This window comes from Halichoerus grypus, chromosome 5, assembly GCF_964656455.1.
Source record: "Halichoerus grypus chromosome 5, mHalGry1.hap1.1, whole genome shotgun sequence".
Lineage (NCBI taxonomy): Eukaryota > Metazoa > Chordata > Mammalia > Carnivora > Phocidae > Halichoerus > Halichoerus grypus.
In genome coordinates this window covers 93,341,312-93,411,836 of record NC_135716.1, presented here as the reverse complement: position 1 = coordinate 93,411,836, position 70,525 = coordinate 93,341,312, and the positions used below count along the sequence as shown (strand labels likewise).

Sequence of the window (70,525 nt, the reverse complement as noted above, 5' to 3'; positions counted from 1 at the left end):
TGGCCTCTACTCTTTTGGGGAAGACCCTAACTATGATATACATCAGAATGAAATGTCTTCAAAAAGAAGAAGCAAACATTGGACTTACAGAGAAGAAGGAGCTGACCTGGGACGTGCAGAACTCGGGGAAGATGGAGGAAGGACATTTGAGCAGGAACGTGAAGGACAAGAAAGGTTTCAAGGGACAAAGGAAAGGTGAAAAAAAGCTCTGGGATGAGGGAACAGCATGAGCAAAGTCATGGAGAAGTGGAAAAGCATAGGTGTTTGGGAAATGCTGCCTGTGTGGAGAGAGGAGGTGAATGTGTAGGGTCACCTGGCACTGGCCTTGAATGCCACAGTAAGGAATCTGAAGGAACGGGGCTGGGGGGCCAAAGAGGAGTGACATTGGACCTTTGTTCCAGAGAGATTACTAAAGGACTATGTAAACATAGACTGGGTCTCAGCTTTTCATGACCAGGAGTCCCCTTTCATTAATGTACTTCCATAGATCTCATAGTTTGATTTCAGTTGTATAACAAATCATATCCATGAGGCTGTTTTGAAGTAAATGTACAGTTTCTAGTAGTTCTTTTAAATATTGCGGATCCCTAGATAATCTGTAAGGGTCACTTTGGGAACCAAGGGGGCCAGGTAGAGAAGTCAAGGAGCAGAGATGTGCAGCCTCCTTAGTAGACGCCTGCCGTCGTCGGGGCCAGAGGTGAAAGGGCAGAGGTGTGGGTTCTGAAAGGCGGGACAGGAATGAGACAGACTGTGGGTGGAATGGACAGGACTTGGTGAGTGACTGGGGCCGAGGAGAGGGAGGAACAGAAGATGATTCAGAGGCCCTGGGGGGGTTGAGAATGTCAATGGTGTCATCACCAAGACTGGGAGCCAGAGGGAGAAGCGTCGGTTGAGAGTGGGATGCACTGAGTTTGAGGTCCCCATAGTCATCCACCTGGAGTCCTCCAGCAGGAAGTTGAGAGCTTTCGAGGCATCTCAGGACATTTTCTCATGACAGAAAAACTGAGACTCAGTTGACTTCCCATCCTCAGACTCAATGCATAGCACTAGTGGGTAGGACTAGCACCCTCTCAGGCTCCCACCTTCTCTCTTACCTTCGGCTCCAATCAGTCCACCATCACGAAGGCTTCCCTAAAATTCTCTAGTATCTGTCCCTTGGGGCCTGGGTAATGCTTATTGACTATAAGAAGGAAAAGACTGGGTTAGGGAGAGGGGTGGGTGGTGGAGGGGCTCTGGAAGAGGTTCGAGGCCAGGGCAGCCCTCCGCCATTGCCTCCTGGCCCTGCCTGTGCCCAGTCTGCGGTCGGCTAGCTTAGAGCAGATGCTCTCGGTCATGGTCCACCTGGTTGCCTCTGCCTTTGCTCTGTGGTGACACAGGGCAAGGGTGCAGGAATGGAAGCAGATGGCTTGCCCTGCTGTGGTAGGGACTGAATTGTAATATCATGGGTGGGGGAGGGGGACTGTTAGAGCTTCCACACTGGGTGCCTCTGCTGCTAAACCCCACTTCTGTTCACATTGACAGTGTGCTGCTCATGGGGCGGCCAGACAGATATCCAGGGTGGGAATCATCCCGCCCCAAGACTGTCCAGGAACACAGCCCTCTGTGACTACCTTCCATGTGGAATTCAGAACACAATCGCCCCGTGAGCTGGGTCTGGATCAAGGTCTTCACGATTAGGAACAACTGTCCCACTCCAGGTAAAGCCAGACCTCTAATTCTGGAACCAACTGTTCCTCAGAGCGTGGGCCGGGGTTACTGGCACCAGAATCATCTGCCAGCTTGTTGATACATGTATTCCTAGGCTCCAACCCAGGTCTAGGGCATCAGGATCTCTGTGGTAGCCATTTACATTTTTAACCAGCTTTCCAGGTGGTTCAAATGCACAGTAAGGGTTGAGAGCCCCTGCTGGAAACCATTACCCTTGGGCTTCTCGAAACAATTTTGTCAACCACACACTTACTATTCTGAATCTGGGTACTTGACTCTGGTCTTGACTGGTGGGTGTTCCTCCCCGGCGGTAGATGCTTCCTCTCTGACAGGCTCGCACAATGGGGCACTGGATGTGTAGGGCGGCGGGAGGGAGCCAAAGGAGACAAAATCTTTGATCCTTGCCACGGGTGGAGGACAAGAGCACGTGCGTGAGAAAAAAAAAAAGGAGACAAGGCAATGCACACGGGCGCGCAAGGTAAGAGAGTGTGTGCCCACAACCGCTCGGGAACATGGTGGGGGCCCTCTCCCCTGCATCAGTCTGGGGAGGCTTTTCCAGGAAGAGGGGCTGGAAATTAGGTCTTAAATTAGGCTGGATGTTTATGTTTATATTTCCCAGGGGAGGGGAGGGCATTCCCGATGGCAGAATCTACGTAAGTAAAGCATGATGAGAGGTGGGGTTGCCCATGGAAATGGTGGCGGGGACCTATGAGGTGTCCTGAATGCCAGATGAAGCCATTACCGGTTTCACATGAGGCAAAGTCCTTGATAATATTTAAAATTTTATGCAAATAATAATCATTCCTTTCCCTGCTATGGGCAAAAGGGGAGTCAGTACAAGTTTTAGAGTAATGGTGGAATGTACACTAAAGGTGTCAGGGGAGGAGCAGCTGGGGGCTCAGTCTCTTAAGCGTCCAACTCTTGATCTGGGCTCAGGTCATGATCTCAGGGTCTTGGGATCGAGCCCTGTGTGGGGCTCTGGGCTCAGCGGGGAGTCTGCTTGTCTCTCTCTCACTCCCTCTGCCCCTCCCCCCTGCTCTCTCTCTCTAAAATAAATAAATAAATCTTAAAAAAAAATAATAAAGGTTGTCAGGGTAATGAAACTACCAGGGAAGTATAGACCATCTTTTTAGGGGCTGAGAAGTAGTTGTCCAGGGGCCAAATCTGGTTAGTATGCCTAGGGTTTTTTGTTTTTTGTTTTTAATTTTAATTTGAATGTCTTTAGATAGAGCTTGCCCCGTCCAGGGCCCACAACCTGCCACCCTACCTTTGACTTACAGCCTTACACAATTACACTACACTACCCTCCCCGTTTCCAATCCCCAGATCGGCATAGAGGTGGGTGCGAAGTGGAAATCCCAAGCAGCGGAGGCCATGGGGGTAACCCATGATGAGGGTCTAGAGAGAAGGTGCAGCAAAACAACACAGAGAAAGGAAGAAACGTGGTGTCATGGCTCAGGCAGGGAGAGAAGGGAGTTCCAGGTTTAAATACGTGGGGGAAAGCTACTGAAGTTCACAGATGACAAGAGGGCCCGCTGGGCTGCAGCAGGACGTCCAAGGGCCTTGTGTAGGGCAGGTGGCAGGTGGTCCTTGGGAGAATAATGGCAGCCGGGGATGGATCAGCAGCAGCACAGAGGCTGGAGGTAATATGGGGGTGGGGGGTGGAAATGGTGTAGAAAGTTGGGGGGAGGCCAAGGACTGGGCCTGGGGGCCTTCTCACTTCTGGGGATATATGCCTAAGAGTTGCGGTGCCTGCAAAATTGGCTCCAAGACGGACGCCAGGGTCAGGAGAGAAGCTCCAGGAGGGAGGGCGAGTACACAGGCAGCACTCTGCAAGATGGACTGGGAACGCTTGCCATACTGAGCCACCTGGGCTTTGTGAACTTGTGGGAAGGCAGCGGGGGAGGGTGTCCCTGTGGTCTGGCTCTGCTCTAAGTGCGAGCACACTTAGGTGGTGGGGCTCCTGTGTGTTTGGCTTCGCCTGGGGGGCTGGCATGGCCTGCCTGCACAACCTGGCTTTGAACCAGACAGTAGAAGGGTGGTTTCCTCTGACATATCACCGTGTGCTCCGTGTGCTCCCTGAGCAACCGGGGTTGGCCAAGGCTGAGCTGTTGCCATTCATCCTGAGCTGGCTCACCCCGCCCTGCTCCCAGGCAGCCTAGAACACCATGGCCCTCCTCCGCTCCTCAAGCCAGAAGCTGAACTCCGCTAGATGAGCTGGGCTTGCAGAACTTTGAATTTAAACTTCCACCAGCTCATTTTCCATTTGGGTTTTAACGGCTCCATCACCTTGCACCTCGGTGCCCATAAGGCTGACGAGATTGGCCGCTCAGCTGTGGATGAAAGCAGGGAAGCTCACGTTGGGGGTTCAGGATGGAGTTTGAGATGAAAACTGCTCAATGCTGCTTGGCTTCACGTTTTTCCCCAAAGTGAAAATCCAGCTGGTTTTTTCCCCCGTTTGCCTCTGAAGCAGTGTCTGGTATTTATAGAGGACTGCACCAAGGGCCAATCAGCTCAGAATGGAAATTCCTGAGCCTGGAGTTCTCTGGAGCCACTGGCTCTTGGCTTTCTCTCTCCCTGGAGTTCAGCTAAGGTTTTCTCTTGAAAACTTGTAAGCTCTGAGAAGTTTGAAGAGGCATAAATGGAGGATCTCCATGAAAACATGGACTGTCTTTCCCTTGGTGTGGACGTCTCATGTGTTTTTTAGAGTTAGGGGCAAGAAGGTGGGCGATAGGCATGGAGACAGGACCCTTGGGGCCCCAAGGAGCTGCTGCAGGGTCCGGCTCTCTGCGGGTGACGGGCACTGTCCCCTGTTCCTTCCGCCGCTGGGACCTCCCGCTTCTGAAATTCTGTGCCCGTGCTAACCCACTGGGCAGAAACCAGAATTGGTTGTTAGCACAAACCTTCCAGCTGCAAGGCAAAGGGATTGTGAGATAGCTGACATTTCAAAAGACAGCTGGAATGAGTGAGATATCAACGGACACATTCGTTAAATGTCACCACTTTTGTTTCTCTGCAGCGTTCAATGCTTAAGTTATTCTAAATTAATTACCCAGCCACTTGATTTATTCTGTACATTTCCCCCTCCCTGCTCCCTCCCACCCTCCTCAGACTTCAGAGCAGTGCAGTCTTATTCCCTTTGTTCTCCAGTGACTCAGCTGCCAAAGGTGAACAGTTCTCCAAAGAGGGAGGACATGGTCCACACAGCCCTGGTTTCTGGTTGCTTCTGGTCTCGGGTTGCCAAAGGAACTCCACCTCTGTCTTACAGACTGGGGTGGGGGGGGAAGGGGGCGGGAAGAAGAGGCTCAGAGAGGTTACATGACCTGCCCAGGGTAGACTGGGGAATCTGAAGAGCCAGGGCTGAACCCATATCTTCTGGCTCTTGAGTTGACCAAATGTAATGGTGTTGAAGAGATGAATCCGTCCTCATGTGGCAAATCAGGCAAGATACAGCGTTACATGTCAGGTAGCCCCCGGGATGAAACAGAATGGAGAATACACTTCCACCCCCAGCTTCCCAGCCAGGGAGAGAGCAAGCCGGGAGCATCCGGGCAGTCTGATGATTCAAGACCTGGAGGCACGGGGAGAACCTTTCTGCGTAAAGAAGTCAGGCATCTTTGGACCATCGACAAAAGAAAGTTAGTGGTAATTTAAGGAGGGCAGTTTGTGAAGCTTGTCTAGTTCTCTGGTTTCACCATCCACTTTCACTGCCGTGTGCCATCACCAGTAATGTCTCCTGGGAGCAGCCCTTTCAACAGTGATTCGCAAGTCCTCTGTCATCTCAGGGCCTCATGTTTCCACAAACACTGAGAATTTCTAGCCACAGGTTTTCATTCCTCGTTGTCCCAGCCCGAAGAGTCCCCACAAGCCTGGCTCAGACACAGACTGAAGCCACACAAGGTGAAGCCATAGAGAAAAGAAGAAATGCTCCATGTCTTAGGATGCCTGAGGCACCTGCCCACATGGGTGCTCAGTGTCTCTCTGGATAATCCCTCATGTGTCACCAAACTTCCCCAATCTGTGCAGAAAAAAAATCACCTCAGGGAAAAGAGTCACACATCTCCCCACACTGCCCCCAGTCCTAATTTACTGCCTGTGAGCTGTCTTCAGCTGAGGCCCCTGCAGGAGGAGACTCACCCCTCTGGTACTGAACGGGAAGAGATGCAAGAAGGCAGGAGAGCTGAGCTAGCCCATGTGCATTCCTGAGTTGGCAGAGCTCCTCTGAACCCTCTGAATTCTTCTGCCTGCCCCGTCTCATGGCAGCTCATCATCGATTTCCCTTTTCATCAAGTCTGATGGCACAGGCTTTGTTTGGAGCTGCATATTGTAGAGTGATGAGCCCTCCTGCCGTTTCTGAGCTTTCCAGTAGAGCTACTAAGTTACAGCAAGACTTCGCTCTTCCTGGCATTGTCCAACACAGGACATGTTTATGGGATGACTGACTAGGGTTGGGAGTGATGAGTGGACTCCACAATTCTTTAGCTACTCCTGGAGGAGTAACTGATGTGGGGTGGGGGGTGGCAAATGAACGTGCATGAGTCCTGGTTCACAAACAGGCCATTGCAGGGTTCTCTCCAAGAAGAAATGAGGCTGGGGTCTCAGAGGGTACACTTAGGGTTGCATGATGAAGGGTATACACATAGGTGGATGGCTTAGGCAACTCTTCTCTAAGCTTACCACATTATAGAGTAATTTCCTCTTCATGTGTCTGTCTCCTCCTCTGTATTGTGAGCTCCTTGAAGAGATTTGTTTTGTTAGAAAGCAGCTGAGCATCATGTTGACCAATGATTAAGCATCATGCTTAAGCACGTGGACAATGGGATTTAGTTATCTGGGTTTAGTTGTATGACCATGGGCAGGTTTCTTGACCTCTTAGGGTTAAAGAGAAAATTAAATGAGGTAATGGATGTAAGGCACTTAGAACAGTGCCCAGTAGAGAAGAAGTGTGTAGTGTTGGCTAGTTGTTATTATTAATTTGTGTGCCATCAGCCTAGCACGTTATCTGATATATACTAAGTGCTCAACACGTTTGTTGAGTGAATACCTATGTGCCTTCAACAAAAGAGATGAGTCTGCATTCATGGGAGTTAGTCCAGCTGAAGTTCTTGAGTGTTCTGAGGCCAAGTAGGGCAGGAGAGAGAAGTTGGGCTGTGGGGTTGTATTTGGTTGGCAGGTTGGGAATTGGTCCAAGACATTTGCAGTTGTGGGAGATTAACTCCAGAGGAAATTGGCAAGAATTGGGTGAAAATCTAGTTAGCTGGTTAAACCTCCATCACTGTGCTTGGTCCTACACGAAGTTTCACAACATATGTTTATCAGCAAAAGTCCCAGAGGTGAGGATGGACAGAATGTCAGCAAATGGCACCTTACAGGTGATTCCTATGGGATACTTCATAGTGTCCTCAAAAGTTGAAGCCCTGGGAATACTACCTGAAACTATCTATTGATTCAATGCAATCCCCATCAAAATCCCATTTTTTTTGTAGAAATAGATTCATCCTAAAATTCATATGGTAACTAAGGGACCCTGAGTAGCCAAAACAATTTTGAAAAAGAACAAAGTTGGAGGATTCACACTTCCTGATTTCAAAACTTACAAAGAAGCTATAAGTAATCAAATTAATGTGATACTAGAATAAAGGCACACATATTGACCAATGAAACAGAATAGAGGTCCTAGAAATAAACTCTCACATATATCATCAAATGATTCTCAGCAAGGGTGCCAAGATCATTCAGTGGGGGAAAAGACAGTCTTTGCAACAAATGGTGTAGAAAAAACTGGATATCCATGTGCAAAAGAATGAAGTTGGACCCCTACCTCACGACCTATACAAAAATTAAAATGGATCAAAGACCTAGGTGTAAGAGCTAAACCTATAAAACTCTTAGAAGAAAATATAGGGGTAAAGTATCATGGCATTGGATTTGGCAAGATTTTTCAGATTCGACACCAAAAGCACCAGTAACAAAAGAAAAAGTAGACAAATCGGACTACCTCAAAATTTAAAACTTTGTGCATCAGAGGACATGATCAACAGCAACCCACAGAATGGGAGACAATACTGTATTTGTAAATCATAAATCTGATAAGGGATTAATATCTCAAATATATAGAGGAATCCAAAAAATCAACAACAACAAAACAAAGTTAAAAATGAGCATAGAATCACTATATTGTGTACCTGAAACTAATATAACACTGTGTGTTCACTACACTGGAAGTAAAATTTAAAACTTAATAAAGTTTTTTAAAAAATGAACAAAGGACTTAAATAGATATTTTTCCAAAAAAGATATACAGATGGCCAATAAGCACATGCAAAGATACTTGACATCACTAATCATTAGGAAAATGCAAATCAAAGTCACAATTAGATACCACTTCACACCCATTATGACACCTACCATCAAAAATACATAAAATAACAAGTGTTGGTGAGGGTAAAGAGAAATTAGAACTTTTGGGCACTGCCTACGGGAATGTAACATGGTGCAGCCACTATGAAAAATAGTATGGCAGTTCCCCAAAATATTAAAAATAGAATGACCATCTGACCCAGCAATTCCACTTCTGGGTATATACCCCAAAGAACCGAAAGCAGAGACAGGAAGAGATCTTTGTACACCCACGTTCACAGCAGCATTATTCACAATGGCCAAAAGGTAGAAGTGACCCAAAGGTCCACCAACAGATCAATGGAAAACAAAATGTAGTATATTCATACAATGGAATATTATTCAGCCTTAAAAAGGAAGGAAATTCTGACACATATTATATAACATGGGTCAACCTTGAGGATATTCTGCTAAGTGAAATAATCCAGACACAAAAGGACAGATATGATATGATTCCACTTACATGAGGTACCTGGAGTAGTGAAATTCATGGACACAGAAAATAGAATGGTGGTTGCCAGGGGCTGGGAGGTGGGGGGAAGGAGGGGAAGGGGACGGTTTAATGGGTACAGAGTTTCAGTTCTGCAAGATGAGAAAAGTTCTGTGGATGGCTGGTGGTGAGGGTTGCCCAACAATGTGAATATATTGAAAGCCGCTGAACTGTACACTTAAAAAAGGATTAAAATGGTAAATTGAAGATAAGTATATTTTACCCCACACGCACACACACAAAAGGCAAGAGCAGAGGCAAGGGGAAGAAAGAGGCGGGTCCCTGCAAACGTGGGTGAAAACAGACTTGTGAGTCAAGTGATTTTCAAGCACTTTGGATGAACTTGTGAAGAATCATTTTACGAGGCCCTTGATTGATCTGTTTTTGTTCATCCGCATCCTCATCGATCAGCTTTGCTCGGGCACACCTCCATTATTATTCACATCACTTTCTTTTTTGTTGACCTCTAAATCTTGATGGTTCCCGAAGAAGCCCTCTTTGAGACTCTCCTTGTCTGCTTGTACCCACGTGGCCATGTCAGCCTCCTGTCTTCACATCTCATTCTGGTGTGTAAGCTTTCTATAAATTAACATCTCACGCCCGACCTCTCTGCCAAGCTGCTTCTCGAACTACGGCTGTCTGCTGCACATCCCGCCGCATCTCAAATTCAGTTGGCCCAAACCGGACTCATCGTTGAGCCCAAACAGACTTGATCTGTTGAGTCTCCGGTTTCTATGGAAGGCTCCATCATTTTTCTGGTGCCTCAAGGGTGAGAACATTTAACACTCTTGAATCTCCCTGCCTTCTCCCTGCCTTCCAGATCTGTTCAGTCGCCAGTCCTGCTGTGTGGTCCATCTGTGTCCACCATGTCCCGTACAGGTGCCCTCCTTTCCCTGTGTGGGACCTCTGCCTAGATCAGCCCTCCACCCGTTCCTGGGTGAACGGCTGCAACTGCCTGCCAGCCTCTTGGCCTCCCATCTCTGCTGGTGGGCTTGCCACAGCCGTGCTGGGAGTGCCGCTGTGAACCAGCCAGAGGAAAGCCATTGCGGGGAGGCCAGGCCTGTTCCCCGCCCGAGGGCATCAGACATCTGGATGGGGCTCGCTGCAAAGAGGAGCAGGACACGGGACAAATCACGAAGTCCCGAGTGGCCTGTGGCTGCAAAACAGCCTGAGGAGGGGAGGCTGGGTGAGTGGATGAGGTGTGGCAGCTAGATAGAGTCCCAAAGTCAGGCAGATCTTGCAGGTCGGGGGGATGAGCCCGCCTGGGAGCAGAAGCCAAGCCAGCAGTGGAGGGAGGAGGGGCAGCAGGCCCATCTCGCGGAGGCAGTCGGCAAGAACGAGGCAGGGGCCAGGTCTGCAGCCTGGTGGTGTGGTGTATGGACCCCTCAGCCCGGAATGTGCCCCCTCCTCACGACTTCCCCACCCCGACTCCTACCCATCCTTAAAAGCTCTGGAGCAGATGCCCCCTCCCTCCTGAAGCTGTCATTCTGCCCTGCAGTGATATGCTTTCTTGGGCTTCTGGAGCTTTCTATTTCACCTCCTGTCCTGCACTCACCACTTTCTACCTCGGACTATAGTTCCTTACGTTGCCAATTTACTAGACTAAAGCTTTTTGTGGGCAATGTTCAAGTCCGAGGCTGGCCCAGTCATGAGGCTCAATCTAGTCCTTGAGTTCATGCACCAGTGAATGGACTGTAGCTTTTCTTTGTTTCTCTGAATCAGCTGGTCAGTAGCTGTCACCCTCCACGGGGCTGCTCACTTCGCTGTGGTCACCCCAAGTGCTAACCAGTGATTTCCAGTCCTTCGTCCCCTGGGCGCTTGAACCCCTGTGTTCTGGGAGGCCACATGAGTAGTGGTGGGCAATGAACTGGGAAGGAAAGGGACACGTGTCTCCCCTGGACCACAGTGTTGAGGCCAATAGGAGAGGCTTCAGAGCGCTTGTTTCCCTCGGGCGTGGCAACGAGCCATGTTTGGGATGTTGCCTGTTCTTGTCATCCTGAGTCCCACCCCCCCACCCCCCACCCCCGCCGAATAAATCTGATGAGCAGAGTTCCCCCTTGCTGACCTGTGACGGGCACGAGCACGAATGAGAAGGAAGCCTTTGTTGTTCTCAGCCACTGAAGTCCGAAGGTTGTTAGGCTGCCTAACCCAGCCCGCCAGCCAGACACATTTACCCTGTCACTTGATCCGCTCTAGATACCAGCCGCATCACCGGGCCCCGCCTGCTGATGCGTGACCCGATGGCAGGCAGAAGCCAGGGGAGGCTGTGTGTTTGGGAAGCAGAGTGCTTCCCTCAGCAGTTCAGCTCCCTCGGTGGCATCTCACTGTGGAGTGCCAGTAATTTAGATGCAGATGCGCAAGAGCGGACGGTACCTTCCACTCTCCTCTCTATGGGCTGCTTCCTAAATTAAAAGCTGGGGGTGAGCACAGAGGATATTCTATTAAGTCAGATGTTCTTTTTAAATGTTCGAGTCTGCGGTAGGATTTTCTCCTCACTCGGCCAAGTGGTGTTTTATGAGAGTTAGCAGGATTCCTCCCCTGGTGGGCGAAAGTGTTGCACTTTCCAGCTATGAGTGTGCAACCCGCTTCCCTAGAGAAGCCTGGGCATCTGGAGGGGCCGCTCGTTGCGCTGAGCAGCTGAGGAAACAGCACAGCCCCACGCACCAAATGCTCTGTGAGCCATAAGCCTGACAAAACGCAGGTGGATTTCAGCTTTATGGGGTATGCAGGTATTCCTTGGGCAGAACTAAAAACAAACAAGCCCTTCCGCTGTACCTTCGATGGAAGGGAAGTGGCTATCTATGTGAAACAAAGCTTAAAGATGAAAGGTGTGTGGTGTCCTGTGTGTATGCGGACGGCTAAACCTTGGGAACATATGATGACGAGAGAAATGGGCAAGAGACAGAGATTTAATTGAATAAAAACTCCAGGCTGTGACAGGGGTGGGAGACATGAAGCGGTAATTAACAACAATTTTTAAAATGATGTTGCAATTAATTAATATCCTGAGTATGCGAAGGAAGGGGGTGGCCTTTTTCAGCCAGAAAAACTGCTAAATAAAGAACGGAACTTTGCATTTTTTAAAAAACATCAATATGCAAAAGGCCCAGGTTATCATGACTTCAGCAAAGCTCAAAACACCAACCCAAGAAAGGTTTCTCATGGCAGAGAAGCTAACAAATGAATCGACTTTGTATTTCATTTTATTCTGAAATTTGTAATTCATTTTATTCTCATCTTCGAGGAAGAGGTATTGGGCTAGATAATGAAGTTGGCAGACATTCAGGTTCATTCATGCTTTGGGTTGAGGACTAGTCCCCCCAGAAGACACTGGGGGTGGGGTTCCTGGAGCCGAGAGCCTCCCTGGGGTAGGCTTCCCAGCCTGTAGAAATTTACCAAGACTGCTGTAATGGGAGCGGTGGCAGTTGGGTAGGTGGTGTGGGGCTGACCATAATCTGCTCAGGAAATGATTTCCCAAAACCACTGGGAGGTTCACTCTGTGTGTTAGCTGCTTGGACATAAAAGGAATGTCTGAGAGCAGTAACTATTCCATGATTCACACCGATCATACTCCCTCCTCCAAAAGAGTCGAGTGGTCATCCTCATGTGTCTAGGGGTATGAAGATGGCAGCTGGATATGCGTTTTGAGATCCCTTCTGGAAATGCCCTCTCACACTCATTTCTGGGCTGCTCATGACCCAGAAAACTCAACTGTCCCCTTCCTAGTTGCAGGACCCACAACATCTGCTCAGTGATCGAGTTGGCTGTGTTGTTGATGGGGTCAGTCTAGAGTCAAGAGACAGAATGAAGTTTATGGCCTGCTCTGAGTCTTGCCATGACTTTGGGTTTTTTCCCTCACTCTCAAAAGAATATCCAGCTGCAGTACTGCCCGACTAGGATGGCCTATCAATCGTTAGACATTTGGAGAGAAAACTTATCTTTATACCAATGACACATCAGCTCCTAGCCTAAGGCTCAGTACCGAGTGGAGTTTGGTTTATCTGCCCTTACTTTTCTAAGCTGAAAACATCTCTGGCCACAATATCCTGGTCATCCTCATGCCCATCTGAACTTTGGGTAGAAGACACTGCCTAAAGTTATATCAGCAGAGAAACCTGATAACTTGGCTTAAGGTGAGGGTTACTTTATTGAGTTTCTGCTCCTGAAGCATGTGACATATATAAAGAGTAAGACACAAGGTGTGTGAATAGCTTTTCCCTTCTTGACCTTCCATTGGTGGAAGAAGGTGTTCTTCAGCAGACTTGCCTCTTGCAAGTCACACACACAACTCGAAGTTGGCATTGTGTAGTCACAGATAAAGTAGAAACTCACCTCCACGAATTTCCCAGGGGGATACAGACTGAGATTGAGCAAATCAACTGAGTTATAGGTGGTTGGTGGGAAGACCAGTATGAACTCAACAGAAACATACTATTACAATACAGAAGAGTTGAAACATGTTTTTTTTCCTAAACTGAATTTGGCCTAAGGTAGAGATCTAAAGGGAAAAAAACCCAAAAAACCTTCACTACCACTGAAACAAACACTGAAGTACTTAGTAATCTATAGAACTAAAGTTTAAGATGAATATTGTCCCAGAGTCAGGGGGGCTGAAATAGGCTTAAGCCGACTTTGCTTCAATCAAGAAGATTCTCGTCACAGAAAGATGGATTCCAGCTATGACTTGGATTAAAACTCCCCATTCCCCAAAGACCATTTTATCTAGGTGTTTCTTTGACCTATTTAGGCATTTTCAACAGTTGCTTGATACTTCATGGAATTAATAAAGCTACGCATAACACCAAAGTCATTCTGGAACACGTGTGCCTTCTCTTCTTTACAACGAAGGTTATTTTTGAGAACAAAGATCCCGTATTCAAACAAATGTGGTCATTAACTGTGGTGCGCCAGAAAACATACAGCATGTTTAGTTTCAGCAGAATCATTCCTAAACAAAGGGACTAAGTTCCCACGAGGAATCAAGACATTTTCAGATGATGAGGAAAGTCAACAAGTAAAGGGGGGTGGGGAGGAGCCCTGCACGACCTGCGGAAGGTGCGAGGATACCTCGGAGCACTCGTGATTTCACCGTAGGACCAGGAGCCTACACTTCGGTCTATGTCACAGCGGCGAAGAGCTTCCGAGGGTCACAGTGAGCCTTGTAAAGGCCCTTGGCCCGATTTGCATCTTTCTGCAGGCCACTGCAGACGCAGCCGTGGCTCCATCCCATGTCCTTCTTCTACAGGCTTGTGGAGCTTGGTGGAGACACAACACTGCAGGAACTCAAACCACCTCCCCCGGGAAAGACAACTATTTTACATTGTATTTTATATGAACCAGCTTCTGGGCTCTCCACTCTTCTTTCTCTCCTACTTTTCCCCCCTTCTCTTCTTGGCAGCCGATCCATAAAAAGTGAAAACCACAGAAAACATCACCTTGGGAGACAAGAAAGACTAAGACAGGTCTGGCCACACGGCAAGGGTCTTGGCCTTGACCTACACAGGAGCGGTTAAGACTCGTGCTACGGCCGCCGCTGCCCCTGCGCAACACTGTTTGGACGGTGGGACGAGTGCAAAAAGAACGTCGCTGAGTCCCGTTGGTGTCGCCCGGCCGCGCGGCTCATGGTGTGGGAGGTGGTTTCGGAGACGGGCACGAGCTCTCGCTGTCAAAGCTGGCAGCCCGGCCCTGCCACTGCGGAGAGGGGAGAAGGGGGGTTATCAATGGCCAAGGGGACTTGCATTTCAACTTTCAGAACTTCTCCGGCCCATGCACTGAATTCACCTTTCCCGGCTTTTCATAAGCTCACTTGAATTTTGCTGTCAGCCATGCAAAAACAGAAGGAAAAGAGCTGTAGAGCTTCTAGTTTGGAACACCTGATTTAAAAAAAAAAAAAAAAAGACCTACTGCAGAGATAATGAAAGCTTTCTCCACTATGTGCAGCGTGTGTGTGTGTGTGTGTGTGTGTGTATGTGTGTGTGTGTGTGTGTGTGTGTGTTAATGAGGTGCTATGACTGGACCATTTCTGAGTGCTTCAAGCCATTTTTCACACTGAAAATCGGCTTATGTTAGCAGGGAAAGAGGCAGTCTACAGAATGTGCCCTTATTGCCAAGAACCCACGATCATGAATTATTAGCAATTGTCTGGGAGCTGTTAGTACAGCTAACAAACCTGATACTGCTTTAGCATCCGGCTCTCTTTCTCAGGCTTAATGCTTCGTGGGGGCATTCATGCCCACCTTGTGAGGAGGTGGGAGTGTGAGGCAGGCAGCCCCTTCCCCTTTCCGGAGCATCCCCTGCCTTCTCCCACCTCACAGGTCGTCCCGTCAGCCCCACCCTGACCCTTCTGTTGAGGTGGGTGTTGCAATGAGACATAATGGAGCAAAGGAGAGGGCTGAGGATGGATGGGCACCCGCACCTGAGCCATTCGCCCCTTCCTTAGATTGAAAAGCCAGTCATGCTGGAGCACTGTGTTCTGGACAAAGATCTGACCCCGGGAATATTCTTGACCCGTCTTGGAGCCGTGTAACTTCAAAGTGAGACATTGTCCACTGCTCACTCCATCCTTCTTGGGAGCTGAGGAGACCCAAACCTCTCCCAGGTATCCGTGGGCCAGGGCTCTGGAGGGAGTCAGGGAGGTGGTCGAGGTGGCCTTTCTGAACCAAAGTACAGCCTCCTCTGCGCCCCCTGAGCTCCGGGGGTCTCCATTATGGAATGATGGGCCGAGTAGAAGCTGCCCTATGCATTTGTGCACGAATGGGGGCGGGAGGGGGAAGGATGCCGTGCTCCCCACAACACAGCCATTTCTAGACAGAGCTGAACCACCTAAGGAGTAGACCATTCGTCAGCCAGCGTTTCCTCCTGGAAACCCACAGTGCTGAGGAGAGACCCAGACCTGTGGAACATTTCCACACTCCCGCTTCTACAGAAAGCCCCTGTCAACTTCCCCGGGCTCAGTCCCTTAGTGTCCCTGTGCAGGCCCACCGGCAGATCTTTACAACGAACCCAACGCTGGACCACCAGGTATGGATGACCACCAGTATGTGCCCTGGGCCCGAGCAATCTCAGCATGCTGGACCTGGGGGCAGGCCCAGGGCATCGTCCAGTCAACTCTCTAGTTCTTGCCCATAACAAAACCAAGACACAGAGAAGTCAAGACACAGCTGGTTAGGGGCAGAGCCAGGATGTGAAACCAGGTCTCCTAACTCCCAACTCACTGCTCCTTCTGCTCCATCCTGCTGCCACCTTAGCATCCGGCCACGGCAAGGGGAGAAGGAGACACACAGTGTAAGAGGAAGCCTAACCTCTTCGGGTCCACACCGGGTACTTACTCCTAACTCCAGGTGGCAGTCTCTCTGCGTGCAGCGTCCACGTGAATGAAATCACAACCGAGGGTTTCCCTGGTGAAATATTTTAAATAAATAAGTGCCTGGTTGTTGAGCCCACTGTGACTTCTGACTCAAGTGCTTCTTAACCGGAAGGTGACACAAGATGATCACCAATGTTCTCATTCAACACACCTTTGTTTTAGGGATTCCACTTTTTCTGCGCCAGCCTGTAGTGTTGGTGAAAGGTACATGTAATTACTGGCTTCTCCCCTGGGTAAGCATGCCACTTAAACAATCTGACTGATAGGCCAGTGCGGAGGAGAAAAATCGAGATGGCCACACAGAGTAACTTTCTCTTCTTTATATAATAGCCCAAGTCACGCGGAGCGTAATTGCTAATCCAGGACACATGAGGAAGGCACACTGGCTTCCCTGGCAGCCCCTGATTGTTTCTGTGAAGATAAACAGAGGAGGGAAAGGGGTTTCGTGGACAATGGGATGGTGACTGATTCCAGCAGGCTTATCATGGTGGCTCTGATATCCCAAAGACTGGCCCTCCCCGGCACCCGGGAAGGTGATTGTTCCAGGACGTCTGTGTTCCAGTAAGACCTTCTGTTGTTCTGCGATGGGTCACGCTCAAACAGAGATCTGAAATCTCTGGAAGCTGATCTCCACTTGGCCCTTCCTGATAGAACGCCTTTGGAGAAGGCTGCTGGTCGGCCTCGGCTCTGGGTGGGTGACAGCAATGACAGGCGGCCCCGGGCAGGGGTGCTCAGAGGGAAGGGGACCACTGCCGCTGCTGCCGGGAAGGATGCTCGCTGGGGCTTGATCAGTTTCTACTCGCGAAAACATCCCAGCAGGGAAAAATACCTTTTCAGTTCATTTGTTCCCCTCAACCTTATTTTAAAACCCCAAACAAGCGAGCAAGTAGGGTGCCCTCTGTTCTCATTAATAAAAAAGAAATGATCACAGCACTCGAAACTCCTCGAAGAAAGGTACAACTTACATAGAGAGTGCTTTATAGATGCGATGCCGTTTATCTTCCCGGGAGCGGGAGAGTGAGATTTCTTTATGTAGGATACAAATGGGGGAAATAAGTTCTAGGAGCAAGGTTCTTGCTCGATGTCCAGAACAAAAGCGAGGAGGCAAGATGGGAGCTCTAAGGGTGATTGAGGTGATAGATGTTCGAGTGCAATGCATCACTTGAGCCCACAGAGGGTTTACTTTGTATCTGCCTGGTAGGTTTTTAGATGCAGTTTTATGAAGATACTTAAACTGTGGGTGCTAAAAGTGTAGGTGAAATCCTAGGTTGCCAAGATGAATGTCATTTTCAGCTTCTTCATACAGAAAAATGGTCAGCTGGGCAGAAAATGGTAGCATAATGAGAGGGGGAGGGGCAGGCTCGGGAGCTTGGTGTGCGAGGTCAAGAAAAAAGTAAACCCAAAGGACATGAATCAATTTATTCTCTTTTCGTTTTCCATATACTGTTACTTTCCCTTTACTGTCTCATCAAATATTCATTTTCAAGGGCTTGATTCTACTTTATCTTTCTTTCTTTTGTAGTCTGGACCAGTGAGTCAGAGTTTTCAAAGGAATAGGACTCGAAATCAATTATTTAGCTTAATTAGGTTGTATTCATCACGGAGTGATTCTGGAACCGAGTGCTGGCACCTCTGTGCTCCCCGCACCCACCCCCAACTCCAGCCGCCCCTGGCCGGTGGTTTCAGTTTGTGTGGACAGAGTGGCCCACTTACATGGGGAGGGTTATCTCCCTGAGCTGGTAACACATGAGGGCTCACTGGCTCCACCCGTCATCATTTAGGGTCAGAGTTTCCTAGAAAAGCAGAGATGACGGAGCCGACCCCCTCATTTGCCAACCAGGAAACTGGAGACCAGAGGGGGCAGTGAGTTGCCTGAAGCCTTGTAGCCCATCGGGGCCACTTATCTTACATGTCCCTGCCCCTAAACCATCCTGAACATTTTAGTATGCTTGCTTATTCTACTCTTAAATATCTCCGAGGGATTTAAGAGGGGGGAGGGGGTGTGGCACCCTCCCTTGGTTGAATCAAGCCTGCATTCAGTGAGGTGCCAGGTGTGGTCCCCAGGTCATCCTCAGTTCCGTCCAGGAGCTGCCTCCTGTGGAGGCAGAGGCTGGTTGTGGGTACCTCACCCACACCCTGCAGAGAGAGCTTTCTGCATAAGAGGGGGCAGAGGCTCCCCTGGGGGAAGGGAGCCAGAGAGCTGAGGGACCGTCATTCAAGCTTCACAGCTGTGGTAAAATCAAGGCAACCACAAGATAGAAACAGGAGGCTTCCGATGAACAGGAACTTTATGTCTATGCCTTACTTCTCATGCTTGGCCTCGAAGGCATGCCCACCTCAGTAGGTAAATCAATTAGCCTGGCTCCCGGAACCCTCTCTCCCCCACAGCCCTCAGTCTCTCCTAAGACACCTCACAGTGCTGGAAGTGGGGAGAAACAGGCCTGGGCACACCAAGAAGAGAAGGGAGCGCTGACAGGTCCTCTGGCATTGTTGCCCACGTCTTTCCTGTGTCCCAGAGCCCGAAGAAGGGATTACAGTTGACCCTTGAACAACATTGGGATTAGGGGCACAAAGATCCGATATGACTTTGACTCTCCCAAAACTTAACTACTAATCACCTACTGTTGACCGGGAAGCCTTACCGATAACATAAACAGTCAATGAACACATATTTTGTATGTTATAGGAATTCTATACTGCATTCTTACAATAAAGCGAGAGAAAAGAAAATGTTATAAGAAAGTCATAAGGGAGAGAAAATACATTTACAGTGCTGTGCTGTATTTATTTAAAAACAAAAATCCACACACAAGCGGACCCACACAATTTGGACTGTGTTGTTCAAAGGTCAACGGTACTCTGTTTTTAAGGTGACTGCTTTTAAGCTGAGGGACCATGTGGCGTAAGGATGAAAGCTTTATTTATTTATTTTTTATTAGTAGATTTTCCAATTTTAGACTCTAGACTTCCTAGGCTTGAAGCCTAGGATGAACAAACAACCACCTGGCTTTTTAGGATCTGGATTGGGGTATGAGAGCCTCAAAATGAGGTTTCAAGCTTGCCTGGCTACCCCACATCCCAGCCCCTTGGAGAAAAAGCAGGCCTGGGAGCCACCAGGATGATAATTTGAAGGATCTCACGTTGGTGGAGTTTGGTGGAGGGGACCTGACTGTCAGTATCACTGGAAGGGACATTTTCTTTGCCGTTGAGAGAAATGACTGGCCCAAGATTATACAGCAAGTCCGAAGGGGCCCAGATTGGAGCCCAAGCCTCAGGCCTCCTCGGCAGTGCTCCATGTGTTATGTCTCTGTTGGGATCCTGTCAGAGAGCGTGATACCTCGAAGCCATTCTCTCTCCAGCAATGGGAGAAGCAGCATTCATGGCTGCAGCGTCTTGTGTCTGGCCACCTGCATGGAGCCCGTGAAGACTGCCTTGGGACTGCCTGGCTAGAGCCTCAGGGAACATAGTGATGCGACAGGGGTAGAATTTCTTGCCAAGTTCTGATCTCACCCTCTTGGGGCTTTCTCCCCGAGGACCAACTTGGCCCGGGGGTGGGGGGAGCTCTCTGAAAGCATTCCGGGCCTGGCACCATGGAGACGCTGGGCAGGCTTCCTCTGAGTTTTAATTTTCCATTTAGAACTCAGTGTCGCTTTCAATATGCTCGACATCCGAGGCTTTCTGTCAGGCAGCTTCCCCCTGTCCTCCTCCATCTCCCTCCTGCTGCTTACACACTGGGCGAGAAGCATGGAGCCCCCACGCACCCCGGAAAGGACCCACGCAGGTGAGGTCACACAGCTGCCGACTGCCATTCTCCAGCCCGAGCGGCCATGCAGCAAACATGCCAAGGGCCGAGCACGACCTCACCCACCTCTTTGAAGGATTTCTTTACCTCCACCAAGGAGTGCCAGTGTGCGATGGGCTTCCGTGGGTACGCCAGCATCTCGTTCCAGTGGTCCCGGCCCAGGCCTTCAGCGTTGATCCCCACGCGGCAGACTCCTATGATCTCATTGTGGCCCACTCTGGGGGAGAAACGAAGGGCCCAGAGCTGCTACTGACCAGACATGCTGTCAGAAGGGGAAGGGTCCTGGAGTCTGGGATTCTGCCCGGCAGGTCTAACTCAGAATGCTGAGCTCTGAAAAGAGATGCTTGGCGGGGCCTCAGAGTGCCAGTGACAGTGAAACTTTGCCCAGCCTCCTTGGGTGGATATGGACTCAGACAGATGAGAAAAAGATTATAAACCACTTTGGAATCTCAGGAAATGGTGGGCAGATGGCCTGACTTTGGGCAAAGGGAGAGTTTCAGTCTTTACCCTTCTTTGACTCAGCTAGCACATCACACCCTCGCTCGAGACATCAGCATTTGGAAATAAATCACCCTGCTCTAAGCACCATTTCTCCACACTCCCAACAGCTAGAATGTGATTTATTCACTCAGCAAGAACATCAGTCATCACCCAAATATGTTCAGTGAGCACCTACTATGCCCGAGAACTTGTGCTAAAAATCCTGGATAGGGGCTTTACTGCATGTTTGTTTGTTTCTCCTTCAGCTGGAGTGACAACTGGATAGAAGGAGTCATGGTGGCTGGGGGTGGGGGGTGGGGGCATTGGAAAACGTTTTTGAGCCAGCCTTGATGGAAGAGAGGATTTGGGTAAGTGGAAGAGAAGAAATCCATGCAAGGAAGGGGAAATTAAGTTGGATGATTATGCAGGGTCCAGATTCTGGAAGGCCTTGAGAAACCAGGGGAAGGGCCTGGATTAACAGGAACCACTGATGGTTCTTGGGAGAGGACAGGTCCCAGAAGAAAGTGGTCTTTTAGGAAGGCGTGCCTCTCGTGCGTTGGCTGGCTTGGGTCAGCTGGGAGGCTGCACAGCCATCCCTCAGTGGGAATGGTAGCAGCATCAGAAATGGAGAGGCCAGGTGATCGGACTTGGTGCCAGATGGAGGAACAGGAACCAGCAGGGGTGAATTCAGGGAAACTGATGGGTGGATGAGGCCCTGACAGAAATGGGCCCGCTGGGAAGCAAAGCTTGAGCTTCTGCTCAAGGGTATCCATGCTCTTCCTCAAACTTCTGCACCCTTCTTGGGTAGAGCCACATTTGAGGCCAATGGGCTCCTGAGCCCCAAACCACAAGGCCCAAGGCCAGGAAACCCTGTACTGCATTGGCATGGGGGTGAGAGGCAGGGAACCGTGGCCCTCTGGGACCCGCACCTACCGATCATAATCCATAACCGAGATGAGCAGGCTGACTTGATCCATGTTCTCTGGGGGAATATCAAAGATGATGGCTTCATTGTAGACAGGATTAAGAGTGTTCTTCTTTATGGTTGTCTTCTTCTTCTTCAGTCTCCGTCCGTCACAAATCAGGGACACTTTGACATATGGATCTGCGCCAGTGGGGGTGACGGGAAGGGAAGGGAGCGTGTTAACCAGATGTTCTGGAACATCATTTGCAGCAGAGGGACGGAAGCCACAGACCTACTGTTGCTCATCAGATGGTATCAGTGGGTTGTTAAGATAATTAAACCACCTTGTATTTATGTAGCACACCTGTCTCTGAGGACACTTCGTGCTTAATAAAACACAGAGTCTATAGCGACCTCAGGATTATTAGGAGAGTGCCTAATGGACTTTCACTAATGGGGAAGCTGGCCTCAAATCAGACAGGACACCTGCCCGCGGGTATGCGGTTCACGGCTCTATATCCCCACTCGGCAATGGCCGGCTGGCTCCAGAGAGTGGTGAAGCTGAACAAGTCACCCTTCCTTTCACCTGCTTGGAGTCCTTTCCTCTGGGGGTTTGTCAGCATTATTAACCAAAGGATAAGGGGGGTAAAAATAGAAGTTGATGACACCCGAGGTGAAGCAGCATGTGAGTAAATGAACAGCGACAATCACAACACTGTTGGTGTCCTCCCCACCTGACAACAGGATTATGGGTCTCATTGTCCCAGCAAGCTCATTTCCAGCTGGCATCAAGAAGGGCCCTGCTCTCTGCTTCCCTGGAAGCCGTTTCCTGCCCACTTCTGGGCAGAGGAGGTGGACAGAGCTGTGCTGGGGGCCGTGAGAAGGCGGCTTCCTGAGATTCGGGACAGCCCGGTGACATTTCATTGCTCAGTGGGATCTTGGATCCTTTCCATCCCCAGAGGAGGTATCTTTTTACTGAACCTCCACGTGTCTCCCATCCCTGTCTCTTCTTTAGTTTTCTGAATAGGTATTTCGTGGTCATCCTTCTACCCTGAAATTTTCCACTCATCCGAGGGAAGTGACACCTATTGTATCTCATAGCCCAGGTGTCTTAGGCACCATTGTAATTGTTATTTACGCTGCTCAGCTCCAGAAATGGGAGGGCGCCTCAGAGGTAATAACAGCTTTTGAGACACTGATGTGCTGAGACAACTTCTTGCCCAGAAGCCAGGGTTCCCAGGAAGCCATCAGGAGGTGTGGGCCGAGCGGCCGCTGCCCAGCACCCCGAGGCCTAGGCATGCAGTTCTATGTCCTGGGCACCTGAGCACCTGCCAGGCCCTCACGCTCCCTGGGCATCGATCAGGTGGTAGCTGAGACACCCAGCTATGGGGAAGCTAGAGAGAACTACGGCATGTGATCAGAAATGCCTAGCCTCGAAGGCATTGCTGTAGACACCCAAAGGAGCTGCCGACTAACTAATGTGACAGGGCAGCTATGCTTTAACCATGGGGGCACTTGCGTTTACGAGGGAGCAGGGGAGACCATGATTAAAGAGCAGGTGTTTAATCAACCTGCTGTCTCCAACGACCCACTTGGAATGTTCCTCTCTCGTGGGTGTTTTCAGTAAAAAGGAAGGCGGAGTCCTTCCTAGAACTCTAGTCTAGAGTTCTAGAACCTCTGTGAGACAGCTTTCGGGTGTCGGTGGGCTCCATTCTCTATGGATATACCCAGGGCAGGGTTCCGGCCCGAGCAGTCAGGTGGGGCAAGCTTGCTCCAAGACCCATCACTAACATGACAACGTCTACACTCCATAAGGAGGACACGGCCTTGGAAAGTGTCTTCAGGCTTGAGGCTGCTTGAGTGCTGCCCCAACACCTGCCATGCCCATTTCCATGTGCTCCCACAGCCCAGCAGAGTCCCATGCCACCAGGCTTGGAAAAATATGGCAGAGCCACCTGTCCCGGAGGCCACTAGGCAGATGCCTTATTACCGACTGGGAGATTCTCAGCTTCCTTCTCCAACTCTGTTCACTCCTACGAGGCATATCCATTTATAAAACTCAGTGGGTGTAGCTCCCTTGAAGAAACCATCAGTCTCGTGATTGTCCAAGAGGCTAAGCAGAGAGATGACTGTTCCTTAGGATTCTCTGGGGGCAAAAAATGTGTGGCTTCCAGTGGAATGCTGGCTCTATAAGACCTTGGAGGGTGTTTGCTCTCTCACCACCTATGATGTTCAGTGCAGCTGAGGGAGGGAGGGCAAAGCCTGGCATTTCAGCCCCACAGTCATGGGAACCATCATAGTTCAGCATTCAGTATGTGCCAAGCACTGTGCTGAGATTTATGTACCTTGTGTCTTTTAAGCTTCCCACCAATGCTATAAAATATCTATCATCGTCATCCCCTTTCTTGGATAGGGAGATGGAGGCTAGAGAGATTCAGATTTGAACCTAGGTCTGTCTGACTCCCAAGTTTACACTTTAAACCACTAGACTCAAATCAGTACAGACCAGCTGTGGAGGAGATGGGTGCTTTTACTCACCACCCTTTTGTGGTGTCCTGATCCTTATTATTATTTTGTGTTATTTTCATTGTCATCGTTCCAGTAGATGGGCTTAGGGAATTGATTCATGACTAGTTAAATCGAGGAGACTAGGAAGACCCTCAGGTTTGGCGGTCAATGTCATAGAAATCAAGAACAGGCAATAAGCTCCATTCACTCCCTGCTTTAGCCCAATATCCAAGCAGTCTGGGCCGAAGGCAACATGAAACTCATCCTCAAAAACAGGAGATCTAGTTTGAGAGGCCCCTGGCATGCATGCCCACACTGTTTCACCCTCTGACAAGGCTCCTCGTGCTATCCCTCATTCATTCATTCAAAACATATTTATTCAATGCCCATTGTGTTGTATGCACTGTTCCAGACACTTGCTTACATCTGTGAACCAAACAGACAGAAATCCCTAACAAAAAGAGGACCCCTGAATTGTCAGAATCAAGCTGCAATTTAATAGCAGATTCCAAACCCAGGTAGAAAAGAGGGTCAATTGCAAGAGGGAGATTAGAATTTAGCGTGAGAAAAATCTCTCCCCCCAACCCTCTGATGTGGAACGGCCCTTATGGTTACCTCAGTGGCTTCGCCATAAGCTCTCTCTAGTACATCAATTTAATTACACCAGAGAAGATAGTGTGGGGACTTAGGCAGCAAAATCCTATTTCCCTCAGCAGCCTTGAGAGTCCTCAGTGAATTTCTCTCCTCAGCATGCACTTATTTTGATATTAAAATGGAATCTACACTGGCTGTAGTTTTGGAGGAAGCCGACTTGCTGGGGCCTGAGAGCTCTGCACATGTCGGAAGAGGCTCTTCAAGCTCTCCCACCACGCCCTCCCCAAAGAGCTTCAGTGGAAGAAGAGGCATTAGGGTGGGCGCTATCTTGGGGAGCGTTTGGCCTGGAAGACGTGAATGCTGCACAGAGACAGTGGGGGCTGGGAGCAGAGGCTCCCAGGGGGTCAAAGCGGCAACAAATACACGTTGCTTCAGCGTTTTCCAACCACCTTCCCCGAAACCTCATTTTTCAAGGTCTAATACCTCATGTCCTTCCAACTACACCAAGTTGCACCTGGGCCTGGAGGTTTGCAACTGGACCCAATCCCCTTTTATGGCATCTGTGACGATACTAAGGAGTTTTCCAGGCAAATAAATAATGAATAAAAGGAAAAATTGGCACCTCTGGAGTGGTTTTACACTGGAAATCTGATTCCTCAGAAGAGCCTCTTGGGTGATGGGTCCAGGGAAACAAGCCTTTTCCTACATTTGCAACTCTGAGTGCAGCCAGGCTGCTCTGCGCCTCTGCTCTTCGGGACACTTCACCTCATTTCTCTTCTCGGGCTAATGTGAGCCGACAGGGGGAAGGAAGCTCCTGGGACTCAAGCTAAGCCTCTGTTGTATCAAAACTCAAATACCTTCTCTGACAACGACTTGCAGAATCATGGAAAAGGATCCGTCTCAGCAGCGGCCCCCAAGCAAGCCTGGGCTCAGTTGCTAGAACAGGACTGTTTCTGTACCTAACAGCAATCCTGGTGCTGAGGCTGGGGCCGGGAGCCCTGCAGAAAAACTCAAAATACAAATACACTTGGTTTTGCAGCGGCTTTGCCCCTTTGACTAGGTCTGCAGGGCTGCGTGGGGCTGTGCTGACCTACAAACATTTACACACTCAAACTTGACAAAACCCTTGAAAGTCCTGGGGCCTCGTATAACTAGAAAGATTTTCCTTATTTTTTTTTTCTCCTAGGTCTTTACTTCTTATTCTCTCTCTCCTTTGAGGTTTTGAAAATGATAGGTAGAGCTAACGTCTACTGAGCGTATATTATGTGTCTGGCACAACTCTAAGCACCTACACGAATGAACTCATTTATCCCTTAAAGCAACCTGCATAAGTTATTTTTTTCAGATTTGGAAATCAAAGCATTGCACAGCGAGGAAGGGACAGAACTGGGATTGGCATCCAGAGCTGGTGCTCCTCTTCTAAGAGTACTGACAGTTCTTCCCCCTTCTCTCTAAGCATCTTTCCAGGTGCTAACGTCTGGGTGGCTGGCAGGCCACTTGGGGAGGAGAGGTACCTGAGTAGCCCGTGATGTCCATTGCCTTGAGGTTCCGACATTTGATCACTGTGAGGGTGAGCCGGCCCGCTGTGGGCAGGTAGCACAAGGAGAACATGATCTCTCCCAGATCCACGCTTTCCTGCAAAGAAGCAGACAAGAGGGCAGATGAGAGGCACATGGCTCCCAGGGCCACTGCCGCGGGCCACTCTGGGGCCCAGGAGAAGGCTCTTTGAGGCAGAGTACCACGTCTTTTGGACCCGAGGGTCTGGCCTCCATGCTGGGAGTACCTGGGAATAAAAGACAATGATAACGATATTGCCTCTTCAGTAGAATCTGCCCCGTGCATTGTTCCTTCTCAACTCTGCTCAGGTGCTGGTCCCGGTCCTTGCCATCCTGCTGTGTCCTGCCCTGCCCTCCATGTGCCCCTTGGCTGTAGACTCGAGACCAGCAGCCCCGGAGTGGCCCAGCCCCATTCCCCTCCAGCTCGCCCTTCTTGGCCGCTGGTCCCCTTGACCCCACACCCCAGCCCCCTGCCTCGCTGAGGTCATGACAGCGTCCTGCACAAGACACCCTCTGGCCATCCAGCGCTCTCTCCCGGCAGGTCTTCCAGCCCCCAGCTTGTTGTTCCTCACAAGTCCCTCTGCCCAGCAGCTTCCCCACCTCTCCGGAGACCTGCCCAGCTCTCTAACTTCCAGACCTCGGCACGAAAGCACAAGGGATCGTGACCTGGCTCAGGCCATGCGGCCCACCAAGGAGATGTGCACTCCCCATCCCAGGTCTGTGCCACGTCTCCACGTCTCGGATCCACCTTGTCCTTTTTCCCTCAGATGTGATCATCCTTCAAATATGACCCGGCAGGGACTATACACTCTGCTACCTCGCCTGCCCCCGGGGGCTCCGAATCCTAGGAAGTTTCTCAGTAACGGGGAAGATGAAAACTTCAAAGAGGGTAAGCATGTCTGTCTGTCAAGTTAAATAGCACTTTGCCGGACTGCTTCCTCTCCCTGCTCCCCACTTGATGAAGGAGGATGCTGTTGCTGCCAGACCTCCCCCCAGGCTCTGAGGCTGGCCTGGTGCCCCCCACCCCCGACACTGGGTGGAGGAAGAGGGCACGGTTTGGAGTGGCTCTGATTTCAGATGGGGCCATCCACTGGCTCATTCATTCGTTCAGTCAATCAACAAATGTTCACTGAGCACCTGCTGTGCGCAGGTGTTGTTCTGGGTGCTAGAGATATGGGAAAGAACAAAATACAACACCCCCCCCGCCGCCCCGACTGCCCTTACGGAGCTTACATTTTACTTGGGCGCAGGACAAGAAAAAAAGATAAAAAGACCGTTCAAAGTATCAAGGAGAAAAATGTAAGGCAGGGCAGGAGGATGTGTAATGCACATAGGGGGAGGCTTAGTTGTTTGAATTTTAGACAGGCTGGCCAGAGAAGGCCTCCCTGAGGAGGCGATGTGTGAGAAAGAGAGCAGTCAAGGGCGACACCAAGGTTTTTGTTCCCTCTCCTCACAAAGAACCCCCCTTGACCGGGGACTCCTAGAGACACCTGATACCCGGCCCCAGCTGGAGACAATCCAAGCCTCTCCCATCACCCTCCAGAGCATGTGGTCCCAGGGCTCTCCTCTGGGTGGAACTGGTACCCACCCTCGCCCTAGCTCGAGATGCAGTCTTGGTCTTTAAATCCCAGAGTAGCAGAAGGGGAACCCCCCAGCTCCCCAGGAGGGGGTCTGGCTGGGGCAGAGCTATACGCTCTGTAGAGGCGGGACCCCCTCCAGCACACGGGACCCTGTGGCGCCGCACAGCCGGGAGCTGAGACCCACACCCACGAGCTCCTATGCGCGCATCAACTCTGTGAGGCGGGGAGCGTTGTCCTTATTCCCTCCACTTCACAGACTCAAGAGCTCAGTGTTCAAACTCAGGTCTCGAAGCTCTGCCCAGGCTTACACAGCTGGTGGGAGATGCAGCTGGGCTCTCGACTCAGGAGAGCGCTCCTCGAACTCTCTATCTTGGAGCACCTTCCAGCTGACCCAGGGAGCACCCCAAGGTGACCCTGGCCCCTCTAGACCTTGGCTCCGTGCTCTGTGGCGAGGACACAGTCCCTCCCTCAACACACACATGGTCTCGTGGGGTGTACCAGTTAGAAGAAGGTGCCAGGGTCCCCATCTCCCTCAGGTGTGGCTCCTGTCTCCCTGGTCCCCTAGTCCAAAGAGGGAGACACAGGAAATGGCCCTGTGGCATGGTGTTGAGGGAGTGTGACCTTCCCATCATGTAGCAGGTCCCCGGTGCACCTGGCTGAAAGTTCTATCTCTGACCAAGGCACTGAGATACAAGGGGGCCCCTGGCTCGCTTTATTTCCCTCATAACCCTCCTAGGTTCATTCCTGCCCAAAGTTAGAGAAACCTTTCAGATTCAGTAACAGCGAGAAGAACTAACACTCTTATGTGTCTGCCATATGCCAACTCTGTTGTCAAATGATCTCAGTGAGTCTTACCACAGCCCTACAAGCTAGGTGCTCTTATTATCCCCCCTGCAAACAGGAGGAAAGGACTGTTTGGTGAAGGGAAGTAGCTGGCCCAAGTTAAGTAACTTGCGTGACTAGTGAGTGCTCTGGTGCCCATTTATATAGATGAAGCCTGCTGCTTGAACACCCCAGTGGCTCCCCTTGTTCGGCTTCTGGAATCAAGGTCCATCTTCTTAGCTTGCATTGAGGCCCTTCAACAATGGGGTCCCGTCTTACTACCCCACCTGATTATTTTCTCTATTCCTCTATGCCAATCCTCTGCTCCACAGGGCTGATGTGGCTTTGGTCCCTTTTGCCAGAATGTTCCTCCTCTTGTCTTGGCATAGACAATCTTATGCATCTTGCAGGGGTCCTCACCCAGGGTCCAGCCCACAGAGAGCATCTCTCCCCCACACCCCTGCAGCACCTTCTGCCCCTGAGCCACAGGTGTTACCAAGTCCCCCCCTCTGCTGCCGCCGTGCCCTCCCACCAGCATCTGGTGACTGGAGGCCCTTCTGGGGCTAGGCCTTGCTTTACACCTACTCGTGCTTCGGAGGTGGCCCGAGCACGAGAGGAGCTACATGAATGCAGGTAGAAACACATGGTCATATCTTAGCCAGGAGAGCCCTGGAAGGAATGGTTCTCCACGTCAATGTTGCCATCAGGGTCGGGCCTGGAAGGAATCCTGTGGCCCCTCTGAAGGGACTGGTTTCCCTACCACTGTCATCCTGTGATGCAGAGTGGCCCTTTTAAGGGCTGTCTTATTTGGGGGAGTCTGAGTTGATTTGTTTATGGACTCAGGAGACTGGCTCGGGGTGTGGGAGATCTCTCGGGGTAAATGGAATCAAGTGCAGCTCTCTGCACCGCTCTCAAGGATGGCTCCCTCCAGGGGAGCACCGACCCAGCAGGGCCCCCTTCTTTTCTGCAGGGGTGCCCTTTCTTGGACAGGACTGTGGCAGTTGGACAGCACGCGGGTGTTGAGTCTACAGCGTGGGGTGGGACTCTCTACCCCCACCCTGGTCCCTGCTCCCGACCGTGAACTCCTTTCTCCATCCATAGGAAAGGGAACGAGACAAGATCCCCCCATGACTTGCAGGCGGAGAGAAAACAGGAGTCAAGGGGCCTGCAGCTGGGCCCAGGACCTTCTGCCGTGGGTGACTGGGCTCACGGGGCCTGACCACAAGTTGGTTGCCCTTGGCTCAATGGATCAAGGGGGGTGTTGTTCCCCTGTACATGCAGGCAGCAGAGGCCTGGCCCGTTTGATAAAGGAAAATAAACAGGTTACTTTTGAGTAAATAGAGGGATGGGGGGCTAAGCAAACAGAGAGTCAGCTTTTCCTGGCAGCCACCTCCCTCTCTGGAAAGCTGGGCCCCAGCTCAGCCCCCTTGAGTGGTCTTGCCAGATCCTTGCTCTGCCCCACCCCCTTTCTTAGGAGGTTTCAGCCCCAGATCCTATATTCCTTGCCAGCCTTTTATCCTCATTAGTGATGCCTGAGACTTTGGCTTTAATAAAACCAGGGTGACCAGGGGCTGCAGAACAGTCCGCACATTATTGCTTTCATCTTCACTGGCTGTCAGGGGAGGCCGCCTTAGGGCCCGTGATTGGTAATGAGCTCCCCAGTGATGGAGAGGTCACTGCTGTCCAGAAATGGGCAGAAATGAACTTGGCCCTCTCGACTGCTAACCTGCAGGCTGAGGGGGCAGATAGGGGCCCAGGAGCAGTTGGCTTTCAGTCCTGGCTAGAGTTTGGAGGGGGCAGACCTGCTGCCAGGGGAGGGACAGCCAGGGTGTTGGCTCCTGGAAAAGTCTGCCTTTAGGTGCAACCCGTCCACCTGATACCAGCCCTCTCCCCTGGCTGTAGTGCCCAGGCATCTGGGCAGTAAGATTCTGAAAGTCCCGTCCACGGCATGCCATTGCTCTTGCTGGTTCCCCAGTAGGCTGTCTGCAACAGCATTTCCTTCTCTTCGATGCACGCACAGAGCCCTAAGCGTAGAAGAGAATTCCTATCTGTGGGCTGCCCAGGAAAAAGCAGTGAACCACAAGTCAGGAGACTTGGGCTTCAGTCCCTCAGCCTCCAACCAGCCACGAGAACTTGGGCACTTCATTTCTCATCTCTGTAAAATGAGATGATCGTCCTAAACGTTCTAGCCCCCAGGTCCCTCCCTGCCAGCCATACAAACCGAGGATTCACGCTGGAAAACCTACCATCAACATCACCAGTTGAGATGGCCCAAGGATGCCTGACTGTTGTCTATCGCCCACCTCAAGGAATCTAGCAACTTCGCCTTGAAATCCAAATGCTCTCATTCCTTCGGTCCCCGCTGCCCCCAAGTGTTTGATTCTTCTCCAGGGCTAGCCGCCTTCTCTTCCTCCCAAGTAGGCAATCAGTGGCGTCCATGCTCCGTGTCTGTCTTGGGAATCCAGACTGAGCGAAGCAAGAATCATGCTTCCCCATCTCTTAGAGAACACTTCTTGTCTCTTAATCATTAAGTGGCTTGTCTGAATCTCTCATCATCAGCAGAGAAGCATCCACTATACTTTTAGGAAGGCCGCAGGAGACCTAAAAGGATCTCTGAAGCACGGGGCAGGAAGTGCTGTTAAGCTACCCCAGGGCAGGGGGGCCTGGAAGAGAGACACTTGGCTCCAGTGGGTAGAAAAACATCCAGTGAGCAATCCCTCTGTGAAGGCCTGAGGCTTGGAATCAGGGGCAGAGCTGAGTCAGAGATGGAGTCTGGCACTTGGGGCTGGGCCATTTCCTCTGCACTCTGCCCCCAAAGTACCACAGACCTCCTGTTCCGTAGCCCAGGCCACCACCGTAACTTTCCTGGTGCTCATGGGGATTATGTGACAAATGCTGTGTTCTCCTTAGATCGTGGGCTCTTTGAGGGCAGAGATGGGGTCTGGGTTCACTCGTCATCATACTTGTCGTGTCTTGCCCAGGGCCTGATCCATAGTCAATGCTCAGTAAATAAATGGGGGGGCAGGTTAGACAGAGTGGTCGGGAAGGCGGTCAGACCTGAACAAGGGAGGGGGCAGCTAGCCACCAGGAAGAAGAGGTGAGCAGTGCCTCTGGAAACATGCTGGTTTGGGGCAGCGGGGACCAGGATGGGGCAGGGGAAGGGGGGTGGGGAGCCAAGGGAGGCAGAGCCAGATCTCAGAGGCCTTGAAAGAGGTTTGCATTTTATTCCCTGTGAAAAGCAGAGACGTCAGCAGGCTTGTGGAGAGAGAATGGCAGGGGAAGAGGGGAAGCCAGAGTAGCCCAGCTTCGGCGCCCCCTCACAGACACCACACCTAGCCCTCCGTGCTGTTCTGCCTTCCGAGTGTCCCCCCGACCCTGGGGCCTCTCCCCACCTCCCTTCTGCACAACCTCAGCTCTGACCCACACCACGCTCGCCCGGACCTCTGAGCTTTCTGACCTCCCTTCCCTGCCTATCCCCTCTGACCTATCCTCCTGGCTGTAAACAGGGGGCTGTTCTCCTGCTCCAAATCCTTCAATGGCTCCCCATTTTAGAGCCGTTTTGTAGATGGAAAACCTCTTCTTCATCCAGAAGTGCAAATATGTACAACAGATAAAAAGTGGCTCAGAGACGGGACACGCAGGGCTCCTACCTTCAACCCCTCAGCCCACCTCCTTGAGCTTCCAGGAGTCAGCCTGAGCATCATACAGAATCACGTAGCACTGGGGCGCCTGGGTGGCTCAGTCATTAAGCGTCTGCCTTCGGCTCAGGTCATGATCCCAGGGTCCTGGGAACGAGCCCCACATCGGGCTCCCTGCTCCGCGGGAAGCCTGCTTCTCCCTCTCCCGCTCCCCCTACTTGTGTTCCCTCTCTTGCTGGGTCTCTCTCTATCAAATGAATAAATAAAATCTTAAAAAAAAAAAAAAAGAATCAAGTAACATTCAAGTGTCTTCATGATTTGGCTTTGCCAGTCATTCTGCTTCAAGTGCCCTAGCACAGACCATCCTGTCCTAAGTGCCTAAGCTCCATATAATCTTCACGGAAGTCTACGAGAGGGGCACTCTTACTGTCCCCATTCCCCACATGGGGACACTGAAGTACAGAGAGGCTGCGACTGGCCCAAAGACACACAGCTAAGAAATGGCAGAGCTGAGGTATGAACCCAGGCAACTAGGCTCTAGAGCCCACAGTATTAGCTACCACACCATCCTGCCTCCCTATGGCTCCCTACTTCCCCAAACGCTCCTCCACGCCTCCGCCCTGCTCTTGCCACTGCCTGAAATCATCTGTCCCTACCGCTGATGGCTCTGGATGACACTCATCTTTCCAGGCCAGCTGCCTGTTCCCTCCTCCTGGGTTGCCTACTCTCACTCCCCTGGTCTGACTGGGGGTCCCCATTGCCCCTGGGTTGAAAGATCAAGTGTTACAAATGCTTTGAAGCAAAGGCGGGGCGTTTCTGAGGCTCAATCAGCAGGTTCTAGTGACCTGCTGGATGATGGGGCTGCAGGGGAGGAGAGCAGAGACTGACACCCTGCCCGCCCAGCGCCCCCAGGGCTGGCTCCACTCTCTGCTGGGAGTGCATCCAAGGGGTGGGTGTGGTCCTTCCCCGGCTGCTTCCAGGACTCCCACTGTGAGCGCGCGGGGGGGGGGGGGGGGGGGGGGGGGGGAGGGACTGAGGGTGGGTTGGCTCCTTCCCTGCCCCTCCTCAGACCTGGGCTTCCAGGGCTGTGGGGAGAATGCTGGGGGTGGCCGAGGTGGAAGGGCGGTGTTGATGCTCGGGTTCCCTGCGGGGTGCTGGGGCAGTTTCCATTTGTTCTGAGTTCCATCCCTGCCTGCTTGTTGTCTCAAATGCTTTCTGCCCCAAGGGCTTTGCAGCGATATGAATAAGTGATCTGGCAGGAGAGAGGTGTCTTATGTGAACTCAATGGATTCCAGCTGTAGCCTTGAGAGCCGGGGATGGCTCCCGGGAAAGAGGGAGAACCTCCAGCTTGCGGGAGGCGGGGCATGCAGGAGAAAGTGGGTGAGATCCTCGGGCTGGGCTGGGTCCCTGGGACGTGGAGAGAGTAAAGCACGTCGGTGGGAGGCAAATGTTTCTGTATCTGAGCATCTTCAGGGAAACAGACGGTTTTATTTAAGAAACTTTTTCTCAGCCTCTCCTCCATGAACCTGCCCTCAAAAAGGGGTTTAGTGTTTCACACGCACCATTACTTTTGGGCAAATATCCGTGAGTCAGACTCACACTGGGAGGTGCAGATCTCTTCCTAATGACTTTTTAAAAGGTGGGCGGAGAGGAGGAGGGGCTGTGAGGGGGTGGAAGGAACTTGAGGAGAGTAGAGTTTGGGAAAGTTCTAGAAGAGATGGAGGCAATGTCTGGGTCAAGCTGGAAAGTCGGCCCCATGGGTGCTTGTCCATGGAAGGCCAGGGACTCTGCTCTGGTCCTCCACTGGCATCTCATTAATGACAGAAAGGAATAAATGGCACATTAATGAAGTTAACGATGGGAATCCGTCTTCATTTCTAGCCTCCAGTTGTCCTGCTGTGTGGCTGTCAAACAGCTGTTTCCCCCGGGAGAGGGTGGGCATCTCGGCAGTGAGTGATCTGATCTCTGCCCCGAGCAGAGTGGTGGCAGCTGGGGCTCTTGGCAGGAGGGAAGATGCCCTGGTCCCAGTGAGATGGTCTCCTGGAGCAGCCGAGGGGCATTTCTGCCAACAGGTGCCCTGGAGGATGCCAAACAGTCAGGGTTTTGGTCTCAGCTACGGGCACATACTCAAATGGCCGGTGACTGGAGCTTTAGCTTCCTTGTTTCTTTGCTGACCTGAGGGTTTAGGTCTTCACCCCCCTCCTACTCCGACACGCAAGAATCTCTTGGTCTTACAGTGGTGTGGCTGTTGTGTGAAGAGGCTCTTTGCAGCTTCTCCTGCACTTGACCATCCTGCTCTGGAGCACCCGCTTCCCTCAGTTCTCCTCCCACCTCTCTGGCTTCTCCCTCCCAGTTCCTGCTCCATCCTCCTCCCACCTCTGCCTCTAAACAGTGGAATTCTAAACACTCATTCTCTCTCTCTGCTCATCTGTAATGTTAATGCCCATTTCCATTCTCAGGACTCCCAAATTTATAGCCCTTCTCAGATCTCTCTTCTAGACTCCAGACTCATATATCCAACACGATGTCTCAATGTGGACGTCTCACAGAAATCTCAAATCTCTCGGATGTTCAAAGGTGAACTTTGATCTGCCATGTACATCCTCTCCTTGTTTTGCCCAACTGGGGAAATGGCCCCAGCAACCCCCCAGTTGCTCAGAGCCAGAAACAAGACATTATCGTCGATGCCTGCCTTCCTTTCTCCTTTGCAAGTAGTTCATCACCAAGCCCTGTCAATTCCACCTCCAAATTCAGTCTCAAGCCTGCCCACTTCTCTCCATCTCCAGTACCACACAGAGGGCAAAACCATCTCTCACCTGCCCACTTACAACCGCCTCCTAATGGACCTCTCTGCTTCCCGTGTTTGTCCATTCCACTTTCCACACAGCAGCCAGAGTGCTCTTGCAAAATTATAAGATGGAGCACGTGCTCCTCTGTTTAAAACCTTCCAGGGCTTCCCCTTGCACTAGGAATAAAATTCAAAACACTTACCAAGACCCACAGGGCCCTACCTGATTAGGGTCCAAGTCTTCACCCTCGCCCTCCCACAGCAACTGAAGAGTTCCAGGGTCTCCCTGCTCCCAGGACTCTGCATATTCTGCTCTCTCCGTTTGACCATTCTTTCCCCAACTCATCACATGGCAGGTGTCCCCCCACCCTTCAGGCCACTTCCTCCCAAGCCACACCCCTGCTCTGGACTGTGTGTTCCTGAAGGACGGGGACTGGGTCTGTTTCACCAGGAGTAGGACTAGGATGAAGCAAACCAGGTGCCCAGCGTACAAAAGGGAAGTAGGCCCTCCCTCTCAAGTTCAGGCATGCCTCCAAGAGTGAGGGCCTCCTTCACTTCTGTCCCCTAGGCACCTTGTTTCCCTGACCCTAGTCCTGGCTCTATATTTTACTCACCACTTGTATTCCCAGGACTGAGCACAGTGCCTGGTACATAACACATGCTCAGCAAATATCACTGAATGAATGAACAACTAAGCTTTGTGGGATGCACTTGGTTAAGAAGGTGGTTGAAGAGGGTGGGTGACAGGAGTGGACCTTGGTTAACCTCAGTCTTTGGTCTGTCCAGGAGTGACTCCCCTGGTAACGAGATGGCTTAGGGGTTGAGCCTCATAAGGTATTCCTCAAAGTATGGTCTGAAAATCTCCTGTGCCAGACCTCCCTCAGGGGAGGTGGAAGCTTGATTCTTGAGCTGTGCCTAAGACATACTGAGTCAGAACCTCCGAAGGTGGGGTGTGAATGATTGAGAAGCTTCCCAGGTGATTCTTGTGCATCCTCAGTTTGCAGCACAAGGGAAATGAGGGGATTCTGAGGCCGCCCTAGATCAGATCCTAGTAGAATCACTGTGACATGGAACATAACCAAAGCCATTCAATATCAATGCCGCCAAGCAAAAGTTATGAGGATGGAAGGGCCCCTTCCCTTTTGTTGGGAGCAACCAAGGGTTCTGATGGATCAAAGCCATGCAAGATCCTCCTGGAGATGCATGCTCACTCTCGCTCTTCACCTTTTCTTAATCATCACATGTACACTGGACAGCTAAGTTTTAGCAAGAAGGTACTTGCCCCAAATTTAGAGGGTTTAAGAAACCTGGGTAGGGTTTTAAAGATGCCTGAAGCTATTCTGTAAATATTCCTATTGCAGTAGTTTTCCAAGTGTGGTTCCCTGACCAGCAGCATCAGCACCACTTGGAACTTGCCAGAAATGCAAATTATTGGGCCCCACCCTCACCCAGGTGAGAACCACGCCTTTTCCAGTTAGAAGAACCAATTGAGCATGTACGCTCTGGCCAGGATTTTGAAGTTTCTTTTACTTCTTTTAACCTACTTATTTTAGTGACCAAAGCCAAAGTCAAGAGAGAAGGAGACTAACAGATATGGAGCATCTGGATATTTAACATCTATGTTTTTCATTTCATTCATACCACACTCCTTGGAAGAGCCCATGATCATTGCCAACTTGAGGTTCAGAGAGATTAAGTAACTTGCCTAAGCTCCCAGAGTGATTGACCAAGTCTGGGTTTAGACTCCTGTCTGTTGACACTGAAGACCTTGCTCTTCTCCATCATGTCGCTCAGCCTCCTCTGGAGGAAGCTGGACTGGTGGTAGGCAGAAGTTCTTGTCTCCATGCAAGGACCCGAGGTTCTCTCTACACGCATCTTCCCCCCTGAGCTAGGGTGCGGACACCAGGACTGAGAGGGGGAAACCCTTAGATGAAGAAGTTTGTCTCCTGCAGAGTGGGAGCTATTTTCCCCACTTTCATCTTCTTGCTCCCCTAGGTTTTGAGGTGGCTGAGGGGACGGTTTGTGGTCCCTGTGGGCTTCCCGAGAGAGTTGCAGGTGCCATATCTGGGCATTCATTCCCTTGATATGGAATCTTTACAGATCTGAGCAAGACCACTCCAATCAATCACATGTTTCTAGACAGCGAGAGGCCACAAGTGATTGGCCAACTCATCCAGTCCTAGCTTCTGAGCAAGACTCCACTAAACTGAACAATGAAGCCCCCATTTTAAAACATCTCACACTTTTCTCAGTATTCCACCATCTTAGAACTCAGAAAATTCTTCTTGATGTCCAACCCACTGCCTCTGAAGGCAGGTATGCCCTTCCCTCCCAGTTTCCACCTACGATTTCATCATGAGGCAGACATTATGCCTTCAAGGTCTGAAAGACTATATCAATTTTCACCGTCTTCTCTTCTCCAAAGCCCAGAAACTCAGTGTCCTTGGCCTTCTACAGTTTCCAGGCATTTTAGTGGCCCTAATGTAGACCCAGAATATTCAACAAAGAACTCTCGACTGGGGGTCTGATGGGAAACTGGGGTCTTGGCTCGTCATCCAACCAGAGGGGAGGAATCACTAGTCTGCTTCAAGGGAATTAGTACAAACAATCCCAGGGGGGAATGTGCGGGGTTTGGAACAGAACCTGGGGTTCAAGTCCTGCTCTTCTGTTTCCCAGCTGCATGACTGTGAAAGTCATTGAACTTCTCTGACCTTGTCTGATCGTGAGCATCAGCCATCCTCAGGGGGGTTTCCCCCTGGGAAGGTGCTCTAAGCCCCTGAGCTGGAGGCAGATGAGGAGACCCCAAGGTAGACTGCCAGTGGCTAGTAAAACAACTAAGATGCACAGGCAGCAAGCATGCAGACTGTAAACCTCTTACTCTCCAGCCCCACTGGGGCAGGCGATGGCCCTGCAGCCACGGGGCAGGCTAACCAAAGCCCACCTGGTAGGCTGAAGAGCCAGGTGTGCCCCCCGGACGTCTGGGTCAGCAAGAGGAGAAGGAGGGGCAGCCACCATGGGCATGTCCCTGGGGAGAGGGTGGCCATGAGGACACCTTCTAGCCTGGCTCTCTGAGGCCGGCTCCTGGCTTCGGGGCCCATAGAAAGCTGTGCCGGTTTGCAGGCGGCCTCTTCCCTCTCTCCCAGCCTGGGCTTCCCGACCCATCAGCACCTGCAAGAAGCAGGGTAAGGCAAGACATCTTGTGGGTCTTCTCAGGCTGCAGGCTCCAGCTCACGTGTCTCCCGCAGTAGGAGAAACTTGAAGCCAGGAGGCTTGGGTTCTAATCCCAACCCTGCTGCTAACCTGCAGAATGATGGAGGGCAAGTCACTATGCCTCCCAGAGCCGCAGTTTCCTCGGCTGTAAAATGAAAGCCTTGTCCCAGGTGGCCTCGCCTTCTCATCATAAAACGGGGTTAACGGTGAGGCTGAATGATCTGTGCACTTTACCCCCTGCAGGGCCGACCCTTCGAGCATTTCCACAAACTTCCAAACCACTTCCTGCTCTGTCCTGCCTTGGAGCTGCTTCTGGCAGCCGACTAGGGTTGGCTTTCACCCTCCTCAAGCTGCATTCTGACAACATGTCACGGGAGAAGCAAGTAGTGGGGGAGGAGGCCGAGGGAAGAGGGAGCCCCTGTCCACGGGCCCCAGATGATGCCCACAGAGCTCTGCACTGGCTGCTTGTTCCAAACCAGGCCCCAGGCCTAGGTCTCTCTTCCCCCCTCTGCTCACCCAAGAGCACAACGATGAAACACCAAGTTAGCTCCATTACTGTAACCCTGCCAAAAATTATAGGTCGTGTGTTCTGCCAGCGCCAGATAATGTCTCCCGCTGGTGAGCAGGTGACACTAACTGTTGTCCTCTCCCTTCCAGGCACCAGGTGCAGAGCGGCAAAAGCAGGATGAGGCTCGGGCGAGGAGGCAGCTTTGAAAGTGGAGATCCAGGGAGCCCGGGCTCCTGCCTGCCCCCAGCCCAGACCCGCAGCTAGTGGGTGCCTGAGCTCCCCAGTAGAAGTTCCTGCAGGTCCTTCCTTCCCTCTCTGAGAGGGACTGCCTCTTGGCACCGAATGAGCTGGGAAGAGCCCTGGAAGAGTCTGGCATGGAGGCAAGGCCGTAGCCCCTGGCTGGGCTGGCCTCAGCCTCCAGGCTGAGCATCCCCCAGGTTACTATGGCTGCTGGGAGGGGAGCTGCTCCGTGGATCCCCCCACCTCTCCGGCTCCTTCCCCAGGCCCCCAGTCGCTGCCCAGAGCTTCCTGCCCTCCCAAACAGCCGCCACGGCTTCCTTCTTACCCCTGCCTCCCTCCCCCATGACCCCCTGCCTTTCCTCCTACCCCAGACAGAGCATCTCCTGTTCTGTCCGCCGAGGCCACTCTTCTCAGGTGGGATGGACCCAAACGGGAGGGGAACAGCACGTTCCCAGGCAGACCCAGGCCCCTACCCGCCAGGCCAGGCAGTGGGAAATGACAGAGCCTGTGTTCACTGCCATGCACACAGCTCATGGCTCCGCAGAGCACCCAGGAACTCTTTCTTAGCCCAGCATCTTCCCAAAGACGAGGGTGGGACCTGGGTCTCTTTAAAGGATTCCTGACCACACACCTTCTGTGCTTGGTAGTTTCCAAGTAAACCCCTCTCTGTGATAACCAGGGTAAGAGCTCAAGGGACCTTAGATATTACAAAGATCCCTGCTCATTTTACAGACCAGGGAAACAAGGCTTTGAAGGGCTGGGTGGCCCAGGTGATGCTAGACGGAGTTTCCCAACTCCTAGACCACATTGGAACCCCTTTCTCTCACTTTCCAAATTCACCTCACATGTATAAATCGAGTACCTACTAGATGAAGGTCAAGGGCTAAGGGTTAAGGGCTGCAGGTGACATACAAACAAATGAGACCTACGGGTGGCAGAGGAAAGTCGAGAGCCCGGATTCCAGGGACCGCCCACCTCTATCACAGTTAAGGAGGATTACGCAGAGAAACCTTCAAGAAACTACTCGTAGCTGGCATTCATTGAGCGCTTGCCATGCGCTGGGCACCTGCCTAAGAGCCCTGCGTTAAAGGAGTAGGAATTATTCTTACCCACATTGTGCAGATGGGGAAGCAAGCACAGAGATAGTCACAGAGATATCAACCAGAGATTTTAACTAAAGAGGAGGGGCATGTGGCTCGAACCCACACACACCCTGTTAATCACCTTGCCAAGCCAGCTGGGTTTTGTGAAACACTGTCATAGGGATCAAACTCATTACCCAATGTTTGGGTTTCCCCTAATGCTTCTGGAGTCCTGACTGAGTAGCACATGACAGTGCTTTACGTACATTACCCCAGCTACCCACTTTCATAAATCTTTCTAAGAGAATCTCGTTTGTCACAACAAATTTAGGAGCTAGGTCTTATGATTACTGCCACTTTGCAGATGAAGAAACTGAGGACTACGGGGGCTAACAAGATTTTGGAATTCAAAGACCATGCCCTGGACAACCCCCGTGATGTTCATTATTCTCTCCTGTGCTACACAGACCAGGAATAGCTTTGTTTTCCCCAAGCACGTGGTCTGTATTTACTTCATGGACACAGAATTCTGGGACTAGGTTTCCCTATTTGCGACAGCTGCTAGAATGCTTAAGTCAAATGTGTGCCTGATGGCAGGGAACGCGCGCTCGGTGGTACCCTCTCTGAACTTCATGTGGTCACACGTCTTTCATGGATCCTTTCACTGCATTTGTATGATGTTTTAAACTTCGTTTTAATCGCGTTATAGGTCTTGGGAGTTAGCTAAATCCTTTTTGGAGCAGCACAAAGTAACAGACAAAAATAAATGAAAGTTTCTATTACTTGCCTTGCAAACTTCAGACAGTTCACTTTGTCTTTCTTAGCTTATTTTCTCTCTCTGCAGAATTAGGATAACGCCCCTACAAAGACTTGTTGAGGATTAAATGAGACAATGTGCAAAAAGCTCGGTAAATTCAGTAGTGCTATATAAGGGTAAGCTAGACCTGTCAGTAACCTTGTTATTAATAACAAGATGGGTCCCTGTCCCTGGGCACCTGCACCATTTATGGTCTGGACCCAGGGATTGGTGAAGAGGGTCTAGCTGGCTGGGACCCAGTCCCACATAGTGGGAAGGTTCCCACAGCTGTGATGGGTGTTGCCGAGTGGCTTGATGATGCTCTGGTGGGGGAACAGGGCTATGCCAGGTCTCACACCTCCCATACCTGGAGGCAGGCCTTAGCTGGAGCTGTCTCTGTTGCTCTGCCCACTGAGGAGCTGACTGCGGTCCCCCAGGCGAAGGTCAGCAGTTCACCGTGAGGTTATAAGCCACCCCAGAATCCTCCAGAAATGTGTCAGCCTCATCACAAGGGAAGAGGAGACCAGTACAGCCCCTCCTACTGCTCACACCTCTGGGAACTAAGGGGCTCACTGATAACAGATAAGGAGGGGCCATGGTTTATGGTGAGAAAGTAGGCCAGGGGCCCACCAGACCTGTGAGCCTGTCTTGACTACCCCACCTCTGAGCCTTGGACCTGCACACCTAACCAGCTCCTTCCTTCTGCTCCCCACACACATCCTTCCCTTCTCCCCAGCATTCTTCCAGAATCACTTAATCCCAGAAACATCAGCACTCCCTGAGTCTCCAGCACATTCCTGCCTCTCACGGCACCCATGTGATCTTTCTAAGAAATAGGACTCCGGATTCCATCAAAACAGTAATGGTGGTTACCTTCGGACAATGGGCTTATGGTGAGTAGTATTTCTTTTTTGTGTGGCTTTCTGTATTTTCCAAAATATCTAAAACAAAATTGCAATAATTTGCCTTGAGGCAAGGAAGGGTGAAATATCTTACAGGCATACAGCCTTTAGAGAAAATGATCTGTTTTGGCTCTCTGTTCTAGTGCTTTAAAACCATGTGACTCCAGAAATTTCCTCAGTTTGCCTCATCTATAAAATCGAAATAGGGATTTCTTACTGTTTCATGAGGTTAAATGAGGTAATAAACTCGGACACTGCTTTAGAAACGTTAGGTATTATTGCTGTTAGCATCAGGGGTGATAATCTCCGGCAAGAACCCGGGAAGGCCCTTTCTCCTTGATATTTAATACATCCTCACCACAACCTTGTGAAATACAGGTTATTTCTCAGTTTTACTAGTGAGAAAACAGAGAGGTGATGTGATCCATCCGAGGCGACATAGCCGAGGCAGGATTCACGCCCTGGTCTCCTGACTCCAAGTCCTGTGGACCTGCGAGTCCCTGAGGGCCGGCACCATGTCCGCCAAGTACCTTGTGGGTCCTGACTAAAAGGCCTGAGTGGACCGTGTGCACTTGAACAGATGTCCTCCCCGATCCTCAGCTTCCTCACGAGTGAAACCAAGAGATAATCTTTATCCTCCTTTATCAACAGATGGGAGACACGACCTAGAGCGGAAGCAGTCATGGGCTTATTATAACCACCCGTATGGCTATATAATAAGCTACATAATCTTTAGGACACAAGGTCTCCCCCCAGATTATTCTTTTCCAAATGTGAGTTTGGCCGCCAAAAGTGTCCCGCTCAGGACTGCCGGAGCCCTCGGAAGAGGGGAAGGGACCAAAAGCTAATCAAACAAGCTTGCGTCAGGGACCCAGTGTGTGTGTGTGTGTGTGTTTGTGTGTACAGGGCTGCCTGCTGGGGTCTGGCCCAGGGAGGCCCAGGCTGATTCCAGCAGGCCACACCGAGGTGGCAGGACACTGCTGAGTGTCTCTCTTCTTATCTCATGCAAGAAGAAACAATTGCTCAACCAGAGTTCCTCTGGTAAACAGTGCCCAAATAGGGTTGGGGGATTACTTTTCCTTAGGGAACACTCATCGCCTAAAGAGAGTTGGGTGTCTGCCCAGTCTTGGATAGGATTTACTAATATATTTTAAAAAAACAACAACAAAAAAAGCTCTGTCTGCAGGAATTGTAATTACAAAGGCGCTCTCTGCCTCCCTCCCACCCCCCACCCGGCCTCTTTTTACCCCAGACCATCAAAAAGGCCCAGAAGCAAGAAGGAAGTTCAGTCTCCCTGTTTCTCCCTTTCTTAAAAGCCACCTTGGAGCCCTAACCCCCACCTTCAGATTTGCCTGGTGAGGGCCTGTCCTTCCAGGACAGCTCGCCAGCTCCCGGATTCTCCCCAGTCACACCCTTCTTCCTCGCTGCCCTCGAGGCTCTCAAACTTAGCTGTTCTAGGGCCTTCCCTCCTGCTCTTCCACCTTCTGCTACTTGCAGCTGAAGAGGTAGGGAGGGCTCCTCAGAGTGTCACTCCAGCAGGGGCCTTGTGGGGTGGGGGGACTCAGATGGAGATGGTTTCTGGGATGTGGGGGAAGCATTTTCCAGCAGGTGCCTCAAGTCACAAAGCCAGCCTGCCCCAATTTCTTAAGGACAGTGCCTCTCATGTTTGCATCATGACATGCCGCCAGAGCTGTTTTCCTCTCTGGAATTTGGACTGTTCTTAGCACGTGGTCCAATGTGTCACTAAAGATGTGAGTCCGTCAAAGGCTCTCGAAAGGAGTGGACTCCCTTAGGAGGCCCCTAGAGAAGAAGCCCCCCCCCATGCCCCAGTGCTCTTCTTGGGGGTGGGAGGAGCAACTCTCCCCATCCTGCCCCACAAAAACGTGGCTCCCTTATTCAGGTGGAGGGGCTCCGGAGAGGATTTGCCAGGCAAGCAGGGGCTGAAATGGTAGCTCTCTTCTTTCGCCCCTGAGTTTCCCCTTCTTTCCTTCTGGGTTTTCTCTCTGGTCCTAGCCGCCCCCTTCAGGTTCTGCCTGTGCACTCTCTTTAAAGCTCCAACCCAAGTGCAGACCCAAATCTGCTCTGCTGCTGGTTCTCACAGCATCCCCGAAATGGCCTGGTAATAAACAAAGGACCTTCTCTAAATACTAAGAGCTAACAAAAGGAAATAACCAGACAGCACAAAGGCACACGGGTACAACATTGGGCTCTAGCCTCGAAGGGCTGGGACAGCTTCACAGGCCCCTCCCTGGGTTTGTCCCTAGCAGCTCTCTGCCTGTTTCTGGGGAGTGGCAACCTTTCTTTTCTCAACATTCATCTATGGTCTCCTAACAACCCATATCCTTCCTGGCTGAGGCCCCATCCAATGCATCTGCCAGTCTGGGGCCTCCCTTTCAGGCCTCATCCTTGTGGGAAGAGCTGTTTCCTCCTCAGCCCACCGGCAGAACTGGGAGCGCTGAGATGGAGAATGGCTTCCTCTCTCCAATCTCAGTGGTAAGTCCGCCTAGCCCTCTAAGGAGGGGCTTCTTCCTGCGTCTACAGGCCTGGCCCCACATGCCCTTTTATGGGCTCACAGAACACCAATGGCCAGAGCAGTAAGGAGAGAAAACTAATGTTATTTAAAACCACAATTGCCTTCTCTGGAGGGTGGAGCCTGGTAGAGGCAACAAACCCATCTCAGGGTCCCACTGCTCCTAGAGAAGATAGCCCATCATTACTCAACTGAATACCCTGTCGGGGTTTGAGTGTTCGATGATGGACCTGGAATGGGGCCCAGGCCTAGGAGCTGGAGAGAACTAATTGCCCAGGGCAATTTAAAGAGGGCCCATGTTTGTTTGTGCTTTGAGGCTTAGAGGCTGGGGAAGGCGGAGAGGAGCCCAGAGGAGGATGGGAGCCGGCACCCTACAGGAGGCTTGGCGGGAAAGCCCCTCGGGGCAGGCGCCCACCAGCAGTCTACTGGGCAGTGAGAGGAGAAATACCCAATCCCCATGACAACAAACCTCCAACTGAAGCACAGCAACTCACTTTGTGTCCCCTGGGGTGGGGTGGAGCCGGGCTTGTGTCCCATGACTGGGTCAGTGAAGGAAAAGCCACCAGAGGCAGAGAGGAGGACATTTTGGAAGAGGCAGAAAATTAAGAGGCAGAGGGAGAACAGCTGCTTTCCCATCCCCAGTAGAGGCAGGACCTTGGGGAGAGCCCTCCCTGGCCAACTCTTGAGCTGCAGCAGAGAGGAGGACTCGGAGCACATATGGTGGAGCCAAGTCTCTGGGTCTGACTCCTGGCTCTGCATCTCCTTGGCTTTGCGCCCTTGAGCAAGTTGTCCGAGTCTCCTCATCTGGAAACTGGGGATGACAACAGTACCCACCCTGCAGGGGAGTGGTGAGGATTAAAAGTAAGCTCTGTCACTTCGAGGAGGCAAAGAAGCCCCCACTGACGCTGGCTTCCACCTGCAATGGGGTTCCGCACAGACAGTAATCTGAGCCCTGGTCTCCAGCCCCTTCCCCTCGCACCCCGCCCCCGCCCACCCTGAGCAGGCTCCAACACACGCTTTCTGATCACAATATAAATTAGCTCCGGGAGAAACCAGCATCATAGTCAAGGACACCGGAGCCTCCCTGAATGCCAGGCTGTGCCAAGTCCGGCCCAGCAGCGGGGTAGAACTGCAAAGTGACAGACGTGGGAGTCTACTAAAGCCATCACTGGTGTTTCTTGGGCCATCAAGTCTGAAGGCAATGGTGGCCAGAGAAAAGTGAACCTTCAACCTCCTCCTGTCCCAGGGGCGCTCCCCCTGCTCTAATTCTTCATCCCTATGCCAAGTGGACTCCGCAGAAAATGCTCCATCCCAAGTTTTGCTACAGCCCTAGAGACCCTCAAGGTCTCAGAGCCTTTGTCCAGAGAGGAAGGCATTGCTGTTCATGGAGATGAATAGATGTCAACTCAGACCTGAGAGGAAAATGTGGCTAGGGACAACTGATGAGGATGAATGGGGGGGGGGGCACGGGCTTGGCACGAGAGTGGGGGAGGGGAGGCTGTCTGCTGGACAGGCCACACATTTCTACATAGTTGCTGACACTAAAACACCCTAAAAATATGCTAGCAACTGGACAAGGTTGACCTAGACCCCACAGCTAGCCTTGTCTCTTTCTTCCTCCAAACTATAAATATTTACGTGCAGTGGGGAGGTTTTGAAGTCAGGGTTACTTGGCTTAGGGTCTGAAGCACTTTGATAAATGGCCTCTCTTCCCTCCTTGGTTTTCGTGTTGACGTTGTTTGTTGGTTTGCCTTATTTCCAGTCTCAATGGAGACTGGAAGTCTCTTCCATGCGAGAGGCTATCTGTTGGCAGAGAGAACGTGGTCTTTGCTCTGCGCCCTTTGACACTTCTTGCCTCGGGCTCCCGGTCTTCCCTTGGCCCTCTTCCTTGCAGGAGAGAGAGACACACAGACACGGAGTGAAGACAGCAAGTGGGCAGTGGCTTTGGAAGGGAAGGGGAGGGGTGGGGAGCGAGTAACAAAAACCAGGGCAAGAGAATTCCCCCCCAAAAAACTAGAGACGACCAAGGCGGTGGGCAGAGCACAAGACTAGGTCTCATGAGACCCGGGTTTGGGCTCCAGACTTGCATGGACTCACCAAACCACCCCAGTCGAGTGTGACCTCTCTGGGCCTGACTTGCTCGTCCGTAGCAGGAGGACACTGGGCCAGATCATCTCGGAGACCCTTTCCGGCTCTGACCTTCCACACTTCCATGAGAACATGGTGGTCCTCGGGACATTAGAAACCCCTCAGGGATCGCCCCAGTTCTCCCAAGGTCATAGTTACACCCAGCAACCCCAGTCTCTGAACTTACGCTGTTCTAGGGGACCCAGTTACAGTCCCTTCCTCCTGAATGAATCCTGGAGTCTGAACGTCCTTGACAGTGTCCAGAGGGAATGTTTGGCGGTTGTTTCCCTGGTGACCAAATAATCTCTCTCCCGGAGAAAATGTCACTGTGGGTTATCAGGTGATAGAAGCGACAAGACAAGTGCACATGCTCTGCACGGCAAGGTGGGGGAAGCACAGAAAGTGCCCGCATGTTAGAGGAACAGATTTTTGTTGATGCATGAGCTCGTTGCCTAATGATTGCCCATTCATTCTCGTGTAAGGCAAAGATTAGGTATTTATACAATTGAGAGGCACAGCATACCAATGAAGGGCATGTGGGCTGGGGCAGGGCAGGGGCGGCTGGCCCAGCCTGCTCGGGGCTGGAGCAAGCAGCAAGCAAGGGAGGGAGGCAGGACGGGCCCTGGTCCAGTTGTCAGGGGGAGCAGGGCTCTGCCGGAAGCTGGCCAGAGTGGGCAGGGGGGCTGTCTGGATGCTAGGAATTTATCAAGGGTGAGCCTGGACCTGTCTCTCCTGTGGTGAGCCTCTGGCAGCCTCTTAGGGCCGTTTCCTCTGAAGCCACGGGGAAGGACCTCTCGTGAAGGGGAGAGCACCCAAGGCCGGCAGAGGGGTAATTGAGCAACTCTGCTCACAGCCAGGTCAGGGCCCTGTCTGGACCAGTTAGCTTTGTTTTCCGGCACCACATGGGAAACCTTTAACCCTATGGAGCCAAGAATGGCTCCTGGTCCCAGTGGGCCCAAGAGAGAGGGTGTGGAAGGGGGCGGTGCACGCCCATCACCTCTGCCGAAAGAACCCGAAGACCTGGAGCCCTCACAGGGGGGCGCAGGGGCCCTGCTGCCACTCTGGGAGTGTGTGCCCCGTCTCCCTAACCTGCTGCCTCTGGGATGGAGCTCCGGCCCCAGCCCCTGCCTCCTCACCTTGCCCAATCCTTGGTGGATTTTCAGCAATGTTTTTCTAGGAAAGCCTTGGCCCCGTTGTCTTCAGAACCTGGGGCCTGGCAGGGTGAGCCACATTCTCAGGACCTGCGCTTTGAGCCTGGAGAGACCCCTGGGTGCCTGCCATTCCAGTTTGCTCGCAGTCATTATAAGACATGAGCTCTGAGGGTGGGACTGTGGTTCTTGTTCTAGCAGGAGAAGCAGCTCCTGGCTTTGACATTCCCATCTGACCTAGACTTCCTTGCAGGAAGGCAACCAGACCCTGCCTCTCCTCCCTTCCACATGGAGGAGAGCAAGGGAAAGATCCCACCCAGCTGTCCTCTGCACCACAGGGGCTGGAGGAATAAACGATGTAGGAGCATGGTCTGGACGTTCCCGCCCCCCCACCTGAGGCGGGGGTTGCAGGAGGAGACCTCAGGGCTTGGCATTCCAGAGAAGGAGGATCACGAGGCCAGGCCTGAAGGAGCATGGGGGTAAATGAACATTAGCAGGCTGGGAGGCAGTCCCACTGAGCAGCGTGCAAACAAGGGAAACTTGCCGCCCCTCTGGACCCAGGTGGCTTCTGACTCCAGTGCAGGGTCAAGCAGCCTGGAGGGCTCACTTGGGGCCAGGCCACCGAGACAGTGGGCAGGGCTGGTGGGCTTCATACACTTATTCAGAGCATCTCTGGCAGAAAGACTTGGGGAGCCGTCTTCGTGGTTTGGGCACGAAGCCCAGGCCCAGCCTTGCTCCCTCACACTTCCCATGGCTTCGGTGTGACCCTGATCTGCCCTACGGGCCTCTTTTGGGAAGCTCTCCCTCTCTGCTTCTATCCTGGCTTGGTCCTGCCTGCAAGAGTCCAGACACCTGGGAATTTAAAGCAGAATTCTAGAGATACAGAGCCCTTGCGGCAAACTCCTGATGGAATATGTTATCTTGGCCTGGGTTGCTCTGAGTGGGCTGGAGCCATTCACCTGCCCCCCACACCCCACCCCCCGCCCATCCCAGTCCAGCCTTCCCAGAGGTATGACCCATACCTGGAGCCAGCTTGCTAGCTCGCTGCAAAACCAATCTTCTTAGTCCTTTAAATCACATTGCAAGGGCCAGCCGCTCAAGAAAGTTCCCCAAAACGATACAACCCATGTCCCAGTCTTCCACACGTGATCTCTTCCCCAGGTGGGCTCTTGTCACGTGATGCTGAGCAAAATGGGGAGACCTCAGTCTGTCTCTTCCGGGGTCCACCTGATACAGTTAGTCTTTGCCTCTCATCCTGGAAATACTCACTTTGTTTCTCAAGGCCCTGCACTGGGTTTCCTCCAACTCACTGGCTCTTAGTTGTCAGTCCTCTTGGTTGATTCTTCCCCCCCGGTCCCCACCAATGAACAAGACAGTCCTGGTCCTGAGGCTCAGGCTTAACGTGGATCTCCATACATGGGATCTCAACTAGTCTCATGGCTTTTAACACCATTTATATGCTGACTTCTACATTTATGTCTATAGCCAAGGCCTCTCTCTTGGACCCTGCACTCTATATCCAAGTCCCTCTCCAACAACTCCATTTGGATGTCCCAAAGGCATCTCCGATATAATGTGAGCAAGTCTGAGCGCCTGATCTTCCTCCACAAGTGGATTCTTCCTCCAGGATTCCCCAATTCAGTGAATGGCGATTCCCTCCCCAGTTGCTCAAGCTGAAAACCCTGATTCTTCTCTTTCTCCATACCCTCGACCCTACCCTCAATCTGTCAGCAAATTCTGCTAGTTCTGCTTCCAAGATACATGCAGAATCAAGCTAGGTCTTACACCAGCATCCTTGTCCAAGCCACCGCGGTCTCTTACGGCACTAGTCTCTCAAGTGATGTCTCTGTCTCTGCCCTGGCCGTACAGCCTACTGCTGACCCGCTAGCTACAGTGATATGTAGGAACTTTTGATTGTGGAACCCCATTAAGCTGTCCTGCCCCTTTACCCCTCTCACCTCGGGTTTTGCTCTGTCTCCTCCCCAGCCACACTGGCCCCCTGACTGTTCTCTGACCAACCCACGCCAGGTTCCTCACGGTCACCTTTCTCTCCACCCGGATCTCTCTTCTTCCAGTTATCTGCGTGGCTGTCTCCTCGCCATCCTTCGGGTCTACTCAAAAGGCCTTTCTCAGGGAGGCCTCTCCTGACCAGCCTGTTTTACTCCCCCATCCTCTCTTCAAAACGCCCTCCCCACCACACTTTCCTGCTTTGCTTTCTCCACAGTATCTCTCTGACCGTACTATTTGCCTCACCAACTCATTTGTGTCCCTCAACCGAAGTGTAAGCGCCATGGGAGCAAGGACTTTGTTTAGCACCGCACCCCAGAGCCCAGGACTGTAGTCGGTGCCTTGCAGACGGTGGAACAGATCACCACTGAATGCGCCGTTCTCAAACTATGTCTCCTCTCACTTCCTCAGTTCTCTTTTCTCTTGGGTCTCCTCTTGCTTGCTGCCCTTTGCTGGCCCCTCGCCTCCTCTTCCGTGACTGTGGGCGCTCCCCAAAGCTCGGTTCTTGCTCGCAACTTCTCCTTCCACCATCTGCATCCTCGGTCCACTTACCCACCCTCCTGGCTTCCATAATCACCTCAAATCATTGTGTTCTTCTGAATGCATTGACTCGCTCTGAAACCTTCACCCAACGATGAGCTCCTTGAAAGCCAGGACTCTATTTGTCCCCTCAGTTGTTCTTGGACCCAGATAAGTTCTCTGAGGGATCGCTGAAGACATGTTGAGTGAATAAAGATTCATCATGCTTCCCTCTTGTGCCTCCCACCTCCCAGCCAGGATAGAACTGAAAGCCTGAGATCCAAGGTGCTCGTTGCATCAGCTGCTGGTCAGTGAGCCTTGGGGAGGTGTCATCCTACGGTGATTTAATGATTTAATGAGTCACAGTGGATCACTTTAGCTGATTCTTTGGCTCTACTTGAAGAGGCTTTTTGTGCTTACCCTTGGACCTCATTTGACTTGAGTACGCGGGTGTGAGAAGAGGACGCAACTGAACTCTTCTGGCAAGGACAGGAAATTTCATTCTAGGAGGCCAGCCTCCCCCAACATGCTGGGCTAGTGAGGACCTGCATATCCCTCGGGACCGCAGAGCTGCCTTCCTGCTTCCCCTGTCAGACTGTGAGCCTTTGAGGACAGGACTGGAGTTTAAGTGCTCATTTTCTCCATGCTAGCCTGGTGCCTGGTCCAGAGTTCATTACACCACAAGTCGTCTTGCACAAAGAAAAAAACCCAGTCTGACTTGACAGAAGTTCTTTCTAGATCCTTCCCCCAATCCAGAGAAAATAAAGAAACACAGTCCCCTACTCCTGACAGCCCGGCCTTTTAGCACTCTCTATCTTCATTGCCATCAAAGCCTAGCCTATAACTTTCTTTTTCTGACTCTGACTTCTTTTCTCCATTTCTCCCCAACACTTCTGCACGTGGCTTGCGGTAGAGCATAGTTTTGTTGCAAGCACCCTGAACCGGCCCATCCCCCAAGCACGTGCCATGTGTGCAAGGGGGCGGGGGCCACCAGACCTACTCTAAGATGCCCATCAGCCTGGGCGCTGTGAGGTGGAGGGCTCTGTCTCTGCCATCCTTTCCACCACCAGCTCAAGCTTCTACATCCAGCAAACTTCTGTATCAGTGATGTAACTGACACTCGAACGTTTGTTGAATGAAAGAGCGATGAATGTCAGGCTACAGCCCACAGGAAGAATCCTGGGGAGATGGGAAAGGAATCCCAGGGTCAGCACAAAAGCTGCCGCCTGGAACAAGAGGAAGGAGAGAAGCCAACCAGGCCACAAGAGAAAACAAAAACACTCTTCTGGATCCCTTGAATGAGCTGCACAATTTTGGATCTGTCTTCTGCCCCAGGAAGCAATGCAATCCTGCTGCGCTCCCACCATGCAAGGACCACAGGCTTGGTTGAGTCTTGGCTCTCCACCACCTTCTCTCTGGGCGACACTGGGTGAATCACTTAACCTGATTCTTCATTTCTTTGTTTACATAAAGGGGATGATAATAAGGCTTGTGGCGAGGATAAAATATGATCAAGTTGGTTGTGCTCTAGGCTCCTGGTAGGAGCTCAAGTAATAAGCCACATAGCCCCAGTAAACAGGGATCTGAAAGGAGGCAGGTTAAGGAGGAAGCTAAGCCCCCCTCCCCAGCCAAAGGACTGCACCTCGTGGGAAAAGGAGGAAGACAGCTTGGTGGGGAGCAGGGGATTCCTTGTGGCAGGAACCCCCTAGAGGACATTTCCCAGGCGCTGGAAGAGAGGACTGATTCTTACTGACATTTAAGGGAGGAGAATATGTCTGGAAATTCTGCCTCGTGGCTTATTAACCTATGGACCACACTCCCAGGGACTGGGTAGCTCTGCTCTGAAAGCAAGGGAGCCAAGCACTTCTCTTTAAGAGATGCCAAGAATCTTAGAATCTCAGAATTTTGAAGCTGGTTTAACACTCAGTAAACTGCAGCTCAGAGAGGACAAGTCACTTTCCCAAGGTCACACAGAGAACATACGGCCTGGCTAGGACGAGAACTAAACTAATAAGAATACCCAACAACGTGCCAAAACAGGTGGTCGGGACCCAAGCGGGGGAGTCAGGTCTGAGAGCGTTACACACAGTGACCCACAGGCTGAGCCAGAAGGAAAGTCACTGTGACAATGGGGCTCAGGGGGCTGTTCTGTGACAGCGCCGACCGAGGCATCTCATGGATGTTACTTAGTTTTTTACATTTACTGTCACTACGAGGTATAGTACCCATTATTGTCCCTGTTTTGCTGATATGGAAACTGAGGCAGAGTAGATAATGTCCCCAAGGTCTCAGAGCTAGAAAGAGCAGAAGCTAGAATACAACACAGGTCTGTTGGGCACCAATGCCTGAGCTCTTTCTGTCCAGTCCTGCTCATTCCCAGGCTGGAGACCAGTCCAGCATATTAGGCCTCTCTTCCTCCTTGCAGACTCTGAGTCCAGGGTCCCTGGAAGTACATAAAACACACCAGCACCCCAAAACAACACACGCATGCACACACACACACCCGTACTTGGCTCACTCTGACCTGGCGGGGACCTGCTAAGGCAGGAAGATGGCCGAGTCCATTAACGCAACCAAACACAACACATATTTATGGCCCCAATTACAGCCTTCACCTCCCTCCCCACTGCCACCAAGGAGCAGGAATAGTTGTGTGCAGTGGGGTCTGAGGCCTCTGTAGCAATAACTACAAGATTACAGAGACGTTTGCAAACCCCGGTGACGGCAGCACTATTATAATGATAAATCTACAGCTTTATATAGAAATAATGGGACTGGGGGCAGAAGCGGGGGGAGGGAAGAGCAGGGGGATTTCAGCCAATCAAAGTTCTGGGTGGAGGGAAAATGGCAAGCTGCTGGGAATGCCCAGGAGACCACCAGGGGCCGTTAGTCAAGCCAGGCAGGAGTGGGGCAACAGGAGTGTGAGAAGCAGCCCTGCCTGGGGTCGGAGTGGATTTAATGAACTCCCACGATTTCCTCCCCACTCTGAGCTCCTTGACTCTGTGGCACAGAATAGGCCTCCAATGGCTCTAGCACGTCTGAGTTGCCTGCTTGGCACCCTCCAGCCTGGTGGGGGGTACACTACCTCCATTGCTCCCTAGGCTTCCCTTCAGAGCAACCTGGAGGCCGTGAGGCCAATGTCCCATGTGGCTTAAGATTTGCAATTAACCAAGAGCTAGACTCCCCGGATGCACACCTCTCCTTCACTAGCCTTGAAGCTCCTAATTCAGGGGTTGTGAGAAAACAACAGGGATGCTCCAGGCTTTGCTACTTCAAACCAACTTGAGCCATGCGGCTGGAGCTAAAGCAAGGGACCTACCCGGTTCCACCTGCCAGGGCTGAATGTGATGCTCCAATACAAGCACAGGGACCAACAAGGGGACAGCATTCATGGACTCATGCGACCCCAAAGCAGCCTGCTAAGCCCCTGATTCTCACAGCGCCCGCCTCTCCTTCTACTTAGCCTGTGGGTCACTGACCCTCCAGTTCAATCCGGACTCTCCGACCCAACTGGTTAATCAATTTGCCACCATATCTCTGAAGGAATGCACAGGCTGCATCTCTCCCCACCAAGCCTGACTCTACCGGTTTTCAGAATACTATTTGACCTTCTCCTCCAGGAAGCCTTCCCAGGTTATAACCACACCCGATTCCCACTGCTTCTTTAATAATTCTTTCTTTGTGTATCCATATATAGTTTTAATTGAATTAACTAAGCCGTTGGTCATTCTACAAAAATGTGCTGAGTTCTTATGTTTGTTTATAATGACACACTCAGCGTGGAGGAAAAACACAAGAGAAAGTCAAATGTGGGACAAAAGGCATTCCTGAGCCATTGGGAGGACTTTGCAAGACTAAAGATGATTCGGGGTATAATTGAAAGACACAGGAATAAATCCAAAGGAGCGATTTCTGTAAGAGCAGAAAGGCTCAGGGAACTTTGAAAGGGGGATTGGTTTGGGCCAGGCAGAGCAGTGCAGAAAGGCATGCGTGACAGGGGGAACCTTGTGAGCAAAGGCAGGAGGCAAGAATGTCGGGCACGCTTGGGACCAGCCTGCAGGACAGTGGAGCTGCCAGAGTTCCAAGCGGAGTGGGGCCCAAATGCAGCTCTAGGAATGGAATCCAGCATGAGGACAGATGGGAGCCCCTGTGCTCATCCCTACCACCCCCACCACGCTGGCCGCAGGATTTCACATGCACTCACTGCTTGTCATTCCCAGGGACTATGACTTGGGCCTCTCTGGCCCCCAAATAAGTATAATTTCAGAGTCAGTGCCAAAAAAACAGGTAAAAGCACCCACCTTATTTCCCTTTCCCCTCCTTTGCCTGATTTCTCGCCCACCAGGACGATGAGCTTACTCCTGAGAGCCAACCCACCAGAAGAGCTGCGGACTGGAGGGCCCCAGGGGCCTCCCGTTGGCAGAACATCAGCTCAGGCAGACTGCAAGCAAGACGGGGTGTGTGAGCACAGTCACCTCCTCTTCGGCTTCAGAAACTCCTGGGCCTGGCCTCCCTGTGCTCCCAGTTAGGATATACCCTTCCCCACCTATCTTAATTCTTCCCCATCCGGGGAAAATTCCAGGGCTGCCCTAACTCTCAATAGCAACCTCACACAGTGCACACTATTCACTATTTAGCATTACTAGCACCTGCATGGACTTCTCTTGTCTCTGGAATTAGATTCTAATTTTCTGTGGATCAAGGAGGCTGTCTTTTATCGCAGTCCCGCTCACTCCCCAGTGCCTGGCACAGTGTTCTGCTCAGGAGGAGAGGGTGGAGGACTAGAACAGTACTAGCTGAGGATGATGAGGATGGTGACGATGTGTCCAACACCTTTTGGATGATCTGCCGTTTTCTGAAGCTGGGCTGAGGAAGGGGGATGGGACGAGGACAGGGACAGCCACAGCATTCTAGCACATAGGAAGCTCGCCTCCCTGTGAGGAGCGCGCTTAGGCACAGACTGTCCAATCCAGGCTTGGGTCTTCCATCGTGCCCGCAGCTAAGGTCACAGGAGAGGGAGGAGAGTCCTCAGAGTCTGAGTCAAGCTCTGTTTCCCCAGCCCCTGGTCTCACCCCTCCCGCTCTCGGAGCCCCTGGGCCTTGACCTCCACGTGGGGAGGACCGAGCTGCTCTTCTCTACCTGTGCAGTCACCATAATGAAGCTGCTGCCTGAGGAGAGCACCAGGGAAGAGCTGCAGCAGATGTAAACTTCACAGTGATTTATAGAGCAGAGCTCTTGGGCCTGGGCCGGCGTTCAGCTGCTGCGCCATCCCGCCCCATCTGCCCGGTCTCGCTGCTGGTCCTATTCTTGGGGAGTTCGTGGAAGCAAAGGTCGGAGAGGCACTGGGACATCAGACTGAACTGGTCAAAGTCAGGACCAGCTCGGAGAATGGGGTGTCCCCGAGACCCACCCTGGGGCCGAAACGGAGCCCACCAAGCTTTGAACAAATCAAGTTTCTTATACTTTTCCCATCAGAGCAGGGGGGATGATTTTCCTGGCCTCTCTCCTCACAAATTCAACACAGAGATATTGAGAATTGTTGAAAGGGAGGGCCTGCAGACTGAGTGGGGTCATCCCCACCCCAGAGAAACAGTGCAAGAAATATCCGGGGAGACTCAACCAGTTAGCACTCAAGACCCCAGACACAAGGCCGTTGGTGTCTGATGAGAACACCCATGCTGGGCTCTCAGCTGCCTGGATGGGCTTAGAGAGAGGTATATGCCCACACCTGTGGGATCCACACTGGACCAAAGGGCTCTGGAAATGCCCTCTTAATTCTCTGTGCCAAACCTCTCTTCCTCCTGAAAAGCCAGCTCGAGCCTCAGCTCCTTAAAACCTTCCCTGGTTAATTGCAGTTGATCGTGAACAGCCAAGCACCTCCTGTCCCATGTGTGGATTAGTCAGGTATCCTTCCAGGCTGCCCTGGGCAGGGAGTGCCTCAGAGAAGGGGCTGTGTGGTAGTCACTCGTGTTGGTCATTAAGTGCTTCCAGTTCTCCTTCTGGGCATACGGTAGGATTTCTTTGCCCTGCCCTCCTAAGTTGCCATGTGTCTTGCTTTGGCTAACGAAACACAAGTAGAAGTAACAAATATCCCTTCACTGTGGAAGCTTTAAGAAATAGTGCATGACTTGCCACATCCTCTTTCTCCTGATGTGGTAACTATGGGAGCACATGTCCAAACGAAGCCTCTGTCGGCTCAGACCCCCGGGTCATAAGTAGACCCCAGCCAAGCTGCAAAGTATGGATAGCATGAACAAGAACTAGATCTTGGTTGCTCTAAGCTACCAAATCCTAGGACTATTTGTTGCTGCAACTTAACCTCATTCGTCCTGATTAACATGCCCTGTTCTTGATTGCTCTTTTCAGGCTTCTAGCACACATCAGTGCACTTGGCAGATGCTGCTGTCTGATTCAGTCTAGAGACCTGGCCCAATCCTCACCCATGATCAAAGAGATAGATAACATTATTTTATAGGTGGTAGACCTAAGGCCTAGCAGGTGGAGGGAACCGCCCCAGAACATGTAATCAGAAGCAATGGGCAAAAATTCTCTTCCATGCCAACCCACACCCCAACCTGGGGCAGCGTGCAAGGACTTCCCCAGGGTGCGCTGAGCCACTGCTCAGTTCCCAAAGTCCCCCTTCACATCCTGAAGGGCAAAGGCCCACTTGTCTCTAGGGCGGAGGAGGATAGGGCCACACCCCACTCAACCCGGCCCTAGGAATCCTCAAGAAGCCCAGGAGGCAAGGCTGTACTCACACTGGTGGCGTACTGGATGTCCTTCCAGATGGAGGTTTCCCGGGACAGGTCGGAGGCCTCGAAGAGGTTGTCCAGGATGACCTCTCCGATCATGTCATGGCGGGAGAAGCGGTCGAAGTCGAAGACACTGAGATGTAGCTTGCGCTCAGCCAGCTCCTCGTAGGGCACCGGGAAGTGGAAGTTCTCATCGAAGGTGGGGTTCAGCGTCTTGCGGTGCACCCGGGTCTGCAGCTTGCACTTGCGATCAGGCAGGAGGTAGATCTTGACGTAGGGGTCAGAGCTGCCACAGAAGTCCTTGGCAGGGAGGTCGAAGGCCTTCAGGATGCGCACGATCAAGGTCTCGTTCTCATAGTCGTAGCGCAGGCTGAAGTTGATTTTCCCGCAGCTCTTGGCGGCCTCAGACTTGGCATCGTCCCCATCCACCGACTTCTGCTTGTAGAGTTCAGGCTTGATTCGGCCAATGCTGGTGGGCTGTTCTGCCGCCGGCGGCAGCTCGTTGCCGTAGTCCACGCTGGAGACGTGCATCTGCCGTGGCAGGTGGCGCTTGAAGGACGTGTGCCTGGCGGGGGTCGGGACAGCGTGGTCAGGGCCCCGGGGGGGGGGGCGGAGTGTGCAGGCCGACACCTCCCTGCCGCCCTGGCTTATCCTACACTTTGCAGGGCCCTTTTCCTCCTGCTCGCCGACCCTCTCTCCATCTGCACACACTTGGTGCACGGGTGATTGTGAGCATTACAAGTCTACGGAAAGGAGCTGGAATGGGGCCCGGTATATACTAAGGTCAATTCATGGTAGCCTTTGCTGCCATTTTTCCCCCTGCTTTCTGGGTTTCTTTCCTTGTAGACGTGACTCTAGTTCCCCCATGAAACCATGAGATCCCTTAGGAGAAGGACCATCCTTTCTCCCCCTGGCTGTGGCTATCCCTTCATCATCATCACCAGCTCTACCACCGACACTGTAGTTAAACATTTATTGGGCTTGGGAGCCAGACTGCGGAGGTTAATGTTGGCTCTGCCACTGTCTGGCTATGTGACCTTGGTCAAGTTATTTAACTTCTCTGCGTTACAAAATGAGGATAATAAAAGTAGCAATTGCATAGGATTGCTGTGAGGAGGAACTGGATTCATACACATAAAAAGCACTTAGAACAGGGCCAGGTGTATAGTAAGCGATATATCATCAACTCTGGATTGTCAAAGAATCCAGCTCTGATGGATTCCTTCCTTGGCTCCTCACAACTACCTGATGAGTCACCAGCCCTATTTTACAGTCAGGGAAAAGCGAGGCCTAGGAAAGGTGAGCAACTTGCCCGAGGTCATATGATAAACTCTGAAAATGTGACCCCCAGCACGTTCATTCCTGGACTCCCAGCTGAAGACCTGGTCTCCTTCCCTTCGGCTGGTTCTCCGGGAGCCTGGGGAGACATTGCAGGGACCCAGGAGCCCACAAGAGCCCTAGGTTTGAATAAATACAAATGAATGCACCACTCCTGTGTCTGAATTTAGAGTAAGTTGTTTGTTATTATGCGGTGGGAGTTGTTTTTGGTTTTCTCCGTTAAAGAATGCCATGTATACAACTGCTGTCCTTCAGGGGACTCTGTCAAAGGTTATAAAGGAATCCTCACTCCTCAAAATGTTAGGAACCTCTTGTCTTATATCCCATGCACGGCCGACGCTATTGACAAGGCTTTACTGGCAGACCCCTAGACACACCATGAACTTGTATGCCTCTGGGCCTTTGCATATTCTCTGCCCTCTGCCTGCAATCTCTCCTTCTCTCCAAACACCCAACACCTCCCACCCACGTGCATCCCAGTGCACACCATGGAGCACAGCGCCCCACCTCCAAGGTTCCCCTCTCCTGCGGCCTTTCCTGGTGCCCACCTCCTGGTTGGTTACCCCACCGCGGAGCACATCATCTGTTATATTCTCCAATCAGAAGACATTAGTTATTATTTCTGTCCTCTGCTCCTCACGGGCTGGAATCTCTTAATGTCTTGAGTAAGAGAATGTGGAGGCGTGGCGGGGAGGGAAGGGAGAGGTCCACCCTCACCTGGTAGATGATGCTGGCTCTGTGGTCTGCCGCTGCAGCCTCGTGTGACGCATGATATGCTCCTTGACTGACATCTGCACCTCGGCCGGGATATCTGGGGACGTGTGGCTGATCTTCACAGCCGCCTCTAGGAAGCCCAGCGTGTTGGTGTCCTTCAGCTTGTCTGCCATGTTGCCTCTGGAGCCCGGGCTCTGGAGGGCGTCCGGGGGAGGGTTAGCAGAAGCGGGACTGGAGGCCTCCTTGCTCCTCCAGGGCATCCAGCACAGCTTCCAAAAGAGAAAGAGAAAAACTGCCACCAGGGCCACGCCACACACAATCACTACGGCTGCGAGGAGGCTGACAGAGGTGCCTGCCCTCGGCGTGAGCCAGGCAGGGAGGGACAGAGACAGACAGAGGTGGGCAGAAGCAGGAGAGGGTGTCGGCAGAGGGAGCACACAGAAGGGACAAAGACGGGAGAAGAGAAAAGAACGCTCATGAGAAAGCTACCCGCCAGAGGAGAGGTGGTTTTGGGGGTGGCGCTCCGCAGTCCACTTTGTGAAATGTCTGCAGCCGGGCGTTAGCCTCCGCCGGTCCCCCCACTCCCACCCCTCTCCCCCACTGCCAGCCTGGGGAGCACCTGGGCTGCCTCCCTGACTGCCTGTCGGCAAGTGCACCGGGAAGGGAAAGTAATTTAAATAGCAGCCTAAGCAAATGTGCAAATTCGTGAAGCGTTCACATTTGGATGTTGTTTGAATTTCTATTAGAGCTGTTACTATGGCCAGACTTAGAGCAGAGTCATTTTTTGTATACAGCTCTCTTCCTCAACAGGCTGTGTGGCCTTGGGGACCAGAGGCTTGGCCAACTCCATCTCTTCCCGGACCCAACCCCCCATGGAGCCCAGAGCGGGAGCTCAACGGTCACGAGATGACTTGAAGTGAATGAGAGGCAGGGGTTAGGTCTCAGGCTTCTTCTGGACTCTCAACTCTGCACGCAGTAGGCTCAGTAGATACTGGGATGAAGTTGGAATTGGACCCACACAATTTATTTCCAAGCTACATACAAGTGATTTTTGTAGCTGGCTTTTTCCCATTCCTGTGGCCAGTTGAGAGCTTTTCTGTAAAGCTGGTATTTTTGAATGTTGTGGTTGGTTCAAGGCGGGGGCTCACTGCCTTGTCCCCAGCCCACCCCTACCCCCCAGCAGGATGCCTGTGATCCCAGGAGAGCTGTGGGAGATGCCTCCCTCTGGAAGAAACGATTAAGCAGATCTCCCACCCCAACCCCTTTTGGAATGACCCTTAGGGCCCAAAGCCTCTTCTCCCTCTGAGAGGTCAGAAGCCTCCAAACCAACGGCACACGTGGTGGGGTGTGCACTAAGGTCAAGCCCACAGAGGAGTCTTGCATGCCTAGGGTGACAATGGAAAAGTTGAGAAATTCCATCACCATCATCATCATCACACCAAATTCCTGGAAAGTCTGGAGGAGGCCAGATGACTTGGTAACTGGACCTGGACTTTTGTGCTCCCTTTGGAGGGGTGTGTCCTCACCAGTCTCCCTATTACCTTCGTGGCCCCTGCAGGCCTGTGGGTTTGCAGGCTCTGGATTATCGTGGCCCAGTGTCCCAGGAATCTTCAGATTTAAGGTGAGAAATGACCCTACAAGTACGGAGGCCAGGCTGTGCTTTTGCAGACAAGAACAGTGGTCCAGAGAAGGAACTTGCCTGGGGTCACAGGTCAGACAAGGAGCCTGGACCAGGGTCCAGATGTCCACCACCCAGGCTGGGGCTCCTTCCACTGTCCTATAGCCTGTTTGTTCCTGATTAAACTGATGGCTATTGTAACCCTGTGTTTTTATATTTGTCTGACTCAGGGCCTAGCACAGAAACTGGCACATGAGAATGAATGAGCGAATGAGGTGAATGAATGAATGAATGAATGGCATATAAAAGAGCTATAATTATCTCTCAACCAGCATTTACTGAGCACCTGCAGGTACCAGGGGCTAAGCTAGGCTTGCAGTAGTGAGATGCCAAGTCCCTCCTGGGGGGAATCCAGAGTACTCTCATAGCACACAGGCACCAGGGAAAGCTGTCTCCCGTCCAGAGGAACCTTCCGGAGGTGAGAACGTCAGCTACCTTCTCTGGGGAGCGGGCACTGCCTTCTGACTCCCTGGCTGTAGGGTCCTGGCTTGGATCAACTATCACAGCCACCCACAGCAATCCTAGGCCCCTGCACAGAGACAACGGAGCTTCTCCCTGGCCAAAGGAGCTGGGTGGGATTAGTCCTTCACCCAGGGACTGCTAGGGATCTGGAAAGCCAATTCTAAGTTCACTTCTAAACTAAAGGTCTCTAGTGTGGTATGAGTGCATTCTGGGGGCACAAGAGAAAACACATCAGATCGCTTTCATATTTATTTATTATCTTAAAAACAATAAATGAGAGTTGCAATATACTGGTTGATAGTAATAGAAATGATAGCATTTTATTTCTGGACTTAGTTAAGTTTTGAACATTACGAGGTCCAAGGTACAAAGTGCTCTTTATGCATTCGCTCGTTTAATACTCTCCAGGGAGATAGGTGTGATTATTATTTTCATTTTGCAGATGAAGGTGAGGCGCAGAGGACGAGATTCCCCGGGGTCACACGGCTGGTAAGCCATGGAACGGAGATACAACCCACATGTGTATGTAACATGGGAACAGATATATATTGGAGGCATTAAATCAAATAATTTGTGCTGTTACGAGTTCATTATCTAAATGGTTTGGAGACTGTTTCTGTAGGCCCTTATAGCCCTGGGGCTCACGAGGAAAGCTACCACAGATAGTCCTTATTCTAAGTATCCAGCCATCTCTAGACCCTTCACATCTGCTCTCGGTTACAGCTGTTCTGGATGCATTCTCTACAGTATGAGTCACCTTAAAACAAAAAGGTATTTCTAAGGCTTTGCTGTCCTTTGATCATACACTTTACTTGCTGTGGTAATAATTAGAATTTTAATGAGGAAGGGGGAGAAACGGGGGGAATCCAGAGAGCATAGAGTGCATTTAAATGTTCAGCCTGACAAAAAACTGAATTCATAAATGAAAAGAGAGGTGGGGGAGGGGGCGGGCGGAGGGAATCAGTTTTCCTTGCTGTGGCTGCTATTTTGAATGCTTGTGCACGTGCCCCCCCACCGCCCCCCGCTGTCGTTCCCTCGGAGCTGAGATTAAGGCAGGCAGAGGTATGGATTATTGGGAATCAGCACTCAGCGCTCAATACTGGTTATGTAAGACCAAGTGGCCCTTCCTCTGCCTGGAGAATCCCTTTCCAGGACATCTCGCCCACAGGCATTACACAGAGATTTGGGTCCTGTTGCTGAGTGGATTCACCCCCACTGGGGAACGCAAGGCAGTGAGCAAGGCTCGTAAAGAGCAGAATTAGGCCAGGGCAAAGGTGACTGTACAGGATTTAGCCCCTATAAAATCACTATATGCAGCCTTGAACGCAGCCAGCCCGCATAGCCTGGTTAAACGTCCACTGAGGCTGGGAAGGATAGGCTCCTGTATGGTCTAAGGGCTCTGCTAGATCAGCTACGATGTGTGCCTTCCTACCTCAGGCCTGCTGGGACCGACCGACCAGGACACGTTGCCCTTTACTAAATCACAGGTGCATGAGTCGCCCTCAAAGCCTTTTTCCCACTCGTCTTGTTTGAACCTCGACACTGTGAGGTAGATAGAATTTTGATGGGCAACTCAGCCGCCTTTTGCGTCCTGATCCAGTACTCTTCATATTTCATACTGCTATCATGCACTAGCTTCGTGGCAAGAGAGAGGCAACCCTCTGGTAAGGGAGAAAGCCCTTCCCAAATCTTTGTGTTCTTCCTCCCTCTCTTCTTCCTTCTTTATTTCCTCCTCAGCCCGGAGAGAAAGAATCAGTGCCCTGGGGTCAGACTGGGCTCCTTCAATGTTCATCTCCACTGACTTTAAACTGTGTGACTTTGGCAAGCTACTTAATCTCTCAAGCCTCAGTTTCCTCATCTGTGATATGGGTATAATAATAGTATCTACCTTCTAGGGTCATTGTGAGGTTTCAGTGAGATCAAAAGTGCCAGGACAGTGCCTGGAATGTAGTAAAAAATAAGATAAATATTAGCTGTTTCTATTAGAATCACTTCGTTCTGCCTAGTCTAGTTTTGAATATCCCCTCATTTGGAAAAGTTTCATTGGCAGAACATCTGCAAGCCACGAACACTAATAGAGAGAGCTTTAACTTTGTCATTACAAATGAGGAATGACCTTACTAGCAGAAAAAATGTAAGTATTGTATATATAGCTACATGTCAAGACATAATATGTACTACATTAAAGATCTCTCATCTCCGAGTTTTTCTGTCAATACTCATTTGCTTGCTACTCATCCAGTTTCGTTGTTACCATCACCAGCCATCTGGTGAACAGGCATGAGCTCCAAAGGAGTGAAAAGAAAATCATGAAACAAAAATCAACAATTGAGAGAACATGCTATGGTTTTGCAAAGTTCTCTTGGAAATTTGGAAGAAGGAAGTCTAGTCCATTACTCAACATTAGGTGTGAAACATCTTTATTCAGGTGTCAGAAGAATCCAATATTCCATGGGCACCCGGTTTGGGAAATCATATTGGTCAATTACCCAGCAGCCTCTGGGAGAGCAAAGGGCTGTGCAGCTATGCTTTGGATACACACCCAGTGACCTGGCATTGCGCAGGGGCACGTGGCTTCTAATCCTGGCGGGGGACGTAGACTTCACTTAGTGTTCAGATCCTGGGCGGGTAGCTCAGGTGAGCACCAGCACCAGAATGACCACAGAGCGCATCCATCCACATTTCTAATTGTGTGACCTTGAGCAAGTTACTTAACATTCTCCAGACTTTGGTTTCCTCTTTGATTTGTTAGGGATTCTAAGGATTCCTACTTTATGGAGTCATTATGAATATTAAATGAACTAAGACTTTGGGCATAGTTCCTGGTACGTGGTAAGTGCTCCCCAAATGTAAGCTATTTTTCTTCATGTGTTGCTTTTTTTGATGGCAAATAATACAGAATGGACCCAAAACTGGGCCCTCTGAGACAGGGAAGGGGGACACCAGACCACGGGGCAAGGCAGCCAAGAGACCTCAGGCCCACAAGGGCAGGAACCGCTCATCACCTTCAGTGAAACTGTCTGGCAGGGGTAATGACTCCTGGCCTCCCTCTCTCCCTGGAAAATGCTGGGTTATTAATTAGCAACCCAGGGCTTTCTTATCTCTCCACACTGACACTCCTTTCTCCAAAGACAGAGCCCTGGCGCCCCCTCCCCTTATCCCCACCCGGAGTGTTAGGATTCATCAGCAGCTCTTATCACCTGCTATTGTTCCCATTTTTCTAATAGGTTTCCATGTCAGGAAAATCCATTCTGTAACAGTAACAGGCATTTTTGCTAATAGATTGTACCTGAAAAGATAAACTGGGGAGAGGAAGTGAAAAGAAAGGACCATTTTCTCTGCTTCGCCCAAAGCTGGAGAACGCTGGCTTCAGGGCCTGGGGCTGCTGGTAGACCCTCGGAAATGGTTTACGTGCCCGCCTGTACGGAGCAGGGGCCGCCCGGGCTGAGGAGCCCTCATTCAGACACAGAACAGAGACACAGACAAGCACAACCCAGAGATCAGACAGCAAGAAATGCAGAGGCACAGCGCCAAGTCTGGGAGGGGAAAAGACTCTGGGCAGAACCATTCGTATTAATACCGGTAATATTATTTGTTATTTCTTTCTACATGGTCAGCACCATGCCCCTTACATTATTTCCTTTAATCTTTACCACTTCCTGAAGAAATGAGTATGCAACTCTCAAAGATAAATTAACTCGGCTTAGAGATGTTAACTAAGTAACTTCTTCAAGGATACATCGCATTGCGCAGAGGAGCTGGGATTTAAACCTGGGACTTCTGATGCCAAAGTCAGAGCTTCTGAGCCGGGCCCCTGAGGGCACTGGGGGCTGAGTGGGAAGCTGGACAAGAAGCTGGGGAGGCATTTCTTTGTTATAATCAGGAGAGTGTGGGACACATCCTCTACTATTTGGCCTGATCCTCTGTACCTGGATAGAAACCTGGAGACTAGAATTATGACCAACCTCCTCATCCCCCATCTCTTTCTTCTTCTCTAGAAAGTATAGACACTGCAGGTTACCCACCAGGCACCAGGCCAATAACCTCAGTGGCCCCTGGAAATGCCTTGTCCAGAGATATATGTCCCTGAGAAATACCTGAGGGTGCGGGTATGTGTGCGTGCATGTGTGTGTGTGTGTGTGTGTGTGTGTGCATGCATGTGTTGGGGGAACAGGGCTATTCTGTTCCAAGCGTTACAGACGTGGTCCATTAATAATAAACTCTGCCATGGCTTGTAAATTTATTAGGAGAAGCTGGTGTAATTAAAATTCAGAGTTGGGGGAGGGGGAGCAGAGAGCCTTTGCTTCCATTCCTTCTTTCAGAGATCCAGGCTGAACTACCGATGGGGATAATTAGCAGAGTCCAAACAGAGAAGGAATTAATGCCCCTGAAAAGCTTCGATGAGGAGAGACAATGCCGGGCTAATTATGGCCGCACCAGCTTTATGACTGGGCACCGGCTTCCACCATCATTAGGGGATTCAGAGATAAATCGGAGACTAATGTGGAGTGCTGTAGCTAACAGAGCATTGGCATTAATTTAGCAATTATTAGTATTATTATTTTGGCAGATGGTAACTGTACGTTTATGGCTGATTAGTCAGGGCTTGGGGCCCCTCTGAGATGTGGACATCAAGGCTGGGGTGATGGTGGAGAGGAGCAGACAGAGAACCAGAAAGATTCTTTCCCTCTACACCCCCCCTTCCTGTTTACCCCTGCAAGGACTGAGAGGAGAGGTCTGTCGGGGCCCACATGGAGCAAGAAAAACAGATCGGCAATAGAGAGAAGGGGGAGATGAGACAATGTTGTATACCTAGAGCGTCCACAGCAGGATATCTTGCTCACCTCCACTTTCAATGCCCCCTCAGATGAAAATTCCTAAGTGTGGCTGGTTCAGTCCTCTGGTGCTCAGAGACCTCTTTTCCTAAGCAGGACCAGCAAGGGTGCCACCTAGCTTGGGCAGGACTTTCTCTTACCCTGTTTTTTTTTCCCACTCCAGACAGCCTTACACAGACCCTAAAGAAACCTGGCTGGGTCCAGATGTCTCAGTCTTAGTCCTAATTTTCTGCAGCCACATGTTATACCTCCAACTCTGTGGACAGAGTAACAGAACAGTTAGAACATGTCTTCTCTGTACAGAGCCTGGAGGGGATGATCTACCATTCCACTCTTAAAGTTCCCACAGACAGAGGTCGAAGAAAACTTCTAGAACTGTAAATCCAAGCACTGTACAGCTCCTAGATACTTTACCCTAGTTCTAGAATCTTAAAGTTGAAGACACACCATAAAGTCAGAACATCGTCTAAAAGATGTACGTTCTAAAGGATCGTAATTGCACCTTTCCTCAAAGAAGGCAAAATTTGCAGAATTTCTTCCTTCCGGCAAGGAGTGAGGGAGTAACTGATTATTTAGTTATAGAAACAGGAACGTTTGTGGTTTTGATGAAATGCTATGCATTTAACTTGCCATCACAAGCGGGAAAAATCTTACCTGTGCTGCCAAAGGCTAACTTCAAAAGCAGGTGACTGAATCACAGAACATCTCCAGAGTCAGTAGAGAAGTAAACCAACAGGACATACATCTCATGGCCACATGTAAGACCACGAATAACCATTCCTGCTGCCAGCTTGGCAGGGGCAGGGCAGCTCAGGGTCCTCTATCAGTTCCTGAATTTTTTTGGAACACCTCTGAATCTCTGCTTGCTATCTCAAACCCAAAACCCTCCTACCCACACCCAACACTCTGCATTTGGCCTATGGAGCAAATTCATTCATCTCCACAAGGCAAATGGCATGAAGAAGGAAGAGAACTGCCTGTCAGTGTCCACTTGCAGGGGTAGGCAGGTGGGGGGTGGATTGTACATTAAAGAGGAAAACAGACCCTTCGCCTTCAGAATGTTTAAAGAAAAACGGAACTTGTTTCTATCTGGGACAGTTTGTGTAGAGGTGTTTCAAGTCAGGAAAGCTAAGGAGATCTGATTAAGGTTTCCTGTGCAATTCCTAGCACAGACCATGGCATATAGGAGGGTCCCAGTAAATGATAGTAGAGTCCAAATCTCAATTGTTGAATCTCAGGGTGTTACTAGAAATCCCGTGAGCTAGAGACTTTCAGTAGGAGGAAGGCAGGGGGAAACATACAGAGGTAAAGAGAACTGGGCATGCTCTAGTCACTTGCATTTTTCGTGAAAATACAAATGAAAAGATCCAGCATTTCCCTGCCAGGAGAATCTGGCAGTGGCTCTGGGATATAGGGAGTAGGCCAGGACTTAGGCTACCTGGGGGCCTGGTCCTGAACTGCACAGCATCTCCCCAGACTTGTGCTCACTTAAACCCCAAGCTCGCAAAGCCACTCTCAACCACTTTCTTTCTTTTGCTGTGATTAAGGGTCTCCTTCTGCCACCTCCTCTCTTTCAGCCCCCTAGCTTGGCCCCCAGGGGCTTCCTGAGGCTTGTGACTCAGCAGCCAAAGTTCAAGTCCCCCAGGACTGACAAGTCAAGCTCAAGCAGCCTGCAGGGAAGGCACACTGATTCATCTGAGCCTGCTTACTCTCGTTCCTCAACCTTCTCTCACCCTCAGCCTGGCCACCAGGTACCTGTCATTCCAGACTATGGGGTGTCCCGCTGGAGTCGGAACCCCAGTGCCTCCCTGTATCAGAATGTTCCACGCACACATACACCCTCCGCAGCATGCAGCATTTCTGCTCTGGACAGATGGGGGAGGAGGGCAACCTCCATCCCAGGTGGAACTCGACAGGTGTGTTCTCACCTTGAATTATCTCCTTTAGGGTTTGAGAAGTCAGGACCAGAATTAAGGCCCCCACTGGAAATGAATTGTTGGAGGTAAGGATGGAAGGAAGCTGGGTAGGCAGGCAGGCAGGAAAAGACTCCCTAACTTGGGGAAAATGGTGTGTCTGGGGGATATGAGGAGAGGGATGGTGCAGTAGATGAGGGCACCTGAGAACCAAAATCTAAGAACACTTGCTGGGCCTACTTTATTCCGAGATTCTTCAAGAGGGAGAATCAACCTCTCCAACATCCCTCACTGTACCTCCCTCTGAAAGTTCTTCTTTAGGTCTCACCTCAGTCCCTTCTGCTGCAGTAATCAACCCATTGATCAAACATTGCCAGGGCCAGAGAGAGTGCAGGCGAGAGAGCAGCGCCCCCTACAACCCACGCAAGGCTGAGGTGCGCTCCACTCCCGCAAGGCTGGACACAATCCCCTCAACACACACAATCCTCCCCTTGGCCCACTATCTTCCTTCTATTCCTCTGCCCCGCCCCCCCCCCCCCCCCAGCGGCCCGGTTCCTAACCTAGGACCTTACCAACAGCTGTGACCTTTAACCTCAAGTGAAAAAACAGGGCCCTGGAACCTGCGGTCTCTGGGGAGCTTACCCCAGCTGTACCTGCTCCAGGAACCGCCGCTCCAGTCCCCGTCTTCTGATCCCTGGAGACGCGCGTGGAGAAGAAATTCCCGCCTCTCGTAGCCCCTTCCTCCCTTTCCCGCGCCGTTGGTGAGGAACCACAGGGGCGACCCTCGCCTTCCCCGAGGCCCAGCGCCACCGGGGTCAGGGTCGGGGGACGAGGAGGGGCGGTGTCTGCGGAGCCAAAGGAACCCCGGCGCCTTGGTCCCTGCAGGATCTCCCCACTCCCACGCCGCATCCTCTCGAGGCTTCGCACTGCCCCCCCGCCCCTCCCCCCCGGAGGGAAGGCGACCGGGTGCTCCCTCTCTCGCAGGACCCTCCAGACGTCGGCATCCTGACAAAGAAGCCCGGCTGCAGCGGGCGAGCGTGGCCGCACGGCGCTGGTGCGGCAAGTAAATACCCGGGCCGGCGGGCCGCCTACCCTCCCGCGGCTCCCGCCGCCAGGGCGCGACACGCCATTGCCGCTGTCGCGACTCCCGAGAGACGCCGCAGCTGTGCGCCGGGCCCGGGCCCTGCGGGGCTCGGGCTCCCGACTCACCGGCTCCGGCGAGCTCGCCTCGGCTCGGGCTCCCGCCTGGGCTCGGCGGCCGCCGGGGCTGCGTCCGGCGCACGGTCCGCGCCGTTCGGGCAGGAGGCGCCCGCTTGGCAAAGTCGGCGAGAGGCACCGGCTCAGTCGCGCACCGGCCCCGAGTCCGAGTGAGTCAGAGAGGGACCGAGGGAGCGAGTTATAGGGGCGGGCGTTGGGGGGGGGGAGGATGCCGAGACACCCTCCCCCACCCCGCCCCCCGCCCCCCGGCGGAGACGCAGAGAGCCACTCGCAGCCGGAGAGACGTTCGGACACAAAGACCTCGTGCCGCCCGCAGACCCAAGTTTCTCCCCGAGACCAAGGGGCTCGGACCGCGTTCCCCGAGAGAACAGACAAACGGACGCGCAGACCGACAGACGGACCTTGGGACCTCGACACCCCCAAGAAACGAGTTACTTCCTCCGCCGGGGTGTCCCTGGTCTCCTACTCGCTCCACAGACCCCTTCCCTGGCAGATTGCCCGCAGGGTAAGCGGAGAGACGCTAGGGAAACTGAGGCCCCCGTGGGGCGCCGCACCCCGGGAGCGCGGCTTTGCGCGAGATCCCCGAAGAGTCACACGGGAGGGGGGGCTCGGGGATTCTCTGCCTCCCAGGTTCCTTTCACGTCTCTCCGCTTGCCCTGCGGGCGATGGAACAGGGTACTGGCTGGGGCTGGTTCCGAACCCAGGATCCCGAGCTGGAGTTCTCTGTCTAGGTTCTGGGGCTCCCGGGGCCGGGGCTCTGGGAGGGAGGACGGCCAGGGCGAGAATCCAGGAAAAGAGGGGGCCTCGGATTTCCCGTTACCTGAGTCGGCCGCGCTCGGACTCCTCTCTGGGGGCTGTAGCTCGAAGCTCCGACAAGTCTCCACGTCCAGCCCGAGAGGGGGCGGCCGGGCCCGGCACAGCGAGGCCAGGAGCGCGAGCGCTGCCTGGCACCGAGGCCCCCCGGTCCCCCACACCCCACTCATGCCCGGGACACCCCGGCGCTTCAAGCAGCCGCCCGAACCCGTACCGCCGCCGGACTGGGGCGGGGCGAGGCGGCCCCAAGAAGACCCTCCCCGCAGCGGCCCCCTGCGGCTCCGTTCAGCTTTTAATCGCTTCCCCGCAGGGTCTCCGCCCCTCACGTGGCATCCCGCGGCAGCTGGCAAGTCTGGCGCCTCACGGCCGCCCCCTCTACACCCAGGGACAGGCCTGAGTCCCGGCGGGTTCGAGGCAGGGGAGCCCGGTTGTCCAGCACCCCGGAGGGTGCAAGGCCCAGGAAAGGGCCTGGGATCTGACTCCACATTCACTGCCTGGTGTGACCTTGGGCCTCTCTGAGCCTCAATTCCCCACTCTGTAAAAGGGGTGTAATGATTACGAGTGCTTCACAGGCTGCCTGGGAATATAAAGATAGTGTTCGTGAAAACACTGGGTAAATTGCCACATTCCACACAAGTGGCAACGAAATAGATGAACCCATTACAGAAAGAAAGATGACCCGGCTGGGAGTGGGAGAATCTTGGCCGAGGTTCCTAACGGGGGAAGTTAGTGAGACTAGCCCCAAGTCCCAGCTTCGGAGGCAGAAGACCCTAAGACTGCGGGGCTATTTGAACTGCAGGAAGACTTTCTGAGCCCCGCAGTCCTGCGGTCCACGGTACCCGCATGTTGCTATGGCAACGGGAGGCAGCGGCCGTCTCTCTCCATGGCAACGGGAGGGGAAAGTTTCTGGCAAATAGGAATGGGGGGCATTTCAAGAGGGCGCTCCGTTCCCGCCAGACCCATCTCCCCACAGCGGTGCAACGCCACCGGAGATAATGCCTCTTGCTATTAAGCATAGCCAGGGCCAGAAAGCCTGAAAACTAAACGAAGAGGACTGAGGCTAGACTTAAGGCAGACTTCCCCTCCAGGAACTGTGGCG

The 70,525-nt window shown here is 51.9% G+C and overlaps 1 protein-coding gene across 8 annotated transcripts; it reads right to left on the bottom strand.

Moving 5' to 3' along the window:
- Window positions 1–11,487: 11,487 nt before the first annotated feature.
- SYT6 (synaptotagmin 6) lies at window positions 11,488–69,832 on the bottom strand. 8 transcript variants are annotated; one of them, XR_004916156.2, is made up of 8 exons: window positions 69,434–69,824; window positions 58,511–58,859; window positions 56,462–57,020; window positions 25,765–25,885; window positions 21,178–21,349; window positions 19,852–19,981; window positions 15,925–15,993; window positions 11,488–14,287 (listed from the first exon to the last, which is right to left on the bottom strand). XR_004916156.2 is itself a non-coding variant. In XM_036088445.2 (7 exons), the coding sequence occupies exons 1-7, from the start codon at window positions 69,594–69,596 to the stop codon at window positions 14,216–14,218; spliced, it is 1,566 nt and encodes a 521-aa protein (XP_035944338.1). In that variant the 5' UTR covers window positions 69,597–69,824; the 3' UTR covers window positions 11,488–14,215. The 8 variants fall into 8 exon arrangements, 6 of the variants coding, with proteins under 6 accessions (XP_035944338.1, XP_035944337.1, XP_035944340.1 ...); XR_004916155.2 differs by having other exon boundaries at window positions 19,831–19,981; window positions 69,434–69,819; XM_036088445.2 differs by lacking the exon at window positions 15,925–15,993.
- Between the last annotated feature and the right edge of the window lie 693 nt (window positions 69,833–70,525).

Bases quoted from the DNA above. Each gene is read 5' to 3' on its own strand.
- SYT6 (XM_036088444.2), bottom strand. From the start codon at position 69,596: ATGAGTGGGGTGTGGGGGACCGGGGGGCCTCGGTGCCAGGCAGCGCTC. The intron at 25,886-56,461 runs GTGAGTACAGCC...GCTTCTTTGCAG, and splicing joins ACATCCAGTACGCCACCAGT to GAAAGCGTGGATCTGGGAGA. The intron at 14,288-19,830 runs GTGGGTGAGGTC...CCCTCTCCGCAG, and splicing joins TAAAGAAATCCTTCAAAGAG to TGGCAGGGCCGGGCTGCCAG.